The following is a 60,948-nucleotide window of genomic DNA, read 5'->3' as shown; positions in this document are numbered from 1 at the left end:
CCCTGAGCCTGGTCCTCGCCTTGGAGAGGGACGTTCACGGCCCCTCCCTGCCGGCAGGCGGGGCAGCTGGGGAGTCCCCATGAGCTCCTCTGGCCCTCACAGTGACCCCGAGACCCCCAGAAGGCGCAGAGGGGTGGGGCCCTGGCAGGCGTGGAGCTGGGGGGGTGGGGTTGGGACCCTGAGTCTCTGCCTCCGAAGCCTCTGCTCTCCTACACGGAGCCGCAGGATGCAGGGACCTCCCCCAGGGAGGGTTTTCTCAGAAAGGGTGGCAGGCAGGGGAACTCGGGTGGCTCCAAAGCCTTCCTGGAAACTCTCACCATCACTGCTCCCACACTGAGCCCCCCTGTGCCCACCGGCAGCCACTGAGGGGTACAGGGTGGGCCAGGAGGGGGCCTGGGTCTGACTGCAGGGGACAGCCTGCCCAGCTGTGCGGCTCAGTGGCGGAGTGGAGACTCGGGCTGGTACCTGGCCCCCCACCCTGGGTCGAGGCCCCCAGCCTCCTGGGCCCCCTCAACATGTGAACTAGGGGCGTTGGCACGCTCGGGACTCCAGTCGGGAGCCTCTCCGAGGAGGTGACCTGCTGGGAGACTGGAGTCGTGGGGATGTGGTCAGGAGGGGTGGCCGGCCAGGTCCTGTGGGAGTCTCCACTGGCGGGGCGTCCACTGTCCAGCCTGCCCAGCCATGAGGCCTCAGGCACAGCTCTGTTTCCAGAGGGGCAGCTGTGGAGGGTCCCCTTCACCTGCCTACTTGGAGGTGAGCGTTGTCTCCAGGGACGGCTTCCCGGGGCGTTAGGGCAGGGTGGAGGCCTGCACCCTCTCCCGACCCCCAGCGCCCACAACCCAGGGGACAGTCCTGCAGCGTGGGTACTGACGCCCGTGCCTGGCATGTGTCGGTCCCATGTCCCCCGCCACAAGAGCGCAGAGTTGGCCCTGCCTGGCTGACTCCGCCCCCCGGAGCCTGCTCCAGCCCCGGACGCCGTCATGCTGAAGTTCCCGGCGCGGACCTGGCGCCGCTGCCCCCTCCTGGGTGCTGCCGGCTGCCTTCCTGCCGCGGTGTGCCCGCAGGGGCAGCCGTCCAGTGCTGCGTCCAGCGCGCGCCTGATGCTCAGCGGAGGCGCCCGGCACCTGCCATGTCCGCGTCCACGCCGTGGCTGTCCCAGGCATGGCCCTTCCACACCGGGGCCTCTGACGGCAGGAGTGGCAACGCAGGCCCCGAGAAGCCCCGGCTTCTCTCCCCCAAGCCAGCCGCTCCCTCGCGTCACCTGCACGTTGGCGTCCATTGGCCCTGTGCCCCCAGGCTGGCTCCCGGTGCCCCTCTGACGGCCACTGGGTGGGGTCCTGCACGTGTGGGGGCTGTGGGCTGAGACCCCTGTCTGCATCTCCACCCTGGGTTCACAGCTGGCCGCCTCTGACCCTGTGGGCGTGGGCAGCCGGGTTGCGGGTTACTTTGGGTGGGAGTGCCACCTCCTGGGGATTTCAGCACAGCGAGGACTTGGGGTACTTCCAGGCTCTCACCCCTGGGCTGCAGGGTGCAGGGGCCACTGGGCCCCACCCAGGGTGGAGGCCACGGTCCTGCTGAGGGCAGCCATCCAAGGACCGTCCCCTGTGAGCTGCCTGTGACCCTCAGGGCGATGGGCACCCACTCGGGACCCCCAGGGCTGGCGTGTGCTGTGCCAGCTGCAGACCCTATCGGGGGTCTTCCTGCTGGTTCCCTCCAGCCTGCCCGATGCTGCAGGGCAGGAACCCACCAGCCAGCCTGTATCACTGTTTACATCGGTCACCCACTTGTTCCCTGAAGCCGTCTCACTCTGCAGCCCCAGGACAGGGTGTCCCCATGCCGCCACAGCTCTCAGGGGTGTCTGTGGAGTGGCAGCAAGGGCTCTGCTCCTGTCTTCCCTACAGCACGGTGCTGACAGTGACCTGGCTGCCTCCCCAAGGACGGCGATTCTGAGCCCAGGCTCACCACCACTGGCCAAGAGTGGGCCAAGAAGCCCGAGGAAGCTGCAGTCAGGAAGGCTTCCTGGAAGCGGAGGGCACTTTGGGCCTTGAGAGGTTGGCAGCAGTGGGGGTCCCCCGGCCGAGGGCACAGCAGGGGTGCAGGCCCGGTGGACCCGGGGGGAGGAGGCCAGTGGCCGGCTGGGGCCCTGTCTGCCACTTCCAGCAGCTTGCTGAATGCCTGCACCTGGGCTTTCTCTGGGGACTCCCTGCCCGAAGCCGCCCTCACTCGGAGAGCTCCCTGCACCAGTACGGCCCTGAGAGGCTCTACTCCCGGCTGCAGTGACTGGTCCGTGGGGGCCTGTGATCCAGCCCACTCATGAGGGTCCATCCTGGGACTCCTCCCGGACCTGCTGGGCAAGGAGCACCTGGAGCTGCCAAGGCCACCAGGCACAGAGGCCACCGTGGGCGTGACCTCGGGCAGCGGGGAATGTGCCCTGCCCCTTGCAGCTCCCCGACCCCCTGGGAGCTCAGGTCAGGTGAGGCCTGTCCGCTCGACCACTGCGCCTGCTGGGAGGGAGGGCGAGGTGGGGGGGCCTCCCTCAGAGCCTGCCCCCTGGGCGAGCCCTGCTCCTGCTCTGGGACATGGCTCTCTGTGCACCCTTCCATCTTCGTCTCCTTGACGCTGCCCCCTGGGAGACCCCCCATCCTCGCCCCACCCAGTGGATGGAGTGGGCTTCCCAGAGGCGATGGTGACTGCAGCCACCCTGCGTGCCCAGTGGCGGCCAGCGCTCACCCCTCAGGGCGCTGCACACTCAGCCCCTGGAGGATCTGCCCAGGAGGGTCCCTCCCTCCTCCGACCCTTGCGGAGAGGCCCCCAGAGTTCCTTTTGCACAAAGCTCTGAGGTGGAGATGCAGAAGCGGTCCCGAAGGGGCATGCACATTTGGAAGCGCCCGCCCCCCACCCGTCCCCAGTGGATTTGATTCTGGCTCTCGCGATTGTTTCCCGCAGCCCCACACACTGCCCTCTCGAATGGCAACAGAAGCGAAACCCACACAGGAAACCCAAGGAGGAAGAGCCCAGTGCCCGCTGACTCATTTCCCTCCATGTGAGGGGACGGGGCGGGGTGGGGGGTTTGCCTGGGCCACAGCCTCCAGCCCACAAGGTTCCCTTCTCTGCTCCCCTCTCCATCTGCACCGGACTGGCCTCCCGGGGGCAGAGACACTGTGCGGGGCTCTTGGGAGCAACAATTATTTGCCATTTTTGCTCCAACGCTCTGTGTGTTGGGGTTTCTGTCCTGGGTCTCTGAATGGATTGTGGCCTTTCCTTGTTGATTCTTGGGGATCCCTCCTAAATCCTGGCTACGCGGCTGTTGTCAAGTGTACAGGTGTTGCAAATGTCTTGTCCTAAGGCCTGGCTTACCTTGGTATTTCCTCTGGTAACTCTGAGTGGACAAAAATAACCAACATGAAGGTAGTCAAATTGACCCCTATGTTCGTTTATTTTTGACAGGCTGAAGAACTCCTCCGGTGGCCGAGGGTCATAAAGACGACCAGCTCTGCTGTCTGGAGTGCCTTATCCACCGCCTGGAAGGATGGCCCTGCGTGATGCTGAGTGTCATGTCAGGGGTCCTTCTGGGAGGGGCTCACAGGTGACAGGAGTTGGGAGCAGGGGATGCGCGGGTGGGGGCAGCTGGCGACATTCTGGAGGCTGAGCGAGACGGCTGTGGGCCCAGGGCAGGCTCTGAAAACGGGTGGGCCCGCTGCACCTAAACAGCCATGCTGGGATCCGCCCACCTTCCGGTGACTCCGGCCACTGGATCGGGCCCCCACCGCGCAGACCGCGTCCCCACGTCCCCAGATGTTGCTCGGCGGGCGACAGAAGCCAACAATCTCGTGCTAGACCCACAGGAGATGAAGAACAGCCGCTCGGAATCCAGGACTCAGCCCCTGGAGGTGGGGAGGGGCAGGGGTCGCCAGAGCCTGCGGGGTGCCTCTCCTGCGGGTGACCGCCTGGCTCGCGGCCATCTCTCGGCCGCGGCTCCGCCCCAGCTCGTCCCCCCGCACTCCGGCCCCGGGCCCTTCAGCCGTCCCCACGGCTCCTGCCGCCTCGCCTAGCCCTGACCAGGTGCCCGCGCGCGGACCCACCTTCGGACGGCCCCAGGGCGCGCGCGCTGCTGCGGGGGCGCGGCCACGGCGACCGCCCCTGCCCTGCCGACTCGTGAGCTCGGATTGGCGACCCCCGCCCGGCGCGCCCCGGACCTTCCCCAGCCAGCTCCTACGTCCCGGCCCCGGCCTCGTGCGCCCCCATCCTAGCCCCGCGACCCCCGCCCGGGGCGCCCCTGATCTGCACCAGCCACCTCCTACGTCCCGACCCCGGCCCGCCTCCTGCGGCCCTTGTCCCGCGACCCCCGCCCGGTGCGCCCCTGACCTGCCCCGCGACCCTCGCCCGGTGCGCCCCCCGAGCCCCACTCGCTGCCCCGAGCGCCTCGCTCAAGTCCCCGCACCCAGTCCGCCGGCCTCCTCCTGGGCCGCGCGCCCCACAGCCCTATGAGGATCCCGGGCCGAGACCGCCGTTCCGGATCGCGGCCGCATCTGGGTCCGGTTCCGGGGCAGCGGCTGCGGGCGGCGGCGTTGCCCTTTGCAGCGTGCGGTGGTCAGAGGCCGGCGGCGGGGACCGAGCGCCCCCTGGAGGCCGCCTCCGGCTCCGCCCCCCGCGCAGGCCCCGCCCCGGCCCGGCCCCCAGGGCGGCGCATGCGCGCGGCGCTCCGCGGGCGGCGAGAGCGAGGCCGGTCCGCATCCGCGCGCCTGGCGCCCCATTCATGCTGGGCAGCGGCGGCGGCCACGCAGCGGAGCCCGGGCGCGGCGGCCTCGGCCTGGGCGGCCTGCGCGGCTTCAGCGGCCCCGCGGCGGGGCAGGGGCGGGCGGCGGCGCGGGCGGCGAGCTGCGATGGCCGGCGGCGGGCGCGCCCCGGGGCAGCCTGTGAGTAGGGGCTCAACTTTCCCCGCGGCGGGGCGGGCGGGGGTCCGGCGGTGGTCCGGCGGGGGTCCAGGCTCCGGGCGGCCCCGGGCCGGCCTCCTCGGGGCTGCGGCCGAGCGGCGGGCGGGGGGCACGCGGGGGTGGGGGGGGGCTGCGGCGCGCGTGTCCGCGCCCCCGCGTGTCCGCGCCCCCGCGTGTCCCTGCGGCTCCCGCTGGGTTCACGCGTGTCCGGGCGCGGCCGCGGCGCCGGCGTTGAGCCCGCGCGTCCCCGCCCGGCCGGGATGGGACCCTGCCCGCCGAGCTCGCGGGCCGCGCCGCCTCCTCCCAGCCGGGCGGGGAGAAAGTTCGCTGCAGCGCTGCCGGGAGGGCCCTTCGGCCGGCCCGGGCCGGCGGAGCGCGCTGGACGTCCGGCGCCGGCAGGCCCGCGGGTCGGAGTGGTCGCAGGTCCGCCCAGGCCCGCAGGCCCGCGCGGGCTGGGAGGGGCGGTGCGCCAGCCGCGCGCCCGGCCTCCTCGCCGCCCCGCGCGGGGCCTCTCCAGGGTCAGTCGCTTCCCGTGGCCGCTCTGAGGGCTCCTGCGCGGCCCTGGGCCTGGTGGGCGGCGGGGCTGGCTGCAGCGGGGCGCGATCGGGCGGCCTCGGGGAAGGGATTGCGACTCCGCGGACCCACGGCCGTTCCGAGACCACAGGGACAGCCCAGGAAGGGGGCGAGAGGGGCTCCGGCGGCCGTCTAGGGCCCGGAGCTGCCCCTGGTTAATCTGTGGGGTGCTGGGGCCACGCCCCTTGAAAGAAAGAGGGGTGTGTGTTGGGGGACGTGGACCGAGCCTTCAGCCCCCGAGCCTGGAATCCGGCGGTGCGGCTCTCCGCGCTGCCCCACCTCTTTCCGAGCCGAGGCCGGTTCTCAGGGTCTTCGCGGGGTGGGCTGTGCCTCGCTCCTCGGGCCCTGGGGAGCTCGCCCAGGCAGATCCCCTGGCGCCCTTCTGATTTGGGGTGTGCAGAGGAGACCAGGTGCTGCGCCAGGGGCGAACTGGGAAGCCAGTGATTTCTTTCTGGCCCGGCAGCAAGTCGGCCTGGGAGGGGGCCCGGGAGTCCCCAAGTGGGCATTTCAGGTAGAGGAGACGGCGCTGCAGAGGCCTGGCCAGCCCCGGTGTGGCTGAGGTTGTGTGCGTGGGGGTGGGGGACCGATGAGAGCTGTGAACCAAGCCGACTGCCCTTTGCCGGCTCTGCCGCGGTTGGTGTGTTGTAAGCCCCTCCTCAAGCCGAGGAACGTCTCCGGGTGTGAAATGGGGTCGGGAGGAGAGGATAACTCGGGGGAGCCGGGGAGCAGGCACTTTTCCTGAGGAGCAGGACTCGAGTGCCTGCGATCCCGGCCCCCTCGGACAGGCCTGGAGGGGAGCAGGCGGCTTGGGACCACCTCCGGGGGCCTGTGTGGGGGAGGTGGGGTGACGGGGCAGCTCTTGGCGCTGGCTGCTGACCGACAAGGCACCCCTGGGTAGGACGCTGTGTCTTCTCCGTCCCCCATGCCTCAAGCTGCCCGAGTCCCGCGAGGGTCCAGATGTGGCTGGGGAGTTGGCCAGTGGGGCGGGGGAAATCGGGGCCGTTCCTCTGGGAAGAAGCCTCTGAGGGCCTTTGTTTCTCAGGGCGCAGAGCGGCGGTGGCCGCGGGCCGGCAGAGAAGCGGGTGGCGCGCTCTCCACGCCCTGGCGGATGGCTGAGCCGGTCCTGTGCGGGCGTGGAGGCCGCTGGGCCGCTCCCTGCCCTGCTTACCTCCCGTCGGCACGCCCAGCCCTGTGCCCCGGGCAGCTTCTCCCTCCCGGCCTGGCTCTGATTGGTGCTGCGGGCACCCTCACTGCCCTCTGCGCGGTCCAGCAGGTTCCACCCCGGCCTTTGCTCCTGCTGCTCTGCGCCCGGGGTGCCCCTCCCCCGCCAGCGTCGGGCCTGGTCCTTAACCAGCAGGTGGAAGGGCCTCCCCGGACCCCAGCGCGGGCCCAGAGCTCGTATCTGTCCCGGCTCCTCTCCCCCGGCCGGCGTGGCCCTACCCAGCAGCCGCTCTGGAATGAATGCATTTTTTCCTGGGTAGAACAGAGGCCCGTGGGAGTCCAGGTCTCCGTGGGAGTGTGCACAGCTAGCTGGGTGACCTTGGGTCTATCTGAGCCACAGCCCGTTCCTCGTGGGTAGGGGGAGTCCCCCAGCTGTCTTTAGTGGCCCCTGTGAGGGGGTGGTCTGGACGCCCTCTTTTGCTGGCTGCAGCCTGGCTGGTCCTCTGGGCAGCCCTGTTGGAGGGGCAGCGGGCCCCCGGCCAGGCTGGAGTTTGGATAGCGCTTCTTCAGCTGGGTCCCTCCTGTTTAATATAAAAAGTAGGGCCCGTAATTGCATTAGAACGTGTGTAATTATCCGGAGGAGGGGAGAGCCCAGCCCCTGGTAATTGCAGGCCTGCTTTGAACTGATAAACGGTGAGTGATTCATGTTTTCTTTGGAGTTCGAAAGCACTCAGCCCAGGCCCTGCCGAGTCCTGAGGAGCCTGTTCTCCAGTACTGCTCTGCCCTGGCCTCCTGAGCTGGAGGCAGGGGCTGGGGACTCCTCTCCCTGCCGCCTGGGAGGTCCTTGGCGGCCATAGTTGTTGGGAATGTCTGGGCAGGGAGTGAGGGGTAGCTGACAGCCTGCAGGCAGGGTTCTGTGGCAGCACAGCCTGGTGCCCTTTCTGTGGGATGCTGGCCAGAGTTCCACCCCTGCTTCTGGGGGCTCAGCATCCCGCCTCAGGCCCCCACCCGTCACCCGTGGAGTGCTGACCAGCTGCCCCACCCACCCCCCCCCCCCGCCGCCTCAGTTCTCGAGGCTCAGCATCCCCGAATGGAAGAGGGTGTGGGGAGTGAAGTTGGGGTGGGCGGCAGGGCCCAGTCACTCACTCACATGGGCAGGTCCTGGGCTGGCCTCTGGGGCTTAGGCAGCTCTCGTGCTGGTGGGGACAGTGTCTGGGGACAGCTCGGGCCTCAGACTACAAGGGTGACAGACAGCTGGAGAGCTCACGGCTGCTGCCCTCAGCCCGCAAGTCCAGGGACAGCTGAGGCGGGACCCTGACTGGGCACCCCGGCCTGCTCACTGTCACCCGGGAGACGAGCCTGCATAGACGGGGAGACCCTGGCTGGCGACCCGGTCAACCACGTGGCTGCGGGCCCCAGAGGCTACACGTAACCTGGAGTGTGGCTGCCAGCTGCTGAGCTGTGGGGAGATGAGATTGTTTGCGAGGAGGCAGGGTCTGGGGGCTTCTCGCCTGGGGTAGGGACAGCCATTGGCTGGGGGTGGGAGGTGCAAGCCACCCCGCTGCAGGGGAACTCCTCAGAGAAGGGGGCGGGGCCGGGCTCTTAGCGAGCAGGGCTGGGGGCGGGGCGAGGGTAGGTGGGCAGGGCTGGGGGCGGGGCCAGGGGCGGGGCGGGGCTGCGAGGAGCCCCGCCTTCTGCAGGGACCACACGAGTGTTCTCTACTGCCTGTGAGTACTGTCCAGCCCGCAAGGCGCTTGGGCAGAGAGGCGGTCACCACCGTGGGAGCTTGGAGCCGGGAGCCTTGCTCCCTGGGGGGCGTGGGCAGGCCCAGGTCTGTCGCCCACCTCCCGGTCCTGGGTTCCTATCTTCTCCCGAGCGGCAGAGCTCGAGCGGCCCGCGCTGCTGGCCGGAGTGTGGGGCTCAGAATAGCTGCTCCCAGGGCTCCAGGCCGGGAGGGGCTCTCCCTTGCCCCTCTGGAGTCTCCTGGAGCGTCAGGCTGCGCCCCACGAGTGGGACATCCCGGCGGAGGATGGGCACTGGCGCTCAGTGACGGCGCAGGTGACACGCCCTGTCCCTCTTCCCCGCAGGGCTGAGGCTCCTGTGATGCCTGGCGCCGAAGGACCCAAGCGCCTCTGCCTGAGGCCCCGGCCCGTCATGCTGCTGTCGCGCCTGAGCCCGCGGGCTCCGCTGCTGCTGCTGCTGATCCTGCTGCTGCTGCTGCTGGAGGCTGCCCCCCCGGCAGGCGGGGGTCCGCAGCCCCCTTTCCGCACCTTCACTGCCAGTGACTGGGCGCTGACCCACCTGGTGGTCCACGAGCAGACGGGCGAGGTGTATGTGGGCGCCGTGAACCGCATCTACAAGCTGTCGGGGAACCTGACGCTGCTGCGGGCGCATGTGACGGGCCCGGTGGAGGACAACGAGAAGTGCTACCCCCCACCCAGCGTGCAGTCCTGCCCGCACGGCCTGGGCAGCACCGACAACGTCAACAAGCTGCTGTTGCTGGACCAGCCCGCCAACCGCCTGCTGGCCTGCGGCAGCGCCTCACAAGGCATCTGCCAGTTCCTGCGCCTGGACGACCTCTTCAAGCTGGGCGAGCCGCACCACCGCAAGGAGCACTACCTGTCGGGCGTGCGCGAGGCGGGCAGCATGGCCGGCGTGCTGATCGCCGGGCCGCCCGGCCAGGCGCAGGCCAAGCTCTTTGTGGGCACGCCCATCGACGGCAAGTCCGAGTACTTCCCCACGCTGTCCAGCCGCCGGCTCATGGCCAACGAGGAGGACGCCGAGATGTTTGGCTTCGTGTACCAGGACGAGTTCGTGTCCTCGCAGCTCAAGATCCCCTCGGACACGCTGTCCAAGTTCCCGGCCTTCGACATCTACTACGTGTACAGCTTCCGCAGCGAGCACTTCGTGTACTACCTCACCCTGCAGCTGGACACGCAGCTGACCTCGCCCGACGCTGCCGGCGAGCACTTCTTCACGTCCAAGATCGTGCGGCTGTGCGTGGACGACCCCAAGTTCTACTCCTACGTTGAGTTCCCCGTCGGCTGCGAGCAGGCGGGCGTGGAGTACCGCCTGGTGCAGGACGCCTACCTGAGCCGGCCCGGCCGGGCCCTGGCCCACCAGCTGGGCCTGGCCGAGGACGAGGACGTGCTATTCACCGTGTTCGCCCAGGGCCAGAAGAACCGCGTGAAGCCGCCGCGGGAGTCGGTCCTCTGCCTCTTCACGCTCAGGGCCATCAAGGAGAAGATCAAGGCGCGTATCCAGTCCTGCTATCGCGGTGAGGGCAAGCTCTCACTGCCCTGGCTGCTCAACAAGGAGCTGGGCTGCATCAACTCGGTGAGCACCCCGCCCCACCAGTCCGGAACACGGGACATGGCCGTCCCACCCCTTGAGAAAACAGGTGATGTGACTGTGTCCGTGTGCCCTCGTGCCCGTGGACAGAGGCCCCGCCCTCGTCCCTAGTGCTGTTCTGGGCTCTGGCTGGCCGGGCCTTGTCTCTGTCTCACAGCTGAGGCCACTGAGAGGTGGGGCGATGTCCAGGGTACACTGCCAGTAAGGGGCGAGCCGGGGCCAGACCAGGGTCAGGCGGGCCGTGGGCACCGTCTCCTCTCAGGGCCCTGTCTCGAGGCTCTGCTCTCTGCTGCCCTGGTGCCTGGCTGTGCATCTCACCTGGGTGGGCGGGAAATTGGGGGGCCGCTCAGTGCCCATCGGCTGGCTGCTGTCTGTCCTGTCTCTAGGCCCTGACGGGGCCAGCTGCTTTTTGAGGAGTGTATGTTGCCCTCCCCCAGAAAGGATGATCTTCCACGGGAGACCCCAGACTCGTAGGGGGTGAGGGCTTGTTTGGAGGACCTCAAGCGCCTCTGCTGCCCAGGGCTTGGGGTGGCCCCAGGAAGGGCCGGCCCAGGTCTTCCCGCCTGTCCGGGAAGCGTCGGGCCTCCTCGGCGCAGCTGGAGACTGCTGGCGGGCGCCTTGCTAAGTTTCCTGTGTGCCCTGTGTGTGTGCCCCCTTCCTGCCCCTCCCGTCCGCCCTGGTCCCTCCCACCTCAGCCCCGCAGCCAGGATCCTGGACCCCGCCCCAACCCTGCCCTCAACAAACCTCAGCCGGGCCTGGAGCTGCCTGACCCTGTCCCCCTGCCCTGCCCTCCCCGCCCGGCTCCGGAACCTGCGCTATCGATTGCTTCCTTCCCTTGCAGACGCCACCTCTCAGCCGGCCCCTCCCTCTGCCTATTAGGTGTCACCCCGCATCCTGTCCTGAGTGAGCCACCCCAGCTCCCCACGTGCCCCTGGCACACACCTGTGTGCCCCCCACCGCTCCCTGTGCCCCTGTGGTGGGGGGCAGGGCCTGGGCCTGGTGGGCGTGAGAGGCGCCCTCCGTCCCGGGCTCCTGCTGCTCAAGCAGCTCCCAGGGCCTCCGTCTCCCCACGACCAGCCGCAGCTGTGCTAGCCACCCCTTGCACTGCACGGCCGCAGCGTCTCCCCGGGGGACGGCCTGGGCCTCACCCCCCCGCCACCTCTTCAGCCCCTGCAGATTGACGACGACTTCTGCGGGCAGGACTTCAACCAGCCCCTGGGCGGCACGGTCACCATCGAGGGGACGCCCCTGTTCGTGGACAGAGACGACGGCCTGACCGCCGTGGCCGCCTACGACTACCAGGGCCGGACGGTGGTGTTCGTGGGCACGCGCAGCGGCCGCATCCGCAAGGTCAGCACGGGGTCATTGCCGGGGCTCCGGCGCCTGTTCTCGTGTCCTGGTGGGGAGGGGGCCCCAGTCCCGGGGACCATCGTCTCCTCGCACGCCCTGGGCGCTCCTGCATCCAGCACGTGTCAAGGTCCTGGCTGGGCGTCAGCGCGTGGGGGCAGGTCAGGCCTGTGGCAGGTTAAGGCTGACAGGGCCCTTCGGCCTGCAGGCCTGCCCACCCACAGAGGTGACCTCCAGGAGACCGCGGGGGGCGGGGGCGGGGCTGGCCGGGTGGCCCTCTCCCCGCCGGGATCGGGTGTCACCGAGGCAGCACTCTGCCCAGAGACACAGGACCAAGGGCAGGGTGAGGCTGGCAGCCCGCCCGCCCCTGGCTGCAGTGAGCCTGTTGGGGTGCCCTAGCGAGGGGGCAGCTCCCCGGCCCCTCCACGGGCTCAGCTTGGGGGTGTACAGGGCGGGGGTGGGGGCCGGGCGGGGGTGGGCATCCTGGGGTGGCAGCGGCCCCAGGGTCAGCACTGGCTGGCTGGGTAGGGACCCGCCCAGGGAGGCCTGGCTGCCGCGGGCACAGCTCCTGGGGGCCGGAGGGTGGGGGTGCCTGGAGCCTGGAGGGTCAGTGCAGGGGTGGGGCTGGTGGATGAAATAACAGCTGGCGGAGGCTGCCTGCTGACCCAGCTCGGCCCGCGGGTGCCGGGTGGGGGCTGGGTCCTGACTGCTTGCTCAGCCCTGGTGCCCAGGCCTAAGGGGCGGGCAGGTCCCTGGTCCCTGCCACGTGCGGTCCATGGGCTCTGCGGCCTCTGGGCAGGGCCCTCCCTCAGCGCCGGCTTTTCCACCCATGGACGGAGCCATGGGCCTTGGGCCCTGGGGGCTGTGCCGAGGGCACCCCCTGGTGGGTGCTGCAGGGTCCTGCCCGTGGCAGTGTGGAGTCGGTGCCGGTGTGGCAGGCCCACCCCATGACCCCCTGTCCTGGCCCTACCTGGGGTGGCAGGGCCTCCAGCAGGGTTCTGCCTGCAGCCCCAGGGCTGGGGGTCAGTGGAGAGGGCCCACAGACCCCATGGGGGTTCCCTGGGGAGCCGTTTTTGCCCCCTGCCGCGGGAGCCCGTCTGGGGTGGGCTGTGGGCGAAGCAGCAGGAGCTCATTCCTGCAGGACCCTCAAGCCCATCGCCTGGCAGAAGGCTAGCATCCGGGGCTGGGGGGGCCCCTCCTGGTGGCCGGTGAGCTGGTGGGCAGCTGGTCAGGCAGGGACTTTGCCCACAGGCCACCCTGTGAGGCTGGGAGGACGGGTTGGTCCAGCCCTGCCTCCCTCTGCTGTGTCCCGGCCTCACCCCCTGCCCCCGTCCCGCTGAGGGAACCTGAGGTCCCGAGGTGGCTCTCAGAGCAGTAGGGCCCCCATGAGCAGGTCCCGCGTCGGGACCAAGGAGCTGATAGTTGAGGCCCCGGCCGCCCCCCAACCTTCCGGGGCCGGTTGCCTGCTGCGGCCCTGCTGACCTCGCGTTCCTCGCGGGGCGGATGGCGGCCTTCCCGAGGGTCTAGGGTCCAGCCGCACCCGGGGCTGTGAGTTGGGCTGGTCGAGGGGGTCTGTCGTGGGGGCGTGACCCCCGCGCACCCCGTGTGGACCGGCGCGCACCTTCGGGGGGGCCTCTCTCTCGGCCTCCCCGTCCGCCCCCGGGGCTGGGGCTGCCTGGGCGCGGGGAAGGGGCTTCTTGTCCCCATGCTGGGCCTGCCCCTCTGTCCCTGCCCCCGCCGGCTCCTTGACCTGCAGTTCCCACCTGAGGCCTCCAGCCTTGACCTCCTCGAAGGGCTCTGCTCCCGGCCGCCCGCCTCTCGCTGACCTGGCCTTCGGCAGCACATTCCTAATTCCCGGCCCTGCCCGGCCCCTCCCGCGTCGTCCCAGCCCGGCCTGGGGGTGGAGGTGGCTGTGGTCCAGGGCCTGGCGGCCAGCGGTGCCCGCCCCCCTCCACCCCCCGCAGGCTCCCAGCTCTCTCCTCCGGGCCTGGGAGGGCCGGGCCTGGGGTTCAGTGCAGGCCTGGCCCCCCGTCCTGTCTCCCCACGTTCCCAGAGTCCAGGCCTGGGGCCCCTCCCCGCCTCTGCGCGGCCTGCTGCGCTGAGACGGACCCGCCCCGTCCTCCCCACAGCTGGTCCTTCCTGGGCTTTAAACAGCGACTCGGGGAGCTCTGGGGACGCGGCTGGCTGTGGGCCACCTCCAAATGGCGTTGTGTAAAACTGCAGCCGATTAACTGAAGAGCTGCCAACCGGAGCTGCCGCGGGCTGGCTGGGGTGCCCCCGGGTCCCTGCCCTCCCCGTGCCCCGCCTGCACCTGCCCCCCCAGCCGTCCCCTCCTGCTCATCTCCAGGCCCATCGGGAGTCCTCGAGCTGGCCCGGGCACCCGAGGGAGGTGGGGGGCCTCCGGCCCTGGACTCCTGCCAGGGGTGCCTCCCGCCCTCCCCAGCCGCGGTGTGGGCCTGGGGGGGGGGGGTGCACCTGTCCCCGGGGCTGTGGGGCCAGGGCCAGGCAGGGACTTGGCTGAGCCCTGCTGCGGGGGTCCTGCAGGGTGGAGGAGCCACCGCTACATCCCCAGGCAGCCCTGGCCACTGCCCTGCACCCCCAGGGAGCACCCACCGTGGGCTGCTGGGACGGGAATGCCCCTTCCTCTCCAGCAGCCTCGTCTCCAGAAGCTGCTCTTGGAAAGGCGGTGACGCCTGCTCCCCACCTCAGGATTCTGAACCTGGGAGACCCTGAAAGCTGGGTGGCTGTAGGGGGACCCTGCCTCCAGGGTGGTCCGGCAGCCCCTCCTTGGGGTCCCAGTGCAGGCCTCGCAGCCTCGTGCTGACCGTCTGTGAGCATCTGTGGGGCCCGTGCTCCTCACAGCCAGGCCTGTGCACGATGGGGTGCGGGAGGTGTTCCGGGGGCGGGAACGGGGGGCTTACAGGTCAGAGGGGCCCTCGCTGTGCGGGAGGGGTCGGGCCTGTCCTGTGCACAGTGGACAGATGTCTGGGCACCCTGTGGTGCGCAGAGGGGGGCCACAGAGGTCTGGTCTGGGGCTCCCAGTGGCTCTGGAAAGTAGGGTCACCGCGTCGGCTGCTGTTGCAAGGTGGGGTTGGTGCGGGGCTTGCGGCAAGGACATCTGGCCAGATGGTCACCGCTGCCTGCCCTGGCATCCCTGGCCGTGGCCCCGGCCTGTGAGAGGAGGCCCAACGACTTCTGCGGCCCCCGTGCCAGCTCTGTGCGGCCTCCACAGCCATGGGTGGACCCTGCGGGCAGCCGTCCCCTCCTCCCTGGCAGGGCTCAGCCTCGGGGGGCCCCCCCTCCAAGCACCACCCCCCATCAGGGGCTGTGAAGTTTCACTTCTGAGTGCGGTGAGTGGGTCGTCTGCAGTCAGATGAGGAGACCGAGGCTCAGGGAGGACCGCTGCTTGTGTCGGTCGGTCTGTGTGCTGAGAATCGAGGACAGGAACCGTGAGATTCCTGGGACCCCTGTTCCCCCACACCAGGTGTGTCTGGCCCAATTACAGCCATCAGGCCTGCTGCAAGTCGTGTCTTAATTACCTAATTACCACCAAGAGGAAATCACTAATTGCTTCTTCAGTATCAAATTCCTTCTGGCCTTCCTGAGAACGGCCCCCAGCCAGAGCAGGGGGTGCCGAGGTGGCCCAAGAAGGGTGGGAAGGGTCCAGGAGCAGGCCTGTGGGGGCCTCAGGCCTGACCAGCAGGGAGGTGGGGAGCAGGGGCCGCTGTCCCCTGGGGGCAGGGAGCAGGCTGGGCTCCTGCGTCTACAGGAGGAGGGCGCCCGTGTGGTCTCCGCCCTGCGGCCCACTGCCCCGTCCTCTGCCTGGATACCAGGAGGGGTCAGCCATGGTGCCCCTGCTTCACAGCAAGGAATCGGGCTGTGTCTTGGGTTGGGTGGGACAGGGCACTTTTCCCTCCTGAGAGGGCCAAGCCGGGCAGCCCCCTGCCTCCGGGCGGCGAGGGCGCGTGCCGGCCTTGGCAAGCAGCCTGCATGGCCCAGACGTCCTCCCCGGGGCCCCCGCCCGCCCTTGGCCCGGAGAATGGACCCTTTGTTGGCTCTGGGCTGGACAGACAGCTGACCTGGCCGGGCCGTCAGCTGCCTGCCTGCAGCCGCTGGCCAGGGCCTCACGGCGAGGGGTGTGGGGCAGCCAGCTGGAGCGGCCCCGGGGCCGGGGTCCCTGTGCAGGACCTGCGTGTCCTGTGCCCTGGGCTCCGGGGTCCTGTTGGCCAGGAGGTTGGGATGGGGCCAGCCTGTGTGGCCGTCTTCCCCGAGCTCCTGCAGGCCTGCTGCCCCGGCTGGTGGCCCTCGGGTGACAGCTGGAGGCAGGGGTGTGTGTGTCCTGCCGTCCTGCCAGCCAGCTGGCCCTGTGCCCGCCCCACATGCCCCTTCTCCCTGGAATGCTCCCCTGGCGGCTGGCCACCCCCCTCCCCTGCTTTGCCCCAGGTGCACCTGGTGATCCCGGCTTCTGGCTTCTCGGGCAGGTCTGGGGACACAGGGTTCCCCTTCTGTGGGCTCCAGGGCCCGGCAGCCCTAAAATCAGCCCTGCCGGCTCATGGGGGCCCTAGGACTGGCCAGAAGCTCTGACTGGCACCCATGGGCTGGGCCCCTGCTGAGCCTGGCCAGGCGGCTGCCCGGCATGCAGCGTGGGGGCACCTGCCTCCCCGACCCGCCCTGAGCGCTCTGTGCCCTCCAGAAATGGGGCAGCCTCTCATGTGTAAGGGCCAGGGGCTGCCCTGTGCCGGCAGGTGGGTGGCGGACGGCGCCTGACGGGTGGACAGCTGGACAGGCACGCTCTGGCCGCAGCTGTTGGCAGCCACCTGTTGGAGTCGGTCAGCCCGCGGCTGCAGGCCTGGGGGCGGCGGCATTCCGGAACCTGGCTGGCTGTGGCCCCACCCCCGCCCCAGCGTGCACCCCCCCACGCGGGCCTTCCCTGCAGCGTCTCCCTCATCCCCCCAGGGTGGGAGCCCCCAGGCCGCACCCACAGCCCGGCCGGTGCTCTCTGCTCTGAGAGGGAAGGGTCAGGACGTCTGCAGGGAGAGCCTGGGGCCCAACACTGGCCCAGTTCAGCACCCTCCCGAGGGGCCCCTGCCCAGGTCCGGGGTGTGGTCAGTCAGGCCAGGGCCGGGCAGGCCTCCCCAGGGTCCCGGGGTGGGCGGTGCACCTGCAAGGGCCCTTTGCAGCCCCGGTGCCCTGCCCTGCCCTCCGACCGGCTGTTCCCCACCGCCTGGCCGCATTCCAGCCTGGGCCTGTTGGCCTGGTTGGCTGGCTCTGGGGGTTTGCTGTGGGGCCTGCATCCCCGGGCGCCGTCTGCTGGGCCACTTAGTCCCTGAGTGGCTGTGGGGTGGGGGACGGGGGGACGCTGAGGAGGCGTAGGGGATGCTGAGGAGGCGGGGGGGATGCTGAGGGGGTCGGGGGGGATGCTGAGGGGGTCAGAGGAACGCTGAGGGGGTCGAGGGGGGGACACTGAGGGGGTCGGGGGGGACGCTGAGGGGGTTGGGGGGACGCTGAAGGGGCCCAGGGGGGACGCTGAGGGGGTCGGGGGGAACGCTGAGGGGGCCGGTGGGGGACGCTGAGGGGGTCGAGGGGGGGATGCTGAGGGGGTCGAGGGGGGTCGCTGAGGGGGTTGGGGGGAACGCTGAGGGGGCAGGGGGGACGCTGAGGCAGAGCCCGCACGGTCAGGGCACGTCTAGGCCGGGCTGGGGCATGGGCCGGACTCCTGGCCTCCTCGGCCTGGGGCTGCCTGTGGGGTCCCCTCCAGGCCCAGCCTGGGGGATGGAGGCTGGGCTGCTGTGGCCACCCACCCCCCCGGCTCCCCGAGGCTGTTTGGGCAGCTCTAGGCCCAGGCCGGCCCCCCCACCCCCCAACAGCCCAGCTGGACTCGCCTCTTCCGGGTCTGGTTTGACTTAAGCCCGCCCGCCTGGCGGGGCAGCAGCTGAGCGGATGTGGGGGGGCCGCGGGCCCTCAGGAATGCGGCCCCCCCACCTCCTATCCCTCCCTCCCCTCCCCCTGCCCCATGGCCTCCGCCCGGGACACCCGCCCCCGTGGGAGCTGGCCTGAGCCAGGGGCGTCTGCCTGCCAGTCAGGCCGGCCCCACCGCGTCCTGCAAGTGAGGGGCAAGGAGCAGGGCTGCTGGGCCGCAGTGGAGGTGGGCCGGGGGCCCCACGCGGCCTGGGAGGAGCCCCTAGCCCAGAGCCAGCCCTGCAGGCTGGACCGAGCCGGCAGGACACTGCCCCATGGGTCCCCTCTCTGGAAAGCCCCTTGGGTCTCGCTGTTAATTAAATACATTTGTTTGGTAAAAGTAGCTAAAAATACTTGCAGTGTCTCGAGCGGCAGGGAAGAGCTGGCTGATTAGCGCCCAGCTTGTTCGGGGCTTAGGGTACCTTTCAGCGCCGGTGCCATGCCTGCCCCCCTGCCTTCTAGCCGGGGTGCCCCCCCTTGGAGCAGCCCCTCAGTCTCCCTCCCAAGGCCGGGGGGGCCTCTGTCTGCACTGGGCACCCCATGTGTCTCCTCCCCTCTGCACAAATAGCCCTTCCCCCGGGACACCCGGCCTGGCCCACTGCCCCCGCCTGGGCTGTGGCCATGCAGCTCGAGACCGGGGGTGGGGCGGGTGCTGGGCGGTGGTCGTCCTGTCCCTGGGGACCCCCACGCCGAGGCTGCGGTCTGCGTCACTTGACGAGGTTGGTCCAGGTGCAGTGGTCCTGGCAGGTTTCCCCGAGAGGGGCTGGGGCGGGAAGACCCCCCCGACACACACACAGCGTGGGTCTCGTTCCCACAGATCCTGGTGGACCTCTCGAACCCCGGCGGCCGGCCGGCGCTGGCCTACGAGAGCGTGGTGGCCCAGGAGGGCAGCCCCATTCTGCGTGACCTGGTGCTCAGCCCTGACCGCCGTTACCTGTACGCCATGACAGAGAAGCAGGTGGGCGCCCCAGGAGCTGGGGGGGCTCACCAGCCTGCCGGACCCCCTCCCTGACCGACTGGGCACCCCTGGAGTCAAGCGCCCAATGAATGCCAGCCGGACCCCCTCCCTGACCGACTGGGCACCCCTGGAGACAAGCGCCCAATGAATGCCAGCCAGACCCCCTCCCTGACCGACTGGGCACCCCTGGGGATGAACCCCTGGGGATGAACCCCTGACGAATGCCTCCAGGCCGGGGGCTGGCGTTGGAGGGGGAGCGTCCGGGGTCCCTGGCTCCTGGCTCTGGCCTGGCCAGCTCCTCCAGGCCACGCGCTGTGCTGCTTCTGCCCAGCCTGCCTGGAGCCCGCCGCTGCCCTCTGCCCAGCCTGCTGGCCGCTGGCAGCGAGAGCAGCAGATGAGGACAGGCCCCTGTCCCTCCTGGCACTGCCTCCTCCTTGCCCCCCGGCCCTGGCCCCCGCCGTCACTCCGCCTTGGGAGCGGCCGAGGTCGGGGTGAGCAGGCCCACCCACCTCCTGGCTGAGGACTGGGGCCCGGTCAGGGCGCAGCAGGGCAGGAGGGACCGGCTGACTCCTGGGATGGACAGAGCTGTCTCCTGGGCCTGCTACTGTCTGCAGAGAGCCAGGTCTGCGTGGCCTGACTCGGGCAGGACTGGGGTGACCCTTGAGTGGACAAGGCACAAAGGAGGGCCTGAGACGGGGGCTCCCGGTGTCTGGGGGGCGAGCCTGACATCAAGGGTCCTCCGCCAGGTGACACGGGTGCCCGTGGAGAGCTGCGTGCAGTACACATCGTGTGAGCTGTGCCTGGGGTCCCGAGACCCCCACTGCGGCTGGTGTGTCCTGCATAGCATGTGAGTCTGCCCCGGGCAGCTCGCGGAGAGTCTGGAGGCGCCGGCCTAGTGCTGGCTCCCCTGGGTCTGGTTGGGGGCGGTGGGCATCCCGTGAGCTGCTGAGTGTCAGAGGCCCAGCACCCCTGGGTCAGGACAGGGTATGGGGTATCCTGGGGCCCCTCTGGCCTCCTGCCTGAGCCCAGCCCACACCCACGCCTGCAGCTGCTCCCGCCAGGATGCCTGCGAGCGGGCCACGGAGCCCCAGCGCTTCGCTGCGGACCTGCTGCAGTGCGTGCAGCTCAGCGTGCAGCCTCGCAACGTGTCCGTGACTACATCTCAGGTTCCGGTGAGTGCAGCCGCCTTCGGTGGGGCGGGGCGGAACCTGGGTGGGTGGGGCCCAGGGTGGGATGAGGCCCCCCCTGGGGTGCTCACTCTGTCCCCCGCTCCACCCCCCAGCTCGTGCTGCAGGCCTGGAATGTGCCTGACCTCTCGGCCGGCATCAACTGCTCCTTCGAGGACTTCACCGAGTCCGAGGGCGTTCTGGAGGACGGCCGGATCCACTGCCGCACCCCCTCTGCCCGGGAGGTGGCGCCCATCACGCGGGGCCAGGGTGAGGCCCCGAGGCCTTCCAGCCGGGGCAGGGGGCCGTGGTCAGCGCAAGGTGGCGGGGGAAAGACTGCAGCCAGTCCCCGCCCACTGGGGTGGACGCTGGCCCCTGGTGGAGGGGAGGGTCCTCAGCAGGGCCCTCCCTGGCTCCCGGGGCCTGGCGTGGGGCCCTGGTGACCCGGCCTGTGCTGCTTGTGCAGGAGACCAGCGGGTGGTCAAGCTCTACTTGAAGTCCAAGGAGACGGGCAAGAAGTTCGCGTCCGTGGACTTCGTCTTCTACAACTGCAGTGTCCACCAGTCGTGAGTGCCCCGCCCCCTCGCGGCATCTCAGGCCTGAGGCCCGGCTCGGGAGGCCTCGGGGTTGTGATGCAATGATTCGCCCCCTGTGCGCAGTGGGCGCCAGGTCGCTGCTGCTTTGTGTGGGCAGGAGACGGCCAGCCAGGGGTGGGCACTCAGGACCTGCCGCCTGGGGGAGAAGGATCTGGTCCCCCCGGGTTGGGGGGCCGCTGGGGCATGGCTGGCAAGGCCATGGGTGCTCTCCTGGGGCTTCAGAGGAAGGGTGGGAGATGCTGAGGGCCTGGCTGTGTGTCCCCCTGGGTCCAGGCACGTGGGGCAGGGTGCCCAGCCTGGGCAGGGTCAGCCTTGAGCCGAGGCCCTGGGTTTTCAGTTGTGTCTTTGCGGGTCTGACACCCACCTGGCGGCTCACGGGCGCCCACCAGGGGCCTCGGTGTTGCTCCCCTGCCGGGGTCCAGCTTCCCCGTGCTGGGCAGGCTGGAATCTTTGGGGTGGGGGCTGTGTTCCAGAGGCTGGGAGGGGGTGAGATGCTGTGTGGAGGCCGGGCCGTGGGCTTCCTGGAGTTGTAGGTGAGGGTGCAGGGCGGGGCTCTGTGGCCCGGCCAGCCTTGTTCAGTCAGGGAGCCAACTTCCACTGGGGCTGTTCCGCCTATGCTTAAATCTTAGTTTATTAGGAAGAGGTGGGATTTAAGACATGCTGCTCAGGGCGTCCCTGGTGGTTCGGTGGTTAGCACTCCACACTGTTAATGCAGGGGCCTGGGCTCGGCCCCTCGTCCGGGAGCTAGACTCTGCATGCTGCCACAGAAAGACCCTGCGTGGTGAGGCTGACACTCTGTGCAGCTGGGTGATGGGTACTTAAGAGAAGCCTCTGGTAGTCGCTCCATCGTGTCCGACTCTTTGTGACCCTGTGGACTGTAGCCCACCAGGCCCCTCTGTCCGTGGGGTTCTCCAGGCAAAAGTACTGGAGTGGGCTGCCATGCCTTCCTCCAGGGGATCTTCCCGACCTAAGGATCACACCTGGGTCTCGTACGTTGCGGGCAGATTCTTTATCATCTGACCCACCAAGGAAGCCCTAAAACTATATATTAAAACAAACAAAAAAATTACACAAGAATGTGCTTCTCAGCTGCGCTAAATGCGTTTTCAGTGTTGATGGTCGAGTGGCCTGGTGCCAGCTTCAGAGGGCTCTGTCCTTGAGAGGGTCTGTTGGGCGACGCCGGTGTGGATGGTCAGGCCGTGGGGGGAGTGGGGTGGGGAGCCCCGGCAGGCAGTGACCAGCTCTGGGCAGTGAGGGGCAGCCTGTGCGGAGGCCCCAAGGCGCAGCCCGGGGTGGGCGGGTGTCGCAGGCCCTGCCTCACCGCCCGCGTCTCCCGCAGCTGCCTGTCCTGCGTCAGCGGCTCCTTCCCCTGCCACTGGTGCAAGTACCGCCACGTGTGCACGCACAGCGCCGCCGACTGTTCCTTCCTGGAGGGCCGCGTCAACGTGTCCGAGGTACGGGGCCGCGTCCACGCGCCCGAGGTACAGGGCCGCGTCACCGCGTCCGAGGTGCGGGGCCGCGTCACCGCGTCCGAGGTGCGGGGCCGCGTCACCGCGCCCGAGGTGCGGGGCCGCGTCCACGCGCCCGAGGTGCGGGGCCGCGTCCACGCGTCCGAGGTGCGGGGCCGCGTCCACGCGTCCGAGGTGCGGGGCCGCGTCCACGCGCCCGAGGTGCGGGGCTGCCGCGACGCGTCCTAGGTATGGGGCTGCAGTGACGCGTCTGAGGTACAGGGCTGCGGTCGGGGCTGGAGGCAGAGAGCAGCTGCATGCGGGGTGCCGGCCAGAAGGGCTGTCCCGGCCTGGGACTGTCTCTGGCGGCATTGGCTGGTGGTCACCGCTTGGGGGCTGCACGCCAAAAGCATGTCCAGGCACAGTGTGGGCAGAGGCTGTCTGTCCAGTGTGCCAGGTGGCAGGAGGAGTTTGGTGTGGACGGGGACTGGGCCGAGGTGCAGGTGTCTGCTGGTCTCCAGAGTCGCCGTGAGGCCGCATGGTCCTTGCCAGTCACTGGGGCTGATAGCTCCGGGGCCGGGCAGAGCCCTGACTTTGTTCTGGGTGGTGGGGCTGGACTCGCCCGGGGAGGGGGATGAGCCAGCGTGGACCCCTCGCAGAACCTGCCCTGCCTGCCCCCGCCCACCCCCCGCCTTGTGGGCCTTCGCTTTTCCACCTCCCAGTAAGGATGCACGTCCAGGACAAGCTGGCAGTGGGTGGAACGAGCCGAGAGCAGGCGGGCACCCGGGGGAGCGGGCGGGTGGATGCCCCAGGTGTGCAGCCTGCCTGGGGGCCGCCGGTGGGCTGAGCCAGCTGGTGGTGGCCGCAGAATGGACGTGTGAGGTGGGGGCCCTGATCACACTGCCTGTCTGAGCTGTTCCGCAGAGGGTGCCCCCCGGGGGTCCTCCAGCGGGGCATCTGTCTGGCCTCGGCCCATGCCGGTGTAGACCCTGCTCAGGCCGGCTGTGGGGAGGGGCCTTAGGGGTCAAGGGGCCTGTCGGAGGCGGGCTGACTTCAGACACGCCCCCTCCCAGCTCGTCCCAGGTCACGTGGGGCTGTCCCTAAGGAGCGTCAGGCTGGCTTCCAGGGCGACCCCCTCCCCCCAGCACGCGCTCAGCCGTGGGGGCCTGGGTCCCCGCCCCCCAGCGCCTTCCTGCCTGTGGTGGCGGCTCAGGGTCTTGCGCTTCCGCATCTGCTCAGTTGCCTTCAAGGGGGCCACCAGCGCGTGGTGGAGAGGGGGCGGCCTGGGGGGTCTCGTGTGGAGCCCCTGACGGAGGGCCACCCTGCTGTGGGAGCGGCCCACGCCCAGGCCCCGGACTGTCTGCCCCCGTCCAGCCTCCGCAGCAGTGGGGTGTGGGGGGGGGGGGGTTCCACACCAGGGCCGCGCCCTGCCCCTCACTGCCCACACCAGGGCCGCGCCCCGCTGAGACCTGTGATCACAGTGCCCCGGCAGCAGGCTGGAGGGCAGTCGTCCGGACGCTCCCTTGGTCTGTGTGAGCGGACGGGCAGCAGCAATTGTGGCCCCTCGTTCACGCGTGGACCCGGATGGGGCTGGGGAGGGCTCGTGTCCACACCGCTCGCCTGCCCCCAGCCTGGCCTCAGCCGCTCAAGGGGCTTGCGCCAGGCTCGAGCCGACCCCTCTCTGGGGCCAGGGTCCTGAGATGCCAAGGCCACAGCGAGGCTCTGGCCTGATGGGGGCCGGGGGGGGGGTCTGTGCAGCAACACTTGGCTCCTGGCCGCAGAGGCGGTGAGGTAGGGGACGGTGGGAGTGGGGCCGTGGGGCTGCTGACGGGGGCTGGGCACTGCTGGCCGCTGTGGGCACATGCCTGCTGGCCACTGCTGTGGGGCTGTGGCCTGAGCTCCACACACTCTGCAGGCCAGTACCCATGTGCCAGCCAGTGCCCGCGTGCCAGGCAGTCAGTGCCCGCTGGCCAGGCAGTGCCCATGTGCCAGCCTGTGCCCATCAGTGCCCGCGTGCTGGCCAGTGCCCATGTGCAGGTGGCCCCCGGGGCACCTGCAGACCCAGCCAGGGGTCAGCCTGCCAGGCTTGCCCTGCTCCCTCGGTGCCCACAGGGGCCCCGGGAACCTCTGCAGAGCCAGCCCTGCCGCCTCGGGAGCTGCCTGTGGGGCGTGGGGATGGCAGCCTGCTTTCAGCGCCTCTATTTAAAGCTCCTCCTGCGGGGCTCCTGCGGCGACCCCGGCTCCTCCACTGCCGCTCCAGCGCTGCTGCAAGCACGCCGGGCCGTTGCATCAGTTCTAGTTGCTGAAACGTGGCCCTGGGGGCCAGGCTGTTTTTCTGCCGCTCTGACTATTTTTACCTACTCCCTGGGCCCCCGGCCGAGAGCTCGTGCCTGCTTCTGCCTCAGGGGCCTGTCAGCTGCTCCCAGATGGGGCCGCTCTGGTGGGGGTCCCAGGGGCGGGCCTGCCCAGGTCACAGTGTGCTGCCCGTTACCCGGGCCTGGCTGGCTGGCCCTGGCGCCTCTGGCGTGCCTGTGTGTGGGGTGGGCATTCGATGCTAGACCGGGCCCCATGCAGCCGCCCTGCGCCTCCAGCCCAGACTCAGCTGCAGCCTTGTATCCCCAGGACTGCCCACAGATCCTGCCCTCCACCCAGATCTACGTGCCCGTGGGCGTGGTGAAGCCCATCGCCCTGACCGCCCGGAACCTGCCGCAGCCACAGTCGGGCCAGCGAGGGTACGAGTGCCTGTTCCACCTCCCGGGGGGCCCGGCCCGCGTTGGCGCCGTGCGCTTCAACAGCTCCAGCCTGCAGTGCCAGAACTCCTCGGTGAGTCTGCTCAGTACCAGGGCGCCTGCTGGGACCCTGTGCTGTGGGTTTCTGCTTTAGCAAAAGGGCCCTGTGCAGGGGGCGCCCCGGTCCCCCACTCAGGCCACGCCGGCCCCAGCTGGGAGGCCCCGGATGAGCAGGCCACCGGGGCCACTCCCAGAGCTGCCCTGATGCTTGGAGGGAGCCTGTCCATCTCAGACGTGGGTGAGGGGCCTGGGTGGGCTCAGGGCACAAGGGGTGTCCCTGGGGGCCGAGGCAGGGAGACAGCACCAGCTCCTGTGAGGTGTCCTGTGTCGGGATGTGGCCGCCACGCGTGGTGGCCGGTGCGGGCAGCCACCCTTGGAGCCTCACGCCTGACAGGGTGCCCTCCCAGAGGCTTCTGATCACATCCCGTGAGTTTAGTGATGGTGGTGTCCACAGGGCTAGAACCTCGTGGTGGGAGAGGGGAGAGGGCTGACTTGGTGGTCCTGAGGCAGCAGGCCTCGGTCTCCCCATCTGTTCAGGAGGGCAGTGGGCCTCCTGGCATGGGTCAAGGCCCTGAGTGGTGGGTGGGTGCCTCTGGGTCGTCTGCTAGGCCCCCAGAACCCAGGGGAGGGGCACGAGGTCAGAAGTCAGGCTCTATCTATCCCTCTTGGCTCTGTCCTGGCCAGGTGGGCCGGGGCCCAGGGGTCAGCACAGCCTCAGGGCAGGTTGGCCCTCGGCTGGTGCCTAGGGTCCCCTGCCTGCCTGCCTGGCCAGTCCCCTTTTCTGCCTGCCTCCTTAGCTCCTGTGGGCTCCGCCCTCTGCCTGTCTCTCCCTGGCTCCCCTTCCTCCCTGTGCCTCCCCAAGGCCGCTGTCTCTTTTCTCCCCACCTCCCCCCACCCCGCCAGGCCCACATCTGTCTTCCCTGCAGCCCCGTGTGAAGGGAAAAGAAAGCATCAGGGAGTTTGATAGGATCCAGTTACATTCCTGCAGATAAAATGATGAGGAATTGCCCTGGGACGGAGCGCAAGTCTTCAGCTGAGAAAGTGGGGCACAGCTGGGCTCCCTGGGAGGGCTGTGTCCCTGAGCCCAGCCCAGCCTGGGGGCGGCTGGGGGGCAGCCCTCACAGGGGACACTCATGTCACACTCAGGGCAGTCCTGGTGGGGGCTTGTTGCTCCCGCCTGGAGATGAGGAAGTGCCCAGGGGGTGCAGGAGTCCTGGCATCCTGGCGGGGGTCACCCTGGAGGCTGTGGTCCTGTGACTGCTGGAGGGTGGGGGCAGCAGCTGCCTGTGTGCAGAGAAGCAGCTGGATGGGGGCAGACGCTTGGGCCCTCGCCTAACTTGGGCGGGGGTGTGGCGGGGAGGGATGGTGGGAGGGGTGGGGGTATGTTGGGCGTCAGGGTGCAGGTTGGCCTCCAGACCCTGCCCTGCCGGGCCTGCCACCAGTGGCTGGTGCCAGAGGTGGCCACGAGGGACACACAGGCCCGGCTGCACGGCCTGACCCTCTTCCCACCACTGCAGTACTCCTACGAGGGCAACGACGTCAGCGACCTGCCTGTGAACCTGTCCGTGGTGTGGAACGGCCACTTTGTCATCGACAACCCGCAGAATATCCAGGGTGAGCCACGTGGGGGCCGGCCCGGGGGGCCGGCCCAGGGGGCCGGCCCGCGGGCGGCCGCTGACCCCTGTCCTCTCTGCAGCCCACCTGTACAAGTGTCCTGCCCTGCGGGAGAGCTGCGGCCTCTGCCTCAAGGCCGACCCTCGCTTCGAATGCGGCTGGTGCGTGGCGGAGCGCCGCTGCTCCCTGCGTCCCCACTGCCCCGCAGACTCGCCAGCCGAATGGATGCACGCCCGCCACGGCAGCAGCCGCTGCGCGGACCCCAAGATTCTCAAGGTAGGCGCGCCCCCAGGTCTGTGGCACGGGGTGGGGTGCGGGGGCTCCGACACCCGGCCATCGCCCCAGCTGTCCCCTCTTCCCACAGCTGTCCCCTGAGACGGGCCCGCGGCAGGGCGGCACACGGCTCACCATCACGGGAGAGAACCTGGGGCTGCGCTTCGAGGACGTGCGGCTGGGCGTGCGCGTGGGCAAGGTGCTGTGCAGCCCGGTGGAGAGCGAGTACATCAGCGCGGAGCAGTGAGTGGGGCGGGGCCTGCGGGGCGGGGCCAGAGTGGGTGTGGCCTACGGGGGCGTGCGCGTGGGCAAGGGGTGGAGAGCGAGCAGTGAGTGGGGCGGGGCCTGCGTGGGTGGGCCGGACCTGTGGGGGCGGGGCCAGAGAGCAGGTGGGGCCAGGTGGTGGTGGGTGGGGCAGAGTGGGCGGGGCCTGTGGGGGGCAGGGGCAAGGTGCTGTGCAGACCAGTGGGTAGCGAGTATGTTAGCGCCTAGCAGTGAGTGGGACGGGGCCTGTGGGACAGGGCCGGTGATTGGGCGGGGCTGACGCTGCAGCCGCTGAGGCCCCCGCGTGCCCACAGGATTGTCTGTGAGATCGGGGACGCCAGCACTGTGCGGGCTCACGACGCCCTGGTGGAAGTGTGCGTGCGGGACTGCTCCCCTCGCTACCGCGCCCTGTCACCCAAGCGCTTCACCTTTGTGGTAAGCCCGCCCTCCTGCCCTGCGGCCTCTCCTCGCACGCCCCGGGGGACGAGGGCCCCCCCCCCCAACAACTCGCCCACGGAGTAGGCCCGGGGTTCAGGCGACCTCGAGTGACGGACCCCGCCCCGCGCCGCTCATCTCCAGGGCCTGACTCGGACCCCGTTGCACATGGGGCCCTGCCTGTGGGCGCCGTCCCAGACCTAGTGCGCATAGACCTGGGCTTCCCGGAGCCCCAGCCCGTCCCTTCTCTTCCCAGACGCCAACCTTCTACCGCGTGAGCCCTGCCCGCGGGCCCCTTTCGGGGGGCACCTGGATTGGCATCGAGGGCAGCCACCTGAACGCGGGCAGCGATGTGGCGGTGTCAGTCGGCGGCCGGCCCTGCTCCTTCTCCTGGTATGTGGGGACTCCAGGCTCGCCCCGCCTGTTCCCAGTGGTGGTTGGTTCAGGTGGCTGGGCGCCCCCTCCGTTGCCTGGGAAACAAGGGGGACTGTGGCGAGCCTGGCTGGGGTAATCACTATGGAAACCTAGAGAGGAGAAGGTTACCATGGAGACAGGCTCCCTCCAGAGCAGATGGGCGGGGCCTGGCCTGAGGGGCAGATGCCCGAGCCCTGCCCTCAGTTGATGCCCCCAGAGCTCCGCCGTTTAGAGAAATTCTTGAGAGAGAGAAAGGGAACCTTAACAAAAGCCGGGAGCCTTGAAGTGGATAATTTTAGATTAGGGATGATAATGGAGCGAGCCTTTAAATATTTTCCTGCGGTAATTACCCGTTATCAGACTAATTATTGGTGTTTGCAGCCTGCCGCGTGTGGGCCTGGCGGCTGTGGTGTAGGCATGGAGGGGACAGGCAGGTGCAGGCGGTGGCCGGGTTGGCTGCCCCGTAGGGTGACCCAGCACCCCCACCTCAGCAGCCCGTTCCGCCAGCTCATGGCCCGGTCTTGGGATTAGCCTGTTTTCAGATCAGAAAGGATGGGGGTGGGGGAGTGAGTGCATCGTGTGAGCCCTTCCAGGAAACAGGAGCCCTGAGTGTGGGGCTCTGACCCTGAGCGTGCAGTCTGGCCCCTCTGGACAAACATTGGAACTGTGGGGTGTGTCCAGCCAGCCATCCCCGGGCAATCGATCGGGCTGCCACGGGGCTGCCTTGAGGCCCAGTGAGCCCCTTCCTGCCCAGCAGGTCTGCTCCTGGTACCTGTGGGCCTGGCTCTGCGGATCAAGACACAGCCAGGCTCATCAGCTGACACCACAGAGGAGGCAGATGCGGGGGTGGGGGTGTCCCCTGGAGAGGGAGCTTGGATCCCAGGCCCGCCTCTCAGCTGGGGATGTACCCCACAGGGGCACAGACAGCACGTGGCCCCTCTCAGGGGCTGATGGGGGAGGTGATCCCCGCAGTCCTCAGCTGCCTGGAGGCAGGGCCCGCAGCGGCCTGTGTCACAGGGAGGCAGGTGAGGCCGGAGCGGGACGTGGCCAGTGACGTGCCCGCAGCCTGTGGTGGTGGAGCCTGGATGCTCAGGTGGGTGGGAGGTGCCTCACTGCCCCCGCCCCGCCGCCCCTCCAGGAGGAATTCCCGGGAGATCCGGTGTCTGACGCCTCCGGGGCAGAGCCCAGGCAGCGTCCCCATAGTTGTCAACATCAACCGCGCTCAGCTCACCAACCCCGAGGTCAAGTACAACTACACCGAGGACCCCACCGTCCTGAAGATCGACCCCGAGTGGAGCATCAGCAGGTCAGGGGTCCCCTGGGGGCCTCCCCGCTGCTCTGAGCCCCGCAGCCCTTGATCTGCCCACTCTCAGCCCTGTGACCCCAGTCCTGAGCCACCGGAGGCCAGCGCCTGGCTTGGGCCCCTGCCGCTGGCTCTCGGCTCAGCCCTCACATGGTCCCGCCACCCAGCGCGGTCCTGAGAGGCTTTAACCCTCGACGGTCTCTTGGGGGGCCGGGTGGGGTGTCTGTGCCTCCCATTTGTGCTGGGCCCTGGGCAGAGGGGCCCAGGATGTCCCACCTGTGACTCCCACCACCCTCATCTTTTAGTGGAGGGACCCTCTTAACAGTCACAGGCACCAACCTGGCCACTGTCCGTGAGCCGCGCATCCGAGCCAAGTATGGCGGCGTTGAGAGGGAAAACGTGAGTCCCTGCTGGGCCCTGGCCCCCACGCCCGCCATCGAGGCCACGCTTGGGGGTCCTGGGGAGGGTGGGTGTGTCGCTGCTGGCTCCTGGCCCCTGGTGGAGCAGCCAGCCCAGCGTCCCTGCCCCGCGTCCCCAGAGCTGCCTGGTGTACAACGACACCACCATGGTGTGCCGGGCCCCGTCGGTGGACAGCGGCGTGCGCAGCCCACCCGAGCTCGGGGAGCGGCCGGACGAGCTGGGCTTCGTCATGGACGACGTGCGCGCCCTGCTGGTGCTCAACACTTCGTCTTTCCTCTACTACCCGGACCCCGTGCTGGAGCCGCTCAGCCCCACCGGCCTGCTGGAGCTGAAGCCCAGCTCGCCGCTCATTCTCAAGGTGGGCTGCGCGGGGCGGCGGGGGGCGGGGGCCGACTGGCGGCGGCTGCACCGGCTCACCGCACCCTGCCCGCAGGGCCGCAACCTGCTGCCGCCGGCGCCCGGCAACTCTCGCCTCAACTACACGGTGCTCATCGGCTCTACGCCGTGCGCCCTCACCGTGTCCGAGACGCAGCTGCTCTGCGAGTCGCCCAACCTCACCGGGCAGCACAAGGTCACGGTGCGTCCACGCCCCCGCGCCCCGCGCAGGGCCGCCCACCCCGGAGGGAGCCACCCCCCCCCCGCCCCCCCCCCCCCGCGCCTGCGCGCCCCACCCCACCAAGCTCGCGGGGGCCCTGAGCCCTGGGCGGCTTGTGCCCCCAGGTCCGGGCTGGCGGCTTCGAGTTCTCGCCAGGGGTGCTGCAGATGTACTCAGAGAGCCTGCTGACGCTGCCTGCCATCGTGGGCATCGGCGGGGGCGGCGGCCTCCTGCTGCTGGTCATCGTGGCCGTGCTCATTGCCTACAAGCGCAAGTCGCGGGACGCCGACCGCACCCTGAAGCGCCTGCAGCTGCAGATGGACAACCTGGAGTCTCGCGTGGCCCTGGAGTGCAAGGAAGGTGGGCGGGGACGGGGCGGGGCGAGGGCGGGCTCAGCGGGCAGGCTCGGGGGCGGGGCTGGGGGCGGGCTCAGCAGGCAGGCTCGGGGGCGGGGCTGGGGGCGGGCTCAGCGGGCAGGCTTGGGGGCGGGGCTGGGGGCGGGCTCAGCAGGCGGGGCTGGGGGCGGGGCTGGGGGCGGGCTCAGCGGGCAGGCTCGGGGGCGGGGCTGGCCGAAGCCGCCGAGCTGGGCCGCGCTGCCCACCGAGTCCACGCCGTCTTCTACGCTCCCGTGGGCCTTGCAGTGCCGGGCTCGGTCCAGGGAGCCAGGGGGCTCCGACTGGGGCCTTTGTGGGGTGCTCCCTCAGGCAGACCCTGCCGGAAGCCCCTGTTTGTGTCCCAGCCTGGCTGGAGGCCGCTGGGTGGACACACGGTGTCCCAGTCTCCCTTGCGTGTGAACGGACACGCGTCCGGGTGTGGAGATGCCGCACCTGCTGCTGAGGGCGGGGTGGCGCCGTTTCCTCGGGTGTGGTGGGTGGTCAGTGATCCACGAGCCCGTGTGTGGTGTTCCATCCGGCGGCCGGGGGTGGCCCTGGGGCTGGGGACCTCTCTGTGAGCACAGCCTTCGGCCTGGCTCCTCTGTTCTGAGTCACCCAGTGGGGCGGGAGTCTGTCCTGCCTTGGAGGGTGAGTGGGGAAAGCCCGCTCAGGCTGCGGCCACGTCCCCTGTACCGGGGTCCGGTGTCTGCAGCCCAGCAGGCCTCACGTTTCCAGGACCCGAATTCTGTGGCTCCTCCCCTGTGCGGTGACAGGACGACCCCAGAGGGCAGGCTTGGTGTCCCCACACCTGGTCACGTGCCTCCTGCCCCCAAGAATCCCCAACCGGAAGGTGGACCCCGGGGGCGGGGGCCCGGCCTGAGAGTGGGAGGGGCTCTGCAGGCCGGAAGTCTGAGAAGTGGCCTGGGAGTGGGGGCTCGGGGGGAGGGCCAAGGTCGTCCCCAGGGTGCCCGTGCCTCCAGGAGAGACCAGTGGCTCGTCCCCATGGAGCAGAGACTGCCCCTCCAGAGCTGAGTGCTGAGGGCGCGACTGTTGTGGGACCAGTGGGTGGGCGTGAGGGGTGGGTGCCTGGGCAGGGGCCGCAGGGATCCTGGTGGGTTCAGCGCCTGTGTGGGCGTGTGGGCTCCGGGCAGCAGCCTAGACCTGTGCTGGCCGCCATCCGGCCGGCTGGCTTTTCTGGCCGGTGCCCTCAGCCAGCAGGAGAAGGGTGGGCGTCTACTCGGAGCCCAGCCCGCGCGTGCCCCTCAGAGCCCCGTCAGTGCGGGGCGCTCACGAGAACGACCAGGGGCCCCAGAGCAGACGCCCAGCGGCGGGCAGCGAGGGTGGGGGCCGGCTCCTGTTCAGCACCCGTGACGTGCCCGGCGCCCTCTGGCTCCTGACCAGACAGTGCACACCTCACAGCTCTGGAATGTCCTGAGAACGGTGGAGCCGCCCCGAGCGGGCGGGCATGTCAGGGGCCGCTGGCCCGAGTGGTGGAGAGCTCTGCTCCCTCCCAGGCGGCCAGAGCCAGGGCAGCCACAAGCACCCTGGTCTCTGGGACCGGGGCCCCCAGCCTGGCCCGATCTCTGCTCTCGTCTCGGTTACGTCTGCAGCAGCTTGGGGGTGGGGGCCTCACCCTGCATCAGGACTAGGGACACAGGCGAGGCAGGCCCAGCAGTTCCCTGAGTGTCGGGTGGGCGGGGCTGGCGGGAGGGCGGGTCTGGGCGGGTCCAGCAGGACCCTGTGTGGGGTGGGCGGGGCCAGGCACCCGCCTTGACCCCTCGTCTGGCCGCAGCCTTTGCAGAGCTGCAGACGGACATCCATGAGCTGACCAACGACCTGGACGGCGCCGGCATCCCCTTCCTGGACTACCGCACCTACGCCATGCGTGTGCTCTTCCCGGGGATTGAGGACCACCCAGTGCTCAAGGAGATGGAGGTGGGCTGCCGGCCCTCTCCGCGGAGGTCCTGGGGTCCTGGGGCATCGGGAGCCTGGGGGCTGGCCCGAGCCCCCTGGGGGGGGGGCCTGGTCCCAGCAAACCACCCCTGACCTGGGCTCCTGGGGCCCAGCAGTTTCTCCGGGCCTCTGGTCCACCATACACCACCCACGCTGGCCAGTCTGCTGAAGGGGAGTGGGCTTGCTCCCGCATCCTCCCGGGTGCCCCAGTGGCCAGCCAGGAGCCCAGGCCCTGGTTCAGAACGGGCACGGCTCAACGAGTCCAGTCTGTCATGCTTTATGGTCAGGGGCATCCCTCCCTGCACCCCTAGGATGTTGGGGCTCCAACCCCACCCCAGGTGGCTCTGTGGGTAGAGACCCCCTCTCTAGCAGCACCTGCCTTTCCGTCACTGGCAGGGCCCAGGTGCCCTGGGCTGCCCGCTGCCCCTTGCTTCCTGGGCTGGCGCCGGCTGGGGCTCCCGTCCTGACAGGCGTGTCTCCCGTGGTTGCGGTCCACTGTGCTATGTGACGGGCCTTAGGTGTGACTGTGTGTCCCGCCTGGGCTGGGGGCCTGTGTCCCTTCTGCCTCAACAAGCTCTGGGGCAGAAACGAGCCACCACGTGGGGCCCCGGAGCCAGCCATGCCCGTGTTCCACCCCCCTGTCCCACGTCTGTGCTGGGAGACCCCGGCGAGCCACGCCCCCGTCCGGACTTGAGTGTCCTCTGTGCAGTGGGGAGAGGGGTCTGTGTCGGCTCTGGCGTGAGTGGCCGTGGACGGGCTCTCCTGGTGCCAGTGGACACCAGCCGTCCTCTGAGCTGTCGGAGCTGGGCTGCGCAGAGGGAGGCGGGGCAGGCACCTCACCGCTGTGCCCAGACCTCTGCCCACCGTGGGCTTCTCAGGCAGCTGCCAGACCATAGCCATTCTGCGAGGACTTGGGGCTTGGGGTCCTGCCAGGGTAATGGGTGACTGGACCCCCAGGCCTGGACGGTCCCTCAGCCGGAGGGGCCGGTGCTTCTTAGGTCTGAGCAGGCCTGCGGCCCCCCCAGGTGCAGGCCAACGTGGAGAAGTCGCTGACGCTGTTCGGGCAGCTGCTGACCAAGAAGCACTTCCTGCTGACCTTCATCCGCACCCTGGAGGCCCAGCGCAGCTTCTCCATGCGGGACCGCGGCAACGTGGCCTCGCTCATCATGACGGCTCTGCAGGGCGAGATGGAGTACGCCACGGGCGTGCTCAAGCAGCTGCTGTCCGACCTCATCGAGAAGAACCTGGAGAGCAAGAACCACCCCAAGCTGCTGCTGCGCCGGTGTGCCCACCCCCTGCCCCTGCCCGCCCCCGCCCCCAGCCTCCCTGTGTACCCACCTGCCCTGCACCCGTGCCCCTGCCCACTGCCCCCGTACCCCCACCTCCCTGTGTTCCTGCCCACCCGTGGCCCCTCCCTGCCTGAGTCCCTCCGCCCCGTGCCTGTGTACCCCTGCCCACCTGCAATCTGTCCGCCCACTGTGCCCTGGGGATTCCTGTGCCCACCCACAACCCTGCCCACCCACCCCTGTGGCAGTGCACTCACTGGTCCAGCCCAGGCACTGCTGAGGCGACTCTGGAGACCCACCTGGGGTATGCCCTGTCTGGGACCCTTGTCGATGGGTGACATGTGCTCTGAGGCCAGGCCTGAGGTCACCCCACGTGCTCTGTTCCAGGACTGAGTCAGTGGCCGAGAAGATGCTGACCAACTGGTTCACGTTCCTGCTGTACAAGTTCCTCAAGGTGGGTGGCCGTGGGGGCCTGGACGGGGGCGGGGGCCGCAACCTGGAGGCACGAAGGGCCAAGACCCTGGCGTGATGCCCCCGGGACAGGCGTCTGTCCACCGGCATCCCCAGAGGCCGCCCTGCCCTCCCTGAGCTGCTGAGGCAGGGTGCACGCCTGGCTCTCTCGGGGGTCGACGGCCGCACGCGGCTGGGCGGGAGGTCCAGGCCGCGCGGGGTCCCTGCGGTCCCTGTGGCCCAGACCGAGGCTCACACGGAGCCCCTGGGCAGGGTGTCTGTGTCCAGCCCCGGCGCTGGGCCAGCCTGAGGAGGCGCCCCGGTGGGGGGAGCGGGGTCTCATTGAGCCCGTGCTGAGGAGGGGGCAGCCACCCGGGCTTCCTCCTGTTGTTGTCCAGACAGTTCCCCCCAAGCCCCGGAGACCGCCCTGGGGAGCCAGGCTATTGGAATGGGGTGCATAGCCTGTGGATGGCTGGACATGGTGCAGGGGGGTCTCACGGGGGCTGTGAGCAGCTCAGTGGGTCACCTGCGTTTTAGAGCTGGGAGGTTGTCCAGCCCCGAGGTGTGTCTGACTTAACCTCGACACACCCGAAGGCTTGGCAGGCGGGCCTAATGTTCTTGCGGTCAGCGCTCCATGGTGGATGAGGGAGCTGCCACGGAGCCCCGTGACAGGCGGCCAGCGTCTGGTCCTCTCTCTGTGACCGAGTGGCAGGCGGCCGGCGTCTGGTCCTCTCTGCGTGACCTGCGACAGGTGGCCTGGGTCTGGTCTTCTCTGCGTGACCGAGTGGCAGGTGGCCCGTGTCTGGTCCTCTCTCTGTGACCTGCAACAGGTGGCCCGGGTCTGGTCCTCTCTGCGTGACCGAGTGGCAGGCGGCCTGGGTCTGGTCCTCTCTGCGTGACCGAGCAGCAGGCGGCCTGGGTCTGGTCCTCTCTGTGTGATCCCATGGCAGGCGGCCCGGGTCTGGTCCTCTGCGTGACCAAGTGGCAGGCGGCCCGGGTCTGGTCCTCTATGTGTGACCGAGTGGACGTAGCCTCAGCCCTTGATGGTGTCCCATGTTGGAGAAGATGGTGGGGCTTCCCGTCATCTGTGTTGGGGGCTGAGGCTGGCCGCTACAGCTCAGCGGTCAGGACAGCCCTGCTGGGCCGCAGGGCGGACAGGAAGGGGCAGCAGTGAGGGCGTGGATTGGGCTGTGCAGGGCGAGCAGAGGCGTGGAGTGGGAACAGGGAGTAGCCAGACGGAGACCGGAGGCCCAGGGTTGGATGTGAGGTCGAGAGAGGGGTCCGGGCAGGCTGGTCTGGGGGAAGGTGGCTCAGCACACGGCCACCGAGCTGTGCAGGAGGGCGGCAGGAACAGGGCTGGCTGCTGCTTGTAAAGTACAGTGGTTTGCAGCCTGTGTGATGTGCCCGTGCGTGTTACAGAGACTTCGTGTTTTCGAGTGTTTTATCTTTACGATGCTGTGAAGCCAAGTTTGCAGACAGAACGCCTTGAGAGGTGGGCATGCTGCTGGATGGAGGGTGAGGCGTGATCTGCACTCAGGGCCGTGCCTGGGCAGCTGTCTCTTTAATCACACTGCCTGATTAAAGGTGGGAGCACCTGGTGCAAGGCTGGGCCAATGTCGGGGGCCAGGGGCCGAGGAGCTGGAGCAGGCTGGGCAGCCGTCTGCTTGTGTCTCACTCAACCCCCAAGCCCCAGGGCCGCCAAGATGGAGGCTCCACATCTGGCCCAGGCAGGGACTCAGTTGGAGCGGGGAGCCCTCCCCCAACAGCTGTTCCTTCATGGTGCCTGTTGTCCAGTGGGGTCTGCAGAGGCCCCCCCCCCCCGACTCCCACCCCACAGTGGGGATGTGAGAGGAGTGCCACACTTGGCCTGGCCCTTGGGCGGCTTCCACCCCAGAGGGGAGACGGCAGGGAAGCATGCAAGACCGGGTACAGGGGTGTCAGAGCCTGCGGGCGCGGGCACCCGGGGACGGCAGTGAGGCCCAGTGCCTGGGCCGGGGTCCAGCAGAGCCTTTCTGAGAGGCATCTCGGGTGGGGTCTGCAGGGGGATCCTCGGGGGCGGGAACACCCAAGGGGCGGAGCCCTGGTCACTGGCGGAGGCCCGGACACGGGGCGCGCTGGGTGGCAGGGGAGCAGCGGGGTGTGGGAGGGACGTGAGGTGGGGGTCGGGCAGCACAGAGGCCCCCAGGCGCGCCAGGCAAGTGTCTGCTCCGGGACTGTTGACCGCGTGCTCTAGGGCAGGGGGTCCCTGACCTCCCGCGGGCAACGGTCACTCCCAGTGCTGGGGCCCAGCCTGGCCTCGTCCGTGGGTGGCACCGGCGGCCCTGGGCAGGACTGGAGCCGGGCCCGCGGTCCTCCCGAGACCAGGCCGCCTGTCCCCCGGGGCCCCTGCTGAGCTTTCCTCCGGGAGTTTCAGACCCACCAGGGCACGGTCTCCGGTCAAGCGCTTTGTTTACATCCTCCTTGCGCTTTGGGAGCAGGGTTCTCAGGTGGGCCGAGTTGCCCTTCCAGCAAGGCCGGGGCCAGGCCAGAGCCTGACGCCCCCGGCCCCGTGCCCGCAGGAGTGCGCAGGGGAGCCACTCTTCATGCTCTACTGCGCCATCAAGCAGCAGATGGAGAAGGGCCCCATCGACGCCATCACGGGCGAGGCGCGCTACTCGCTGAGCGAGGACAAGCTCATCCGGCAGCAGATCGACTACAAGACGCTGGTGCGGAAGTGGGCAGCGCGGGCCGCCACGTGCCCCAAGCCCCGCCCTCCGGCCCGCCACTCACGCAAACCCCGCCCTCCTGCCCGCCACTCACGCAAACCCCGCCCTCCTGCCCGCCACTCACGCAAACCCCGCCCTCCTGCCCGCTACTCTCACAAACCCCGCCCTCCCGCCCGCCACTCTCACAACCCCCGCCCTCCCGCCTGCCACTCACACAAACCCCGCCCTCCCACCTCCACTCACAAACCCCACCCTCCCCCCCGCCACTCTCACAAACCCCGCCCGCCCACCCGCCCCTCGCCCCCAAGCCCTGCACACCCACCTGCCTGCCCATGTCCATCCACCCTTCCCCCTCCCACCACCCAGCAAGGTGCAAGGAGCTGACCTTGCGTTCTCCCATTCTCAGACCCTGAACTGCGTGAACCCCGAGAATGAGAACGCCCCTGAGGTGCCGGTGAAGGGGCTGAACTGTGACACGGTGACACAGGTCAAGGAGAAGTTGCTGGACGCCGTGTACAAGGGCGTCCCCTACTCCCAACGGCCCAAGGCTGGGGACATGGACCTGGGTGAGCCCGGGAGGGGCGCTGGCCCGGATGGTGGGAGGGCAGGGCTGTGATCTTGGGTGGGCTCCCCAGTCTCCTCCCCAGGGTGGTGGAGGCCATGGAGGGTGGGGTGCCATTTGCACCTAGAGCTGGGGGATCACTGGCTCACCGGGAAGGAAAGTAGAGAAGAGCCGGTCTGGTCCCATGGCGGGCAGTGGCGGGAGGCCTGAGCGCCAGGCTGGGAGAAGGGCACACACAGGGGCCCTGGGGCCGCCTGGAGTGGGGTGTAGGGCTACAGCTCTGGGCGGACAGGACGTGGGCCGGAGGCAGGGCCTGTCCCTCTGCTGCCCAGCGTCCACTCAGGGCGCTGGGACCCTCCCCTCCCCCGCAGAGTGGCGGCAGGGCCGCATGGCCCGTATCATCCTGCAGGACGAGGACGTCACCACCAAGATCGACAACGACTGGAAGAGGCTCAACACACTGGCGCACTATCAGGTGAGCTGCCCACGGCCGCCGTTCGCGGTGTGGGCCGCGCTCCCTGCCGCCCTGGAGGCCCTGGGCCTGGGAGGCGGAGGCCCAGGGGAGAGATCGGCTCCGGGTGGTGGTTCCCATGGCACCTGGTCCTCCGTCTGCAGGTGACAGATGGGTCCTCAGTGGCCTTGGTGCCCAAGCAGACGTCCGCCTACAACATCTCCAACTCGTCCACCTTCACCAAGTCCCTCAGCAGATACGGTGAGGACTGGGCGGCGGGGGCAGGGGCAGGCCACTGACCAGGACAGGACCCTTGCCCCAGGCACCGTGGGGGCTGCCTGGGACGGCTTAGCCGTGGCCCGTCCCTGGGCCACTCGGCCTCTCCGGCAGCGCAGGCTCCTCGCGGCCGTCGCACGTGTCGTCCCAGGGCATCGCTGTCCCCCGGTTTTCAGATGGGGACACCGAGGCTCAGCCAGGGTCCCCAGCCAGGCGGGCGGGCGGGTGAGGGTACTGGATGCCATGGCTGATGGTGCGGTGCCCGCAGAGAGCATGCTGCGCACGGCCAGCAGCCCCGACAGCCTGCGCTCGCGCACGCCCATGATCACGCCCGACCTGGAGAGCGGCACGAAGCTGTGGCATCTGGTCAAGAACCACGACCACCTGGATCAGCGCGAGGGCGACCGCGGGAGCAAGATGGTCTCGGAGATCTACCTGACGCGGCTGCTGGCCACTAAGGTTGGGGGGGCAGGCCGGTGGTGGGGGTGCCTGGGAGGGTGGGCCAAGGGCAGGGTGGGGTGTCTGGGAAGGGTGGGGCGGGGGGTGCCTTTGGGGGTGGGCCGGGGGTGGGGGGAGAAGGCCTGGGAGGGGTGGTGGGCCCCTGAGCTGTGCCCCGCCCCCGCCCCCGCCCCGCCCCCAGGGCACGCTGCAGAAGTTCGTGGACGACCTATTCGAGACCATCTTCAGCACGGCACACCGTGGCTCAGCCCTGCCGCTGGCCATCAAGTACATGTTCGACTTTCTGGACGAGCAGGCCGACCAGCACCAGATCCACGACGCGGACGTGCGCCACACCTGGAAGAGCAACTGGTAAGGCGAGGGTGGGGGGCGGAGCGGGGCGGCTGGGCCCCTCCACGCGGGCCCCCCGATTCACCCGGCACGAGAATCTGCTGCCCGTCTTGCGGGGGCGTGTGCAGGACGGTGTGCTGGTGTGACCTGTGTGAGACATGGCTCGGGGGCCCAGCCTGTGCTGCCTACAGCAGCGAGGGTGACGGTGACAGCGACCCCCTCCCAGCCCAGGCCCCCAGGCCAGCAGCCACTGCCGGCTGGGCTCACACCTCCAGAGCGGATGGTGCACCCCGGCAGGGTGGGCCTGGTCCTCAGAAGCTCTGTGCCTCGGGCCTCTCCCTCCTCGTCCCCTGACCCCTCCCAGCGCCCTGGCCTCCGTGAGCTGCTGCTCCGAAAGCCTCGGCCTCTCTGAGTGAGCCCACCTGGGCCTTCATCTCCACCTCTGCTGCCCACAGACTTTAAGGAGGTCCACAGGGCATAGGGGAAGGCAGCGTCGCGTAGGCCAGCATTGTCCTGGGGCATTCCTAGAATGATGGAAGGTTCCAGGTGTGTGCTGGCCATGTGGCCACGTGCAGCTGGGAGTATCTGACATAACTGGTGCAGCCAAGGACCTGAATTTTTAGCTTAGTGACACACGGCTAGAGCTTTTAGCCCGGCTAGTGGCTGTCAAAAGGTTGGTGTTTGGGGTAGGAGGTCGGCTGTCTCTGGGAGCCCTTCCTGGTCTGGTTACCGAGACTCTTGTGGGCAGGAACAGGGGAGCTGAGTGGGCCCTGAACAGGGACTCAGGCCTGGAGGACCCTGGCTATGCACACGAATGACCCCGGCCGAGAGCGCCTTCTCCCTGGGGCTGTGGGCAGGGGGTGCAGCCCTCACTGCCGGGCTCTCTGGCCCCATCTCCCTGGCTGCGTGGAGCCCCACAGTCGCTGTGCAGGGTGGAGCCTGGAGGACGGGGAGGCCACAGGTCAGCCCCTCCCGCCGCGCCCCGGGGGTGGCCGAGGCCCCTCTGACGCTGCCTGTGCCCACCCGCCTGCAGCCTGCCCCTGCGCTTCTGGGTGAACGTGATCAAGAACCCGCAGTTCGTGTTCGACATCCACAAGAGCAGCATCACGGACGCCTGCCTGTCGGTGGTGGCCCAGACCTTCATGGACTCCTGCTCCACGTCGGAGCACAAGCTGGGCAAGGACTCGCCCTCCAACAAGCTGCTCTACGCCAAGGACATCCCCAACTACAAGAGCTGGGTGGAGAGGTGGGCGCTGGCCGGGGTAGGGGACGCAGAGGGGGCGGGGCCGGGGACACAGAGGGGCCGGGCCGGCTGGGGCACGCAGGGGGCGGGGCTGGGCGTGCAGGTGGGAAGGGACTGGGGGCGGGAGGGCGGAAATGTAGAAGGGGCGGGACCGCAGAGGGGGCGGCCGGTCCCTCGCTCACACGCCCACCGCCGCAGGTACTACGCCGACATTGCTAAGATGCCCGCCATCAGCGACCAGGATATGAGCGCCTACCTGGCCGAGCAGTCGCGGCTGCACCTGAGCCAGTTCAACAGCATGAGCGCCTTGCATGAGATCTACTCCTACATCACCAAGTACAAGGACGAGGTCAGTGCAGACTCGCCGCTGCCCCGGGCTGCTGGGCAGGCTCTGCTGCCGGGAGCGGGCGCTGAGCCTCCCTGAGACGCTGGGGACGGAGGACTGAGCCACGGGCTGGAGAGATGGGCACGGCTGGGGCCCAGTCCTGAGGCCAGGGCAGGCCCGCCGCAGAGCCTCCCAGGAGGAGGGTGGCCGTGGCTGTGGGGTATGTGGGCGTCAGGGGTGCGGGCTTCTCCCGGGCACACAGAACCCGCCTGCCAGGGGCTGGAGGGCAGGGCGGGCATGTCAAGAGGTGGGATGGGGTGGGCGAAGGGGAGGGTCATGAGCCTGGTTTCCTGGGTCGAGAGGGTGGAGCAGTCAGCTCCGGAGACTTGGCCACCGGGTCGGACTTGGGGGTGGCAGCGGAACCGGGGGACGAGCTGAGACCGGAGGAGGGGGCTTGGGGAGGGACCACAGAGCAGAGAAGCGGCTGTGCTGAGCCCGGGGCCAGCGGGCAGGGGCTGCGGTTGGGGCAGGGGAGGTTAGGGGAGGGGGGGGCGGGCCCCGCCGTGACCTGGGGTGGGGCTCAGTGAGGGGCACAGAGACAGGGGCTGCAGGGGGAGGGCGGGGATGGCAACATGGCCGCCGTGGGGGGGCGGCGCTGCCTGCCCGCAGGATACACCAGTGTGAGCAGGGGTCACAGAGGACGCCTGGGAGTTCAGAGACACTGCACCTCGGGGACCCGAAGGGCTGGCAGGGGACCCGAGCCCCGTTTGGGTGGTTTCAGGGGAAGAGGGTGGGGAGGAGACCCTGGCGACCTGGGGGTCCTGGCTCCAAGCCCAGGTCCCTCAGGCTGCGGCGGCGGGCACTGTGTGTGGCCTTGGAGCCAGCCTGAGGCCTCTGCCCGCCTCTGCAGATCCTGACGGCCTTGGAGAAAGATGAGCAGGCGCGGCGGCAGCGGCTCCGTGGCAGGCTGGAGCAGGTGGTGGACACCATGGCCCTGAGCAGCTGAGCCACCGGCCAAACCGCCCGGCCAGCAGCAGTGAGTGAGAGGGCCCTGGCGGCGGCCTCCGCCCGGCGGCCAGAGCTGGGAGGTCCACGGAGGCTGCCTCGCCCGCCGTGCCAGGGTCCTGCGCTGGGGCCCGGTGTGCGGCCCCGGACCCCGGCCCCTGCGTCCCCTTCCCGCCTATGGGGTCCTGGCTCTTCCTTGGTGTGGGTGAGGCGGTGTCTGCAGCCCTCCCTGCGCCCAGAGCTGTTTGCAGGGGGCCGGGGAGCCCAGGTGTGACCCGGCCCCCTCAGGACAGCAGGGGCACTGCCAGAGCTCTCCAGGAAGGAGAGGCGAGGCTGCGGAGGCCAGCGGGCCAGGCGGGCCGGTGTGCCTGCCTCCTGGGCAGAATCTGAAGGCTAGACCTGGCTGGCAGCCTGGGCGCAGGGCCCCGCCGCAGGGCGCTGAAGTCAGCCTGGGCCAGCGCCACCCACCTGCCACGTCCTGGCGTCCCTACGCCCGCCGCCATCCTCCGATTCACCGCGTGCTCTCCGCGGTCGAGGCCGGAGCACCGCGTCGACCTCGCCCAGAGAGAGGCCCCCGGCTCCCTCCTATGGAGGGGCTGCAGGATGGCTCCACGCGGGGCCAGGTGACTTCCGGAAGGACTCGGGTCCCCTTTTGTCCTCAGGGCTGTGCCTCTGGGAGCCACTGGGCCTGGGGCTCTGGGCCGTGAGTGCACGTTCCCCTTATTTATTCCCCCCTCCCCACCGAAACCCGCCCTGCCCCAGGCTGAGCTCTCTGCTGTGGAGGGCCCAGGAGCCTGCCTGATCAGCCTCCTGCCCATCCCCCAGCCTCCCGCCCACCTTCCTGCGGCTTCAGTCTGGCCCCTCAGCAGCGTGCTGGCCCCTTGGAGAGGGGGACGCTTGGGGGACGCTGCTCGTTTTTTAGGGGAACAGGGGGTCCTTCTGTGCTTGGACAGCTGGAGCTGTGGGGGCCTCGGACCCTACACAGTGGCCTGGCCGGGAGTAGGACGCAGTGACCAGAGGGCTTGGAGGTCGGGGCTGCCCACCCTGCCCTCAGCTAGCAAGAGTACACATTTTTAATTAAAAAACCTGTACATATATATACATATATATATATATATGTGTGGCTCTGCCTGTCTCCAGCCCCAGTGGGGTCCTGTACAGTTAACTGGAGGAGGAGGAATTTTACAGTTTAGAGTAAGAGCCGAGGCACCGGGACAGCCAAACCAAACGGGCGTGGCCAGCGTCCCCTGCTGGAGTGCCCGACCTCCGCGTCCACTGCAGGGCAGCCTGTCTCGGCGTCGATGCGAGGACAGACTGCCCGGCCGAGAGCTTCCCGGAGGCGGCCGTGGATCCCTGCATGACTGTGCTAGCGTTTAGTATGACTTGACCTTTTTAAAACTGCAAGTGTTGAATACTAGAGGTTGTTAGGCCCCTTTTTTTCATGTTTTTTAATTAATCAGTCACTTGTGAAGGCAGTGGCCCGTCCCCTTTTCAATTCACTTTTTCGACGGTACTACAGAGCCCCGCGGACTTTTAAGGGACAGCTAACTGTGGCCGGCCCCGCGCCTTCCCCGACGCGGCGTGAGCCCCCTGAGAGCCTCCATCAGCTGAGCAGCTGCTCCCCCGCGGGAGGAGGGGTGAAGTCCACCACCTCCTGACTCAGGAAGCTCCTGGAACTGGGGGTCAGAGGCCCCCAGGCCCCACGGGCGCTGAGTAGGGCTCGGGCCCCCACGCGGTGGGTGTCCCGCAGGAGCTCAGGCCAGGCAGGCGCCGGGTTCCTGTGTGTGGGCCTCTCCCCCCCGAGTCTTCCCTGAAGCTGCTTCTGATCGAAGCCCCCGTTCTTCCAGCCCCACTCCGGCCAGGGGGCTCCTTGGCCCCCGGCATCACCCTCTTGGGAATCCAGTCCCCACCCCCTTCCTGGGCCTCCCTGGTCCTCGCGCCCGTCCCGCGGTCGGGTCGGCAGGTTGGGCGGTGGGGACGCAGAAGCGCGGAGCCGCCTGCCCTGCCCAGCGCGTGGCCTCGCAGAGCACAGAGGCGGGTTGGGGCGAGCACTTTAGCGCTGCTTGTTTACACACGAGCCAATCACGGACCTGAGCCTGCCGTCCACCGGCAGCACGGCCGCACCTCCTTCCCGGGGCAGGAGTCAGGCCGAATCCTCGTCACCCAGCCCCCGGCCTGTCTCGCCCTTCGCACCTCTGTATCCTCCTGCCTGGCACTCCGACCCCGAGCCCAGCTCTGGCCAGAGGGCGGCTGGAGCACGGAGTGGAGCCCTGCTCTGCAGTCTTGGGGCCGGGAGGCGGGGCCAGACTGCCCACCTGCCCGGACTCTGCTGCTACTGCCTGCTGCCCTGGGCTGCCTCCCTCGCTCTCGCCCGCACGCCTCTCAGGAGCGCCAGGGATGGCTCGGCCACGGTCGGGAGTCTGGCCTCTCCATATACCTCGAGCTTGCCCACACTCCTTGACCCGGGCCCAGCCCCGTCCCACAGGAGAGGCCCCCCTCCCCCTGCTTTGCCCTTGCTGAGCGAGCCCTGCCCGGCTCTCCCCCCAGTGCTGGAGCTGAGGGCTCACGCCGTTGGTGCTACACAAGCTAGAATAGATATATTTAGAGAGAGAGATATTTTTAAGACGAAGCCCACAATTAGCTGTCCTTTAACGCCGCAGAGCCCCCACCCAAAAGAAGAGCAATCGCTCGGCGGCCTGAGCGGCCCCTCGGCCGCTGCCTCTCCCAGGGGCGGCGTGGCTGACGGCGCTAGGCTTGCAGGTTGTGTAAATACACGGCTATTTCCTATTTTACTGTCTCAGATTTAGTACTTGTAAATACACACACATTAAGGAAAGTAAACATTTTTGCTAAAACTCACGGCTCCGGGTTTTCCTTGCTGGGAGGGGTCTAGGGTGGAGCCACGCGGGCAGCACAACAGCCAGCCCATCTCACCTCCCCCTGCCCCGCCCCCGCTCTGAGCAGCATTTCCCGGGGTGTCAAGGCTCCTGCCCTCAGGGGGTGATGCAGCAAGGGCCCCCACAACCCCCACCTTTGTTCTTCCGTGGGCCCTGAGGGTGGGGGGCCCAGCATCACAACTGGCTCCAGGGCCACTGGGCATTCCAGCTGAGACTTAAACCAGGACCTGAGGGTCCTGTTGACCTGGGCTCCCGCCTATGTCAGAACAGGAGGGGTGTGATGGACCCGAGAGCGACCTGCACCTCTGTCTGTGCCCGACCTGCAGGCTGAGCCAGGTGGTGACAGTGACGAGGCTGACGGTCCCCTCGTGGTTCAGCCGCCGTTCTGGCCAAGTGAACTGGTGTGGAGCTCACAGACATAGGAAAGCTGAGGAGCATGATGGGGAGTGGCCTTGGGGGACTGAAAGCCGGCCACGCGGCAGGAGAGGTCCCCAGAGAAGCCGGTGGCGCTCCAGCCTGCCTGCAGCATCTCCACCCGGAGAGCGCTGACAGAGGCCCATAAATCATCATCAGTACCTCCTGCTCCAAAAACGGGCCCATCCTGACAGCCGGTCTGCGGGGCGGCGAGCTCAGCGCCAGGCTCAATCACCAGAGAAATCAGTGTAATCAGCATGAAATTGCATCGGAAACAAATTTAGCAAACACGGTCCCAATTTGGGGGTGTGACGTGGCCTGTTCGCATCGCTCTGTCCCCTCCAGCTTTCCGGCGCAATCAGCCCTGCCGAGGGCCTCAGGCCCTTCGGCGGGCACGTCAAAGCAGGCGCGGGTCTCTGGGCGCAATCAGCGCTCAAATCAAGCGGGATGGGGGTGGGGGGTGGGGGTGGCGCCATCTGACTGTCGTGCACGTGGGAGCATCCAGGCTCTAAGCCCTTACTGCCAAGGCCGGGGCTCGCCTGCTGCGCTGGGCAGCGCATGGCGTGGGGGTGTCTGTTGGCCAGAGCGAAGGCTCCGGCACGCGGGGCTGAGCCCTTCCGTGTGCCAAGCTCTGCACGAAGCCGTGGCGATGGGGAGGAAGGGTTCAGGTAACAGCGCCGGGAACACCCTGGTGACTGCACACGGGGGCCCGTGGTGGCGGCCAGCTGAACAGGCAGGAAGGGCTACCGGGAGAGGGGCAGTGCCCCTCGGGCCAGGGTGACTCGGGCGGCCGTGCTCCACCAGGGAGCAGAGGCTGGGTCGGCAGCATGCGAGGCCCAAGGTGGCCCACGCTGAGGGGGACCCCGGGCCCCAGGAGAGGCAGAGGCTGTCCTAGGCTCCTTGGGAAGCAAGGAGTGCGGGCCCCCAATCGCACCTGGAGCCCGCGGGCCCCTCCCAAGGCTCCTCCAGGGCGCCGAAGTCACCACACGCCGGGCCCAAGCCGCCGCCCCATCGCGCACTTCCGCTTCCGGGCGCGTGGCTTCCTTCCGGGCGCGTGCCGCGGCCCTTCACTTCCGGCGGGGAGGACGCCTCGGCGTTGAGGGCCGCGGTCTGCGCCCCGAAGCCCCCACGCTCCCCAGCCAGGCGTCTTCGCCGCCGCCCGCCGCCCTTGCTGCCGCGTCCGTCAGCCCCCAGGCCGCCCGCGCGCCCTGAGGCCCGGTCCCTCCGGGACTCCACTCCCGGGTGTGCCGCGAAGGGGGCGGGGTGGGGCTGGGCCGTGGAGCAGCCCGTAGTGCAGGAAGGAGCCCCTTTCCCTTCCTTGTGTGAGTTGATTTTCTGAGGGGCACGTTCCTCTCAAGGCTCTGGGGAAGGGCTCTCCCAGCTAGGAGCGCGGCCCTCGGACTCAGTACCCGCCTCCTGGGCCACACAGAGGGGAGCAGCCCCAGGCGACCCTGCCGGCTGACTGTGCGCTGGAGGGCGGAGCCGTCGCGAGGGCCGGGGTCCCAGAGCCCCCTCAGGCTGCCCCAGTGTCGCCAGCACTGGAGTTCCGCCAGCGAGGACTCAAGCAAGGGGTTGGGGGCCCGGCGAGGGCGGCCCCTGCCCTAACTGGTGAGGAAGGGGCAGAATGAGGGGCTGGAGGATAGCGCCCCTGTCCAGCGAGGCTGGCCGAGGCACAGAGATGCTGGTGGGGCCGCCAGCTGCAGGAAGGAGCCTAGAGTCCGGAAGAGGAGGCTGCTGAGCAGGCCAGGCAGCAGAGCGGCTTCCGCAGTCGCTGCAGAGGGGCTGCAGGTGCCCCCGAGCCAGGACGCTCAGTGAGGACCGAGGCCGAGGACCAGAGGTGAGCAGGATCGAGGCTGCTGCGCACACCACTCCGGGAAGACCTGTGTCCACTGTAGCCTGAGTTGATGGGACCCCTGTGGAGGTGTGCAGTGCACAACGTGTCCAGATGTGCAGGACGCCCCTGAGTGGGTGAGGCACTCCCACTGGAGGCCAGGAGAGGAGCAGACCTCCGTTCCTAGTGCCAGGAAGCCTCGTCACCTTTGCCTCAGGCCCCGCCACCATCATGGGAAGACGATAAAGAGAGGAAGAGCCCTGTTAGGGAGTTGAACTACTACCTGGAACTTAACGTTTTCCCAAAGGAGACTGTTGATTGTATTCTTAATCTTTATTTATTTGGCTGCCTCTGGTCTAAGTTTAGTCACATGGCACGCGGGCGTCAGCAGTTGCCACACAGGGGCTTAGTTGCTCCGCAGCATGTGGGATCTTAATTCCCCCACCAGGCATCGAACTTGTATTCCCTGCATTTCAGGGTGCAATCTTAACCAATGGACCACCACGAAAGTCCCCAAAGGAGACTACTTAAATACCACTAGATTAAGATACTTGAAAGTGTAAGGTTTGTTCCTACTTCTTGGTAGGGCAGAGGCTTGGAAGCAAGATTAAACTGCAGACAATTAAGAAGCTACGTTAACAAGATACCAGCAGTGCGTCTTCAACCCCAGAGGCCGTGCTGGGCTAGGCTGCAGGTTCTGGGCTCGTCTGTGGCCTGAGTCCCTGGTCCTGGGAGCTGCTCCCTCTCCACACCCAGGGGAGTCTGTCAGCGGGGCTGTGACCCCAGCTCACTGGTCAGAGCATCCGTGCAGATCAGGCTGAGCATGCCACGTCATCAGGAGCAACTGTTTTCCCCGAAACTGCTGAAAAGAGTGGATACTCCTTACTGTGGGGTGCCTTGGGGCAGCGGTGGCACGGGCTCCAAAGTGTGGAGCTAAGAGATAAGGGGAAGAGAGAGAGAGACTAAACTCCTGGACCCAGCCCCACCAGTAGACAAGAGCTCTGTGGCCTTCAGGTAATTAGCCAACAGATTCCTTTTTCCGGCTTTGCTCACATTGATCTGTCGTGGGGATGCAGACTGAATCTCACTGCTGGAGGCTCTGCGGCTGGGAGAGTTAGACGGGCCACCTGAGCTGAGAGTACTGCTGATGTAAAACACACAGGATGTGAAATAGCTCATGAAAATCGTGTATGTGGACATGTTTGAAGTGATGATAATGGGGTAGACAGGCTTACCTAAGATGGTGTTAAATTTCACACGTTGCCTTTAACTTGTAAGTGTGCCCACTAGAAAGTTTAAAACTGTGTAGCTCATTTTCTGTTTCCACTGGACAGAGTGGGACTAGACCAGTTTCCTAGAGGTGAAGAGCATGGTGTGTGTGTGCGCTGATGTCTGTCTGAACTGTTGCTTCTTTGGAGAGAGCGTTCTGCTAACAGAGGGTTTCTTAGTTCCCTGTGCTGTGGTGGATCTCCCCGAGCTTGGGGAGAGAACTGGGGAAGAGAGGAAAGGCTCTGATTTTTGCTTCCTCGGCAGCTTTGCTGAGCTGCTGGTCACGCCACATACAGTTGACCACTCAGTGTACAGCTTAGTGGCTCCTGGCCACACAGCTGCACGACCACCACTGCAGTGCCTTTTAGACCCCAGGCATTACCCCAGAAAAGCCCCCACACCTGGTAGCTTCCACTCGCGCCCTTTCTCCCTGGCTCCTGCCCTGCTCGCTGTCTCCGTAGATCTGCCGGTTCTGGACGCTTGATGCAGATACAGGCACGTCGTACGTGGCTGTTTGTGTCTGGTTTCTCTCCCTTAGTGTCATGTTCTCAGGGTTCGTGTCTGGTAGCCTGCACCACGCTTCACTCCTCTGACGTCTGAATGACACTCCCCTGCGTGGATGTGTCCATCCGTTCATCAGCTGAAGGGCGTTTGAGTCGTTTCCAGTTCTTGACTTAAGAACAATACTGCTGCGCACATCTGTGTACAGGTTTTCATGTGAACGTACGCTCATTCTCGTAGGCACGTACGAGGAGTGGAATTGCTAGATCATATGATAACTCTAGTACTTTAAGGAACTGCCTGACTGCTTTCCGCAGTCTCTGCACCATTTTGCCTTCCCACTATTAGTGCACCAGGGGCTCCCCTGGAGGCTAAGAAGCTGCCTTCAGTGCAGGAGACCTAGGTTCGACCCTTGGTTTGGGAACATTCTCTGCAGAAGGGAACGGCAACCCACTCCAGTATTCTTGCCTGGAAAATCCATGGGCAGAAAAGCTTGGCAGGCCACAGTCCTTGGGGTTGCAAAGAGCGGAATGTGGCTGGGCGGCACACACACGCCCCAATTCCTCTGAATTCGCCCCAGCACTAGTGAGCATCTGCTTTCTGGCCACTGCCATCTTAGGGGGTGTGAAGTCGTGTACTGTGGCTTTGAGTGGCCTTTCCCTGGCGGCTCGTGACGCTGAGCGTCTTTTCGTCTGCTTATTGGCCCCTTACTGGGTATGTGCTTTCTTTGGAGAAGCATCTGCTCAGATCTTTGCCCATTTGTCTTTTCATTATTTAATTGTAAGCGTTTTGTCTATATTACAGGTACACGTCCGTTATCAGATACATGATTTGCAGAAATTTCTTCTTCCATCCTGAGTTTTCTTTTCAGACTTGCAGTAGCACCATGCTATGTATGCCTGTGATTAGTTGTGGTTGACAACCGCCCACCTCAGAGCAGAATCTGCAGAGCAGGCTTTGGAGAAATCAAGCGCTTTTCTTCACTGAGGACCATTCCCGCCTCCCCCATGACTGGCTCCCATTTTGCTCTGTGTCCAAACCCCACCATCCCATGTGGAAGTCCCCGTGGATTCAGTTCAGGTGGCTGCAAGAGTGTCCCTGTCCCACTGCCGAAGACATCCTAGGAAGCCACCATCACCCTGATAACAAAACCAAAGACACTACCGAAAAACAAAATCAGCAGTATCATTGATGAATGCAGGTGTACAAATTCTCAACAAAGTATTAGCCAACCAAATCCAGCAACACATAAAAAAGATGATATGCCAGAACCAATTTGGATTCATCTCAGGGTCAAAAGGATGGTTCAGCATACACAAATCAATGTGAGATACCACATCATTAAAAAGAAAAGGTTACAGCCACCGATCATCTGAATAGGTGCCAAAAAAAATTTGATAAAATTCAACATTCATTCATGATAAAAGTCCTAATGAAAGTGGGTCTCAAGGGAACATATCACCACATCGTGACAGCTATTTATGACAAACCCACAGCCAATATAGTACTCAATGGTAAAAGCCTTCCCACTAAAATCTGGAACAAGACAAGGATGTTCACTCTCGCCACTTCTATTCAGCATATTATTAGACGTCCTAGACACACTGGTCAGACAAGAGAAAGGAAAGGTATTCAGAGTGGCAGGAAGAGGTAGAATTGTCGTCATCTGCGGATGACATAGAAAACCCTAAAGACTCCACACCAAAATTACTAGAGCTGATAAGTGAATTCAGCTAGGTAGCAGGATACAAGTTAACACATAGAAATTAGTTGTGTTCCTTTACATTAACAATGAAATATCATAAAGGGGGATGTAAAGAAACAATTCCTTTTAAAACTGCATCAGAAAAGTACTTAGGAATAAAGGAGGTGAAAAGCCTACCAGGCTCCTCCCTCCATGGGATTCTCCAGGCAAGCGTACTGGAGTGGATTGCCATTTCCTTCTCCAGGGAATCTTCCCGACCCAGGGATTGAACCCGGGTCTCACGCATTCCAGGCAGATGCTTTAACCTCTGAGCCACCCGGGAAGCCCAAGACATATGCAGAGTACTATAAACCATGAAGAAAGAAAACTAAAGAAGATTCCGGGAAATGAAGAGCCATTCCGTGCTCTTGGGCTGGAAGATCTAAATGGCCATGCCACCCAAAGCAATCTACACATTTGATGAGTTTGCCGTCAAATTGATTTTTTCAAAGAACTAGTCAAATAATCCTAAAACTTATATGGAACCAGAAAAGACCCAGAATTGCCAAAACAGTCCTGAGGGAAGAGAACAAAGCAGGAGGCACAACCCTCCCAGACTTCAGACAGTACTACAAAGCTACAGTCATCAAATGGCGTGGAACTGGCACAGAAAGAGTCATATGGATTACTGGAACAGAAGAGTGAACCCAGAAATAAACCCATACTCCTGTGGTCAATTAGTCTTCAACAAAGGAGGCAATGGGGAAAAGACAAGCTCTTCAGCAAGTGGGAAAGTGGGACAACTGTGTGCGAATCGATGAAGTTAGAATATTACCTCACCACACACAAAAATCAACTCAAAATGACTTAAAGACTTTTAAGACGAGACACCATAAACCCCCCAGAAGAGATTGTGGCAAAACATTTTTTGACATAAATTGTGTCAATGTATTCTTAGGTTCCTCTTCCAAGGCAATAGAAATACAAACAAAAATAAACAGATTGGACCTAATCAAACTTAGAAGCTTTTGCACAGCAAAGGAAACCATAAACGAAATAAAAAGACAACCTGTGGACTGCGAGAAAATACTCGGAAATGATGCACCTGACAAGGGCTTAACTGCCAAGATATACAAACAGCTCACACAACTCTAACAACAAAACCAATAAAAATGGGTGCAAGACCTAAGTAAGACATTTCTCCAAAGAAGGCATACATATGGCCAATAGGCACAGGAAAAGATGCTCAACATCACTAATTGTTCAGTTTCTCAGTCGTGTCCGACTGTTTTCGACCCCATGAATCGCAGCACGCCAGGCCTCCCTGTCCATCACCAACTCCCGGAGTTCACTCAGACTCATGTCCATCGGGTCCGTGATGCCATCCAGCCATCTCATCCTCGGTCGTCCCCTTCTCCTCCTGCGCCCAATCCCTCCCAGCATCAGAGTCTTTTCCAATGAGTCAACTCTTCACATGAGGTGGCCAAAGTACTGGAGCTTCAGCTTTAGCATCAGTCCTTCCAAAGAAATCCCAGGGCTGATCTCCTTCAGAATGGACTGGTTGGATCTCCTTGCAGTCCAAGGGACTCTCAAGAGTCTTCTCCAACACCACAGTTCAAAAGCATCAATTCTTCGGTGCTCAGCCTTCTTCACAGTCCAACTCACATCCATACATGACCACAGGAAAAACCATAGCCTTGACTAGACGGACCTTTGTTGGCAAAGTAATGTCTCTGCTTTTGAATATGCTGTCTAGGTTGGTCATAACTTTCCTTCCAAGGAGTAAGCGTCTTTTAATTTCATGGCTGCAGTTACCATCTGCAGTGATTTTGGAGCCCCCAAAAAAGTAAAGTCTGCCACTGTTTCCACTGAAATGCAATCAAAACTTAGATGAGGTCTCACCTCACACTACTGGGGATGACCATTAAGAGTCTATAACAAATGCTGGAGAGGGTGGAGGGAGCAGGGAACCCTCCTGCACTGCTGGTGGGAACGTGAACTGGGGCAGCCACTGTGGAGAACAGTATGGAGGTTCCTTGAAGAACTAAAAGAGTTGCCATGTGATCCAGCAATCCAACTCTTGGGCATACATCTAGAGAAAACGAATTCAAAAAGATACAGGCACTCCTCTGCTCATAGCAGCGCTATTTACAGGAGCCAAGCCACAGACGAGAGCTGAATGTCCGTCAGTGGGTGAAGGGGTGGAGGCGTGGTGCGTGTGCACAGTGGACGGCGCTCCGCCGTGAGACAGGATGGGATGCGCCACGTGCAGCACCGAGTGCAGCTAGACTGTCACACGAAGTGAAGCCTGAGAGAGAAAACCAGACACCGCAGGAGACCACTTAGTGTTGGATCTGAAGTAACACGAACAAACGTACCTAGGAAACAGAAGCAGATTCGGGCATAGAGAACAACTTGGGGGCGGGAGGTTCGGTGGGGAGGGAAGGACGGGGAGGTGTGGGTCAGCAAACAGAGCCCTGATACACAGGCTATAGAGTAAGGCCCTACTGTATAGCGCAAGGAACTGGACGCAACAGCCTGTGATACATCAGTGGGAAAGATACGGTGGGCTATATCTATGTGCATATGTATGTGTGACTCAGTCACTGTTGCACAGCAGAAATCAACATCCTAAATCAACTAAACTTCAATAAAGTGAAAAAAAAAATGCCCCTGATCCTTACTCCGCCATGTTACACATGAGACTGCCCCTCCCAAGAGGGTGAAGGGTCCGTCTCCCCAACCCTGGAGTCTGGGCTGACCCTGTGACTTGATCTGACCCACATCATGTGGCTGAAGTGTTGGTGTCCCAGTTCTGAGGCAAGGCCTCAAGGGCCGTGCAGGGGTCACTTCCTCCTGGCTCACAGGAGCAAACCTGGGCCAGCCTGTCGGTGGTGACAGACGCAAGTGGAGGAGAGGCCAGCTGCCCAGGGAAAGGCCAGCCAAGACCAGCCTACAGCCAGCTGACCCCAAACCGTTGGCCTGTAGGCATGTGAGCAGTAATTAGTGCTTGTGATTTTAAGCCACAGAATCTGGAGTGGTTTGTTAAGCATAAGGCTGCCAGAGAAAACACAGGACGCTTAGTTAAATTCGAATCCCAGATAAACTACAGAAACGTGTTGCTTCTCTGAAATTCAAGTTTAAGTCCTGTGTTTTTACTTGCTGAATCTGGCAACCCTAGTTAAACAGCAGTGTTACAGACTGGATTATGTCTCTGCTCAAATTCGTATGTGAAAGTCCTAACCCCTTGTATTAGAAGGAGGCTCTGATTTGGAGACCGGGCTTTAAAGAGGTGACTGACTGAAAATCAGTGTAGACCCTCATCCAATCTGGTGTCCTTGTAAGAGAGCAGAACACACAGCCACGGGGGTCGTCCAGGTGCACACACGGGGAGAGCACGCACTGGCCCAGGCGAGAGGCCTCGGGAGGAACCAGTCCTGCAGACGCCTGGGTCTTGGACGTCCAGCCTGCAGCACCGACGGAAAGAAACGTCTGTCGTTTAAGCCGCCCCTTGTGCGGTGTTTGTCACGACCACGCAGCTGAGGCGTAGGGAGTGACTGCCTCAGGAGTGGGGGCTGCCGCCGGGGGACGGGGATGCTCGGCCAGGCCTGCTGAGTGTGGTTCCTGCTCCCCACCCCAAGAAACGCCCCGAGGAGCCTGGGCCGCTCTGGGCCAGTTACACGGGGAGGCCGATTCCTGCTTCTGGAAGGTTCTCTACGAAATCTCCCTCTGTGGAAAAACCTCGCGCAGGGGACCCCCGTCAAGGAGCAGAGGAGCGCGTTCCCCAGGACCGGTGGTCCGCCTGGCCCCCGCCTTCCCAGCTGGGTCGCCAGGCGCCGTGAAGACGGCTGGACCCTGAAAGCCCCCGAAGCGGTTCAAGTCCCCGCAACCTGGGTGCGACCTCCCGCGGGCCCCGTCCGGCCCCGCCCGCCGCCGGTACCGCGCCCGCGCGAGGCTCCCGCCCGGAGCAGGGCGCCCGCTCCGCGCCGCGCGTGGACGCCTGGCCGGCCCTGGCACGTGGAGCGGCTCCGCGCCCGCCCGCACGCCCGGGCTTTCCGTCCGAGCTTGCGGCTGGGTTCCCGGAACCTCCTGGAGGCCGCGGCGCCACCGCGGAAGAAAACGGAAGGAGTGCTCACAGAACCTTCCAGGGCCCAGGAAGGAGACCGGACCCAGAGCTCACAGAACCTCGCAGGGAGGAGACCCGGCCCAGAGCTCACAGAACCTTGCAGGGAGGAGACCCGGCCCAGAGCTCACAGAACCTCGCAGGGAGGAGACCGGGCCCAGAGCTCACAGAACCTCGCAGGGAGGAGACCCGGCCCAGAGCTCACAGAACCTCGCAGAGGCCACGAGGAGAGTCTGGGGAGACCGGGCCCAGAGCTCCCCGGGAGGCCCCGGGCCCACGGAGGCTTCTGGCGGCCGCCGCGCCGGCCAGGCGCCCGCGTTGGGTTCCGGCGGTGCCCCTGCCGGCGGGTCTCCCCGCGGCGGCTCCGAGCTCCGGCCGGGCTGCAGCGGAGCGTGTGGCCGCCGCCCCGCGTGGAGTGCCGCGCGGCCAGCTGGCAGCGCCCGGGCCGCGGGCCGCAGGCCTCCGTGGGCGGCATGTTGGCGGGCCGTCGGTGGCAGCTCGACCGGCCACGCCGAGGCGGAGACGCCGGGCGCGGGAGCCTCGCTGGGCCGCTCCGCCTGCCCCTCGGGCTGCAGGGACGCCTGGCCAGCCCCGCTGCGGGGCCGCCGGGGACTGGTGGTCGGACCCAGTGCGGGCGGTGCTCAGGCCGGACAGGACGCCGCCGCCGCACCGCGCCCGCTGCCGCCGGCCGGCGGAAGGCGGGGCTGGAAGGGGAGGGCCGCCGGGGGCTCGAGTGGGGTCGCGGCGTCTCCTGTGTCCCCACGCCGGCTCGGAGCGCCTGAAACCTGGGGATTCCGCAGCGACGAGCGGGATGGGGACGTCTCCGCTCCTGAGCCGACCTGGAAAGCCGGCGGGTCCCGTAAGGGTGGCGGCGCCTCGCAGGGGCCTGGAGGGCTGGAATACTCGGTTCCACGGCCGCCCGCCCTCCCGCCCCGAGGAGCGGGTGCAGAGGGGCCGGAGGGTGACGTCCGTCCGCCGTGGGCCGCCGCTCACCCGCGCCCCAGGAAAGCCGCGAGGAGAGGGTGCGCAGAGCTTCCTGGCGGGCGAGCGCGTGGCCCTCCGCGGAGGGTGGGGTGTGCTTGGGGAAGGTGGCCGGCGTCCCTTTCCTGTCACAAGAGGGCCTTCAGCGGAGCCAGTTCGAAAGCTCTGATGGGCCTCGTTTTCCGCTCCTGAGCACGGCGGCAGCCTGTTGGCAGCTGGACAGGCCCCGGCAGGGCTGCGGGGCCGCAGGGCTTCTGGGGGCAGCAGGGGGACGCAGGCGGAGAGGCGGGCTGCTCCCTGCAAGGCCGCGGTCCTGCAGCGGGGTCGGGAGCTTCCGCGGCAGGGGCGGGCGGCCTGGTTTGAGACCCCGTTTCTGGGCAGGCGAGGCTGGAGTCACGTCTCAGTTCGCTGACACGGGGCTGGTCGTTTCTCATCTTGCCTGTAACAACCCAGGCCTCGCCTGCGCCTCTCTTCCCTTCGGCTGCTCCTGAGTCATCTCCTGCAGTAAATCCGTTATCTCGTGGCTGACACGTCTCTCTGAGCTCTTTGAGCCTCGCTGGCAAATGAACCGAACCCGAGGAGGGGGTCGTAGGAACATCCGGTCTGCAGCAGGCGGGAGGGGAGCCCAGGACAATCTGGGTGTGTGATGGGGGGTGGGGGCACAGGGGTGGACATCTCGCGAGACTGAGCCCTTCCGGGTGGTTTCAACCAGGTTGAATTGCAGGACCCCCCAGCGGCTGTTGGAGAATTGTTTGGTGGTGTTATAAAAACACATACATTGGAATTGGTATCAGAATTGTAGGAATATTTAATTCAATTATTTTCATTGCTTCTTGTTTATTAACATGAATATTTAAGGTTATGAATTTTTCTCTGAGGACCATTAACTCCGCTGTACTGTTTTTAGTATATCTGGATATTCCAAATGTGGGCTTTGATTTCTTTTTTAATCCGAATGTTGCTTAAGAGAGAGCTTTAAAATTTCCAGGCCAAGGGCCTTTATATTGGTTTTACCTCATTTTATTGAATTGTGAATAGAGACTTTTTCTGTACTTATTTTTTACCATAATAAAATGTGTATAGTTTAAAAATGCAGATTATAGCACACCAAGCTTAAAAGTCCTGGGCCCTGTTCATAGTATCTCTGGTCACGTTGTTTCCTTATACATTCCGCCCCTGGAATAGCCCTATATTTGTTACTGTTATTATTCAAACACATTAGGTAATCTACCCACTTAAATTGGGGCCCAGCACCGGGCGGCTGCTGTGGTTTCCTTTGTCCTGAGTGCACCCCACATCTGGGGTCCCCATGCCCCCCTCCTCGGTTTGTGCCCTCGTGTAATGGAGTGCGTCCTCCAGGGGCTCCTTCACAAGTGTGTATGGGGAAGCAGAACTTTTGAGGCCATGGTGCTCATAAATGCTGTGTTTTATGTTGCCCTTTAAAACGCATGTTTTGCAGTTACCCTTGATAATAGCATGGCCGGGTGCTGAATCCCAGGTAGGAGTATTTTCCCTCAGCATATGGGGCTCCTCCAGCTTCCACGGTGCTCTGAGAAAGAGGACGCCACTGGCCCCCCTACTGCGTGTGCCCTGTGCTGGCGCCACACACGCCTTTGTGGTCTGGATGCGTCTTAATTCGGGTCTTTTTTCACTCTTTGGGCCCTTCAGCAGGCCTCTCAAGTGGTAACTAAGGTTATTCAGTTCTGGAATGTTCTCTGTCGTTGTCTTCTGTGCTGAGTTTCCCTAGTCTCCCTCATTCCTGTTGTTCGGACACTGGACATCTTGGATCCACAGCCTGGGTTTCTTTTCTTCCCTTTGTCCATTTACCTTACTCTCTGGAAGATTTCCTCAAATTTGTCTTCCACTCATCCTGCCTAATTGTAAAATATGTGTTCCTGCAGATTTGCTTTCTGAGCACTCCTTAGGAACTGTTCCCTGGATTTCCTTTGTTGCTCCCTTTGTGGATCTTTCCGTTTTGCTCAGAAGACATTCATTTAAGTCTCACTTTCGAGTTTTGCTCTGCTGCCCGTGTTGGAGGCCCCTGAGACCCTCTGTTTTCCATGTTGGGTGATCCTTACCTGTCTGTTCATATTTAAATGGGAGGCACTAAAAGCTGATTAAGCGCACGAGTGGCCAAGAGCTGAACCTGGAAGTCACCCCAGCGCCCATGGGTGGGTGAAGCAGTATGCCCACAGTGGGTGTTGGGCTTCAGTGGCAGTGAGTGACGTGTACACACGCTCCTGCAGGCAGTTCTCACAGATGTGATGCTACGCAGAAGCAGTGCACACGCGCGGTTCCACTCACAGAGCCCTGGAAGCAGCGGAAGGCGTCTGTGTCACCAGACGTCAGCACCTGGGGCCAGCCGGGGAGCAGGGGCTGCTGGCGCGGGGACAGGTGTGCTGAGTGAGTGAAAGTCCGTCCAGCCGGACACGGGCGGTGTGGGCGCGTCGCCATAGCTGAAAGCGTGCGTGGGATTGCGTCTGAGGTGGGTCTTGGGGCCGGGTGTTCCTCCTGCTGGTGCCCCACGCTCTCCCCCGGAGAGTGTACTGGGAGTGCATGGCGTGTGTGGTTTGGAATCTTGTGACCCCATGTCTAGACTTTCTGCTGCTCCCCACTCCCTCAGTTAGGAGCCTCACGGCTGCCCCGGGAGCCTCTGGCCTCACCTCCACGAGAATACATCTGTCATCTTCTAGGGGTGGGAAAGGGGGTGCCCTGGCTGTGCAGATGGGTGGGGAGCAAGGCCATCCAGCCCCAGCCCCAGGGAACCCAGAGTCTCTGATTCCCAGCCTTTCTGGGAGTCAGCACGAGCGGCTCGGTTCTACACGGCTTCCCCAGTCCTGGCATCCAAACAGTGTTTATCCCCTTGTCCCTTCTCTGCTGTCTCTCTGGGCCTCTAGTTAAGAAATGAGGGGCCGTCTGGATGATTCTTGGAGCCTTTATTTTTCCCTTCTCTTTCTGTCCTAGTTCCTGCTACGTTTCTTCAACTTTACCTCCGAGTCCTCACATAGATGCTTTTAAAAACAGCATTGTCAAAGGTTTATATTTTTAATCAAACTGTTTATCTTGAGATCAGTTCAGTGCAGTTGCTCAGTTGTGTCCGACTCTTTGCGACTGAATGGATTGCAGCACGCCAGGCTTCGCTGTCCCTCAGGAACTCCCAGAGCTTGCTCAAACTCGTGTTCATCGAGTCGGTGAGGCCATCCAACCATCTCATCCTCTGTCATCCCCTTCTCCTCCTGCCTTCAATCTTTCCCAGCATCAGGGTCTTTTCCAGTGAGTCAATGAGACTTTTCCAATGAGACTATCTTGAGGTAGTCACAGGCAATTGTAAGGAATAACGCAGAGAGACCTGTGTTTTTCACCCAGCTTCCCACTGGTGACACAGGAAAGTGTCTCAGCCAGGATGCTGACATTAGTGCAGTCAGAACACAGAATGTTCACCACCAGGGTCCCTGCCCCACCCTCTACAGCGTCCTCCCCCCACCCCTGGTCCTAGGCAGTCACTCGTCTCCTCTGCAGCTTTGTGATTTTGCCATTTCAAGAGTGCATGTGAATGGGATCATGCAGCGTGAAGGCTTTTGTGACTGGCGTTCTTCCACTCGGTGTCACCCCCTGGAGAGCCGCCCCGGTGGCCCCTGTGACAGTAGTCTGCTTCCTTATTGCTGAGCAGGATTCCCTGGTGCAGATGGGCCACAGTCTGTCTAACCATTTACCTGTTGAAGGGCATCTGAAATATTTCCGTTTGGGGCTTATAAATAAAGCTGCTCTGAATATTCATATTCAGATTGTTGCAGAGGCGCAGGCTTTCATTTCTCCGTGACAAATGCATGATGTGTTTGATGATATTTACATGTTTAGTTTTATGAGGAACAGCCACTGTTTTCCTGAAAGACCGCGCCATTCACAGCAGTGCCAAAGTGATACAGGTTCCCTGCCTTGACACCCGTGTTTGGTTTTGTCGTTGTTTCAAAGGTCAGCTCTTACGATAGGTTTGTCTCGTTGCAGTTTTAGCTTGCATTTTTCTGATGGTAATGACACTGAACATCCCTCTGTGCCCTCACTTGCCGTCTGTGCGTCTTCCTCAGTGAGCTCTGCTTCTGTGTTTTGCCCATTTTCTGATCGGATCGTTTGGTTTTTTACTTGGAGAGTTCTTCATATAGTCTCGATAACTAGTTTCTGGTGTTGGTGTTGGTGGTGGTTTGCAGCTATTCCTCCCAGTCTGCAGCCTTTCTTTTCATTCTGTTATTGCGGTCCTTTGTAAGCAAAAGTGTTTGATTTTAATGAATCCCAGTTTATCAATTTTTCCTTTTATGGGTCATGCTTTTGGTGACAAGTCTAAGCACTAGCTATTTTTTTTTAACCTTTTTATTTTTACTTTATTTTACTTTATAATACTGTATTGGTTTTGCCATATATTGACATGAATCAACCACAGGTGTACATGCGATCCCAAACATGAACCCCCCTCCCACCTCCCTCCCCACAACATCCCTCTGGGTCATCCCCGTGCACCAGCCCCAAGCATGCTGTATCCTGTATTGGACATAGACTGGCGATTTGATTCTTACATGATAGTATACATGTTACAATGCCATTCTCTCAAATCATCCCACCCTCTCCCTCTCCCTCTGAGTCCAAAAGTCCGTTATACACATCTGCGTCTTTTTTGCTGTCTTGCATACAGGGTCACCATTGCCATCTTCCTAAATTCCATATATATGTGTTAGTATACTGTATTGGTGTTTTTCTTTCTGGCTTACTTCACTCTGTATAATCGGCTCCAGTTTCATCCATCTCATCAGAACTGATTCAAACGTATTCTTTTTAACGGCTGAGTAATACTCCATTGTGTATATGTACCACAGCTTTCTTATCCATTCATCTGCTGATGGACATCTAGGTTGTTTCCATGTCCTGGCTATTATAAACAGTGCTGCGATGAACATTGGGGTACATGTGTCTCTTTCAATTCTGGTTTCCTTGGTGTGTATGCCCAGCAGTGGGATTGCTGGGTCATAAGGTAGTTCTGTTTGCAATCTTTTAAGGAATCTCCACACTGTTTTCCATAGTGGTTGTACTAATTTGCATTCCCACCAACAGTGTAGGAGGGTTCCCTTTTCTCCACACCCTCTCCAGCATTTATTGCTTGCAGATTTTTGGATCGCAGACATTCTGACTGGTGTGAAGTGGTACCTCATTGTGGTTTTGATTTGCATTTCTCTAACAATGAGTGATGTTGAGCATCTTTTCATGTATTTTTTAGCCATCCATATGTCTTCTTTGGAGAAATGTCTGTTTAGTTCCTTGGCCCATTTTTTGATTGGGTTGTTTATTTTTCTGGAATTGAGTTGCATAAGTTGCTTGTATATTTTTGAGATTAGTTGTTTGTCAGTTGTTTCATTTGCTATTATTTTCTCCCATTCTGAAGGCTGTCTTTTCACCTTGCTTATAGTTTCCTTTGTTGTGCAGAAGCTTTTAATTTTAATTAGATCCCATTTGTTTATTTTTGCTTTTATTTCCAGGATTCTGGGAGGTGGATCATAGAGGATCCTGCTGTGATTTATGTCGGAGAGTGTTTTGCCTATATTCTCCTCTAGGAGTTTTATAGTTTCTGGTCTTACATTTAGATCTTCAATCCATTTTGAGTTTATTTTCATGTGTGGTGTTAGAAAGTGATCTAGTTTCATTCTTTTACAAGTGGTTGACCAGTTTTCCTAGCACCACTTGTTAAAGAGATTGTCTTTACTCCATTGTATATTCTTGCCTTCTTTGTCAAAGATAAGGTGTCCATATGTGTGTGCATTTATCTCTGGGCTTTCTATTTTGTTCCATTGATCTATATTTCTGTCTTTGTGCCAGTACCATACTGTCTTGATGACTGTGGCTTTGTAGTAGAGCCTGAAGTCAGGCAAGTTGATTCCTCCAGTTCCATTCTTCTTTCTCAAGATTGCTTTGGCTATTCGAGGTTTTTTGTATTTCCATACAAATCTTGAAATTATTTGTTCTAGTTCTGTGAAAAATATCGCTGGTAGCTTGATAGGGATTGCACTGAATTTGTAAATTGCTTTGGGTAGTATACTCATTTTCACTATATTGATTCTTCCAATCCATGAACATGGTATATTTCTCCATCTATTAGTGTCCTCTTTGATTTCTTTCATCAGTGTTTTATAGTTTTCTATATATAAGTCTTTAGTTTCTTTAGGTAGATATATTCCTAAGTATTTTAT

At 64.7% G+C, this 60,948-nt stretch overlaps 1 protein-coding gene and 1 long non-coding RNA gene across 3 annotated transcripts; one reads left to right on the top strand and one right to left on the bottom strand.

The window, feature by feature from the left end:
- Positions 1–3,412: 3,412 nt before the first annotated feature.
- LOC138424842 (uncharacterized) lies at positions 3,413–4,600 on the bottom strand. Of its 2 annotated transcripts, none has more exons than XR_011250986.1 (2): positions 4,442–4,600; positions 3,413–3,884 (listed from the first exon to the last, which is right to left on the bottom strand). It is a non-coding gene; the product is annotated as an uncharacterized lncRNA (long non-coding RNA). The 2 variants fall into 2 exon arrangements; XR_011250985.1 differs by having other exon boundaries at positions 3,413–3,833; positions 4,442–4,589.
- Positions 4,601–4,702: 102 nt separating this feature from the next.
- PLXNA1 (plexin A1) lies at positions 4,703–43,873 on the top strand. Its single transcript, XM_069562279.1, has 32 exons — positions 4,703–4,916; positions 8,756–10,004; positions 11,187–11,369; positions 18,142–18,282; positions 19,029–19,129; positions 19,331–19,454; positions 19,565–19,718; positions 19,915–20,014; positions 21,384–21,498; positions 24,115–24,315; positions 25,799–25,895; positions 25,978–26,171; positions 26,260–26,411; positions 26,747–26,867; positions 27,124–27,260; positions 28,420–28,587; positions 28,890–28,983; positions 29,123–29,362; positions 29,438–29,581; positions 29,725–29,959; positions 31,766–31,908; positions 32,952–33,208; positions 33,600–33,666; positions 36,221–36,367; positions 36,774–36,933; positions 37,301–37,404; positions 37,545–37,641; positions 37,925–38,115; positions 38,297–38,466; positions 39,479–39,691; positions 39,887–40,037; positions 40,924–43,873. The coding sequence occupies exons 2-32, from the start codon at positions 8,772–8,774 to the stop codon at positions 41,017–41,019; spliced, it is 5,730 nt and encodes a 1,909-aa protein (XP_069418380.1). The 5' UTR covers positions 4,703–4,916; positions 8,756–8,771; the 3' UTR covers positions 41,020–43,873.
- The last annotated feature ends 17,075 nt before the right edge of the window (positions 43,874–60,948 follow it).

The sequence above is a fragment of the Ovis canadensis genome, chromosome 19 (genome assembly GCF_042477335.2).
Source record: "Ovis canadensis isolate MfBH-ARS-UI-01 breed Bighorn chromosome 19, ARS-UI_OviCan_v2, whole genome shotgun sequence".
Lineage (NCBI taxonomy): Eukaryota > Metazoa > Chordata > Mammalia > Artiodactyla > Bovidae > Ovis > Ovis canadensis.
Note: the sequence above shows the minus strand (reverse complement) of the source record. Positions and strands in the feature narration are given on the sequence as shown.

Excerpts from the sequence above, each read along its gene's own strand:
- PLXNA1 (XM_069562279.1), top strand. The coding sequence starts at position 8,772 with ATGCCTGGCGCCGAAGGACCCAAGCGCCTCTGCCTGAGGCCCCGGCCC. Across the intron at positions 26,172-26,259 it reads CGGACCCCAAGATTCTCAAG|CTGTCCCCTGAGACGGGCCC; the intron begins GTAGGCGCGCCC and ends CTCTTCCCACAG. Across the intron at positions 31,909-32,951 it reads CAGTGCTCAAGGAGATGGAG|GTGCAGGCCAACGTGGAGAA; the intron begins GTGGGCTGCCGG and ends CGGCCCCCCCAG.